Source organism: Primulina tabacum, chromosome 2, assembly GCF_025594145.1.
Source record: "Primulina tabacum isolate GXHZ01 chromosome 2, ASM2559414v2, whole genome shotgun sequence".
In the NCBI taxonomy this organism is placed as follows: Eukaryota; Viridiplantae; Streptophyta; class Magnoliopsida; order Lamiales; family Gesneriaceae; genus Primulina; species Primulina tabacum.
The window spans coordinates 13,516,563-13,588,651 of record NC_134551.1 but is presented as its reverse complement, the minus strand read 5'-3'; the positions used below and the strand labels follow the sequence as shown (position 1 = coordinate 13,588,651).

Genomic DNA, 72,089 nt, shown 5'->3' with positions numbered 1-72,089 from the left:
CCCTACTTGCCCTCGCCCCCTTCAGCCATCAAACTCACCAATATCAGCCTCACCCCATAATTTTCACAGCGGTAAACATTGCTCATCGCCCCCATCTTCAAGGTCCTCTACTAAGCTTTAGGTAGGAGAAACGAGTGCTTCAATCACCCTCCATACTTCAAACACTTCACTCTCCTCACTTCAATCTCTTCACTCTCACCACCTCAAGCTCATCTACTAGGATCCAACATTCACCCTCATCACCTCATCCTCCTCTACCAGGCTTCAGCCTTAGTAAGAAAATAAAACTCTCACCTCCTCATCTCATAACTCCTTTGTTAAGTTGGGCCTTAGCAGGAAAAATGAAAGATACTTACCATATCGTCTCCCCACCTAACTCATCTGTTTGATATAGCATTAGCATGAAATACGAAAGACCCCTTACGACCTCGCCCTCGACCTAACTCCTCTTCTAGGCATAGCCCGAATAATAAAATTTCCACATCATCACCCCATGACTCCTCTGCTAGGGGATCCTTAGCAGGAAAATAAAAGTTTCACCTCCTCACCCCTGACTCATCTGCTAGACGATGCCTTAGCAGAAAAATAAAACTCCAACCTCCGCACCCTCTGACTCCTCTATTAGGCGATGTCTTTGCAGGAAAAATTTAATTTTTCTCCTCCCCAACTATGCTCCTATGTTGGGCGATGCCTTGGCCGGAAAATTTAATTTTTCTCCTCCACTTTACTCCTCTACTAGGCGATGCCTTAGCAGAAAAATAAAACTTTCACCTCCGTACCCTCTAACTCCTCTACTAGACGGTGTCTTAGCAGTAAAATATAACTCCCACCTCCGTACCCTCTGACTCCTCTACTAGGAAATGCCTTAACAAGAAAATTTTAATTTTTCTCCTCCCCAACTCTGCTCCTCTGCTAGGCGATGCCTTGGCCGAAAAATTTAATTTTTCTCCTCCACTCTACTCCTCTACTAGGCGATGCCTTAGCAGAAAAATAAAACTTCCACCTCCGCACCCTCTGACTCCTCTACTAGACGGTGTCTTAGCAGTAAAATATAACTCCCACCTCCGTACCCTCTGACTCATCTACTAGGCGATGCCTTAACAGGAAAAATTTAATTTTTCTCCTCCCCAACTCTGCTCCTCTGCTAGGCGATGCCTTGGCAGAAAATTTAATTTTTCTCCTCCACTCTGCTCTCCTCTACTAGGCAATGCCTTAGCAAAAAAAAAAAAAAACCTCCACCACCGCACCCTCTGACTCTTCTGCTAGGCGATGCCTTAGCAGAAAAATAAAACTTCCACATCCGCACACTCTGACTCCTCTTCTAGGTGATGTCTTAGCAGTAAAAAATTTAATTTTTCTCCTCCTCAACTCTGCTCCTCTACTAGGCGATGTCTTAGTAGGAAAATTTAATTTTTCTCCTCCACTCTGCTCCTCTACTAGGCGATGTCTTAGAAGAAAAATAAAACTTCCACCTCCGCACCCTCTGACTCTTCTGTTAGGCGATGCCTTAGCAGAAAAATAAAACCCCCACCTCCACACCCTCTGACTCCTCTCCTAGGTTATGTCTTAGCCTTAGCAGAAAAATAAAACTCCCACCTCCGCACCCTATGACTCCTCTCCTAGGTGATGCCTTAGCAGGAAAAATTTAATTTTTCTCCTCCCCAACTCTGCTCCTCTACTAGGCGATGTCTTAGTAGGAAAATTTAATTTTCTACTCCACTCTGCTCCTCTACTAGGCGATGCATTGGTAGAAAATTTTAATTTTTCTCGTCCACTCTGCTCCTCTACTGAGCGATAACTTAGTAGGGAAAATTTAATTTTTCTCCTCCACTCTACTCCTCTACTAGGTGATGTCTTAGTAGGGAAAATTTAATTTTTCTCCTAAACTCTGCTCCTCTACTAGGCGATGCCTTAGTAGGAAAAATTTAATTTATATCACCCTCATAATACAACATCGATTAATTGAATAGAGGAACATGGCTTTTTTGAATTTCAATTGATTACATATGACAAATTCAAAAATGAAATAACAACGATAAAATCTCGAATGATATTTCCTAAGGTGGTAAGCATTTCAGGGACTCTTTAAAGCATTGCCTTGAGCATTCTCCAAGTAATAAGCTTCAGAATTAAATTTATCGATCATTCTGAAAAGACCCTCTCACTTTGGGTCCAACTTTCCCCTCTGCTCTTCTTGTACCTTCACAAGGATCAAGTCACCCACTTCTTCCTTTCCTAATCATGTTGACCTCCACATGCGCTCTTTTTCCCTCCTCCCTCAGTATCCCTTCATAACATCGACGCATGACTTTTTGGTCCCCGCACAAGACTCCAACTCTTTTTTCCCACATGAGACATAAGCTTATGATGATAAGTGAAAGCTGCGGCCACTGAAATCCTTTAGGGCTGGCCATCCTAGAATTCGATTATATGCTAACAGGGTATCCACCACGGTGAATACTATCATTTTTGTTACCCGTATAGGATCAGTCCCTAAGGATAGGGGAGAACAATATGACCCAAAGGTGGGATGGTGTGTCCTGCAAACCCATACAGCAGGGTGGAGATCGGCTCAAACTCAAATCCTTCCAGCTTCATTTGATACAACAGTGCTTTTGAACAAGGCGTTTACGTAGATTTCATTATCAATAAATATCCTCGCCACATCATAATTGGCAGTGGTGGCCGTCACTACCAGGGCATCGTTATGTGGAGTCACAACGTCTCGGAGGTCTTTCGGCCCAAAGCTGATGACGGGGCTTGTGGTAAGTCTGCACCCCTAGATATCTCAAAGTTCTGTAACCTTCTCCCATGTGCCTTCCGAGCTCACCCAGAGTCTCTATCAGTAGCACCCCCCCGAGATCATATGAATCATTCCTCTCGTAGGGTGGTTATCCTCATTCATCCCTCTCCTCGGTTCGATGGGCTCCTGACAGACATCTTGACCTCGACCTTCCCCTCTGTTGGAACATTTCATGTTCGCAATCTTTATTTTGATGTTAACAAAACTTGTTTATTTGTTTCTAGTGAGTTTACCTAATTGCGCAGAAACTGAAACTGATCAACATTCGAAATGATCAGTTAGCAAGCTTAAACTGAAGCTATCGAGACGCAAACTGAAAGTGTCAACTGATTGATAGAACTGAACCAGTACAACTGAAGTATCAAGAGCAGTTAAACTGATTGCACAGTTGATAGGTGGTTCAGCAGAAGACCTTCAGAAGCCCTGGCCAGCTGATGAAGTGATCAACTGATGAAGAGCCCAACTGTCAAGTTCAACTGAATCAGTGAAATCAGTTCAGCTGATGAGTCAACTGATTTCACCTCACCAGTTCAAGACTAGTTCAACTGACCAGTTCAGAACATCAGTTAGGACAAAACCAGTTTGCAAATACGACAAGCTTAATCTAGCTGTACAGAAAGGTAGAAAAGCTATTGTACGATCAAGGTACAATAAGAGAAGTTGCAGCAGCGCTTAAAGACAAATGTTTCAGATATCTATTTGGAGGGAAAAAATTCAAATTGCAACGGATTCATTCACTGAGACTCACTGTACGTTCAGCCAAATGCCTATAAATAGAAGCCGAAGCTCAGTGAAGACAATGATGAGAGTTGACGAGTGAAAAGATAAAATACATAGAGGGCACACATTATCAGCTTTGAAGAAGCAATCGGCCCAGAAGGAACACTTCAACATGTTATCAGTTTAGTTTAGAAGCACAATTCCCTCAGTGTGTGAGAACACTTTCTGATAGTATTCATTTTTCAGTTCTCAAACGCACACACACATACACAACACCACCCAAATACAGTCTTGCACAAAGACAATAAACTTGTGTATGTAGTCTTTGACACACAGACGTTAAACAAGTGTTGACTGGAAGGTGATGCCTTCAGTCTAGTCTAGGAGTTCAGTTAAGCAGTGGGTATGTCCTAAGCTGGGTGGGTTATTACACTCGTTGTAATTAATCAAAGTCTTCTAGTGGTACCTAACCGAGGAGGTAGAATGGCAATTTTGTCTATAATTGAACTGATATAAGCCAAAACTGATCCCATATAATTTTCAGTTATTCAGTTACACATGATATAAAATTTATCAGCGTTTCTTAACGAAGGATTACTTCGAGTGTATTCCGCTTGGTTTGTAACCAAACTTGATTTAATTCATCGATGTATAAATTCTTAGAACACGAGCTATTGCAGCTCATTGAGAATATTCGTGTCTTTGAAGCATCATATGTATTTGGTGCTCAAACGAATTCAATCCTTCACCCTCTCTGCTCCCCGACCCCCTGATTTATCCATGGAGGGCCTCGACCACGCCTAGGAGACGGGCGAGACCTCGGTCGACTCCCGGATAAGGATCCATCTTGTCTGTCTCGCGGAGGCAATCTAGCACTGCTCTCAACTCTTTGCGACTTCTCCCACCTCTCCTCAGGCTCCCTCGCCTCCATCACCTTGTCGCGATTCCTATTCAGAGGAACATGGGATGAGAATTGTCCTCTGTCCGTATATTTATCATACCCCCCCACCACCCGCACCTCTCTTCCTACCTCTTCCTCTTTCCGATCCCTCAACTCTACTTCCCCCTGGTCGTTGCTCCATCCTCTTGTTTCGTTGTGTATCCTTGATAAGTGCAATTTATTGCACTTTTATTACTTGTTTTTAACTTGGAATTTTATGATTCTTGAGCAGGTTTTATGTGATTTGTTATTGTTTTTGTTGTTGTAGTTTGGAAGCTTAGAATGAGAGTTTGGAGTATTAAAGTGTTGAATTGGAAAGTGCAAAAGATAAAAAAATACAGAGGTCATATCGCACCCGCGTTCATCTTTACCCCACACCCGCGGTGTCACACCCCACCTGCGCTAAAATCCATACCGCACCTGCGCGCGCACACCAGAACCAACACCGCACCCGTGGTGTCCTCTTGACCGCACCCGCGCTCCTTGCAAGACAGAATCCGAAAAATCTGTATTTTTGTGTGCTGCGCATGGAAGTCCAAGATTTTGGTGTGCTGCGAATTGAGGCTTGTCTGGGACTATAAAAAGACATCATTTACTTACCATCTAGCGTATTGGGAGCCAAGGAAGGAGTAGAGGCTGCTGCTAGAGGATTGAAGATCCAACTTCATCAAGTTCTTGGGAAACCTTTTGCACAACTCCGGGGACGGAATCAGCACTTCAAACTCTTGTTCTAAGTTCTTCTTTCTTTTATTTTTCAGTTGATATGTCTATGTTTTAAAACCATGTTTTGTTGTTTTGCTGGTGTTATTATGAACTAATTTTTATTTCTAGAGGAAAGATGGAACAAAACTAAAAACCATGTGTTAGAATCTATGAACTAAGTTATTTAAGTTCTTCATATGTTTCATTTGTATTATTCTAATCTTAATGCTTTCAATTTATTGGCCATAATTTGAATGATTATATGTTTACAATTTATCACTCGGAAGAGAAAATTATAAACAAGAAATGGAAAAATACATCAATGGTATTTATAGAGTTCGGGAGGGCCTATAATGCTATCGAAGCTCATAGAGAATCTAATGTTTGATGTGTTATTTATTTGTAGATTGTTGATTGGAACGTTGCAATCCATTTTTAGATAATTACAGTCTACTTAACACTCGGGAGAGGGAGTAGATAATTATAGGATTTTTGGCTAATGAATAAGAAGGATTTTTATAACATAGCGACAAGAAATTACACATGGTGGACAGTTGCGTGAAATCGGACCTCTTGATCTTTTATTCCATTGTTATTTGCGATAAATTGGTGTTACATTTAACTCCATTTTCAATTTAATTATTCTTGCAAACAAATCTTTTAATTGATTATTCTAAATAAAGTCGAGACTATTTTAATCACAAGTACTAATATACATTTATATACACATTCCTCGTGGGATCGACACTTGTACTCAAAAATACATTTTACTATAACTTGACGTCGTGCGCTTGCGAGCAATCAAGAAAACACGAAACAAGTCTTTGGCGCCGTTCTCGGGGATGTTTATTTTAAATTTATATTTGTATTGTTACCAAAATTAGTCTAGATTTTAATTTATAGCAGCTTTTATAGTATTACATTAAACATTGATTTGTTTCTTATCTTTGTTTGATAGTGCATGCGAAGATCGCAAAATCCTGACTTGCTTATCTTTGATCCCGAGATCGAAAGAACCACAAGAAGATTAAGAAAGACAAGAAGAGAAGCGATTCAAACAATGGCTGACAACAGAGATAACGAAAATCCACCCCCTGAAATACCCATCAGATATCATTTTTGGTCGGTACTAAATGCTCATTATTCGGGCATAGCACGAGGGACTATTAATGCAAACAACTTTGAGATCAAGCCCGCATTGATAAACATGGTTCAACAGAACCAATTTGGGGGAGCCGCTACTGCAGATCCTCATCTACATCTCAGAAAATTCCTTGAAATCACTGAAACGGTAAAGATAAATGGTGTTCCTGATGATATAATTCGATTGCGCATGTTCCTTTTTCTCTTAGGGACCAAGCAAGAGGATGGCTCCAATCGCTTCCTTCGGGGAGTATCACTACATGGCAGGAGTTAACAACCAAGTTCCTTGCTAAATATTTTCCACCTGCGAAGTATGCACAATAGAAGATTGATATAAGTACTTTTAGGCAGACTGACTTTGAGCAATTATATGAGGCATGGGAACGGTATGAGGAGTTGTTGAGGAGGTTTCCAAACCATGGTTTTGAAGATTGGGTACAGATTGAATTGTTTTACAATGGTTTGAATGGACAAACAAGAGGCACTGTGGATGCAGCAGCTGGTGGCACGATATTTGCCAAATCACCTGATCAAGCATATGATTTGCTTGAACAGATGACCATTAACAGTTATCAGTGGCCGTCTGAGAGGTCAGGAGTAAAGAAACAAGCTGGAATTATATCAACAATAGTACACCAGAGGTTGAAAATGCATCGGTTGTTATTGAAGAACCACATATTCCTGATGAGGCGCATTATATCAACAATAGGAATTTTGGTGGATACGGAGGATATCGAGGTAACCCTCCCCCTAACACTTATCATCCTGGTTTGAGAAATCATGAGAATTTTTCATATGCTAATAATAAAAATGTGTTGAATACTCCACCGGGGTTCAATACATCGAAGGGGGAAGGAAAGCCTTCACTTGAGGATCTAATTGGGACATTTGTTGCTGAATCTAGTAAAAGGATGGTTAGGACTGAATCTCGTCTTGATGGCATGGAAACTCACATGGGAAATATGGGTGCCACAATGAAATCATTGGAGACACAGATTAGACAGTTGGCTAATGCATTGAGAGATCAAAATAGAGGTCAATTCCCAAGTAATACTGAAGTGAATCCAAAGGAACAATGCAAAGCTGTAACTTTGAGAAGTGGAAGAGAACTTGAGGTTAAAAAATCCAAAGAGAATGAGGAAAATGAGAAGAGAGTTGAAGAAGATGAATGTGAAAATGGAAAGGAGAACAAGGTTGAGGAGTCTCGGATTGAAACTGAAGTTGAACGGATTCCTATACTGAAACCGACTCTTCCATACCCACAGAGATTTAGGAAGAAGGTTATTGATGATCAATTTGCAAAATTTTTGGAGATTTTCAAGAAGATTCACATCAACATTCCATTTGCTGATGCTTTAGAGCAAATGCCAAACTATGCAAAGTTCATCAAAGATGTGATGTCAAAGAAGAGGAAATTGCAAGAGTTCGAGACAGTGAAGTTGACCGAAGAGTGCAGCGCCATTCTCCAAAAGAAGTTACCACAAAAACTAAAAGATCCAGTGAGTTTTACTATTCCTTGTGTTATTGGTAGTACTCAAGTTAATAAATCTTTATGTGATCTTGGAGCGAGTATTAATCTTATGCCATTTTCTGTTTATAGGGACTTGGAGCTTGGGGAGGTAAAACCAACCACTATAACTTTGCAACTTGCAGATAGGTCACTCACCTATCCTCGTGGAATTGTTGAAGATGTTTTGGTAAAAGTTGACAAGTTTATCTTCCCTGCTGATTTTGTAATACTTGATATGGAGGAAGATCAAGATGCTCCATTGATTTTTGGGCGACCCTTCTTAGCCACTGGAAAAGCATTGATAAGTGTACACAAATGAGAACTCACCTTGAGAGTTGGTGGGGAAGCTGTGATATTCAACATCTATAAGGCTATTAAAGGTAACGACGAGGTAAGTACTTGTAAAAGTATTGATATAATTGACTCTTGTGTTGTTGAGATTGGTATAGGTCATACAGTAGAAGATCCATTAGAAAGATGCCTTTCTAGTACTGTCAGTAGAGTTGATGATGATGATTGGGAATTGAGAGAGCAACTTTTAGCTCTTGAAGAGTTGCCAAAGGTGTAGGAAGTCGCACTGGAGAAGTTGGAAGAAGAAAAATGTTCAGAGATAATACCTTCATCCCTGTTTTGAAGGAATTGCCAAGCCATCTTTGCTATGCTTTCTTGGGTGAGAAGTCGACATATCCTGTAATTATCTCTTCCTCTCTTACTTTAGATGAAAAGGAGAAATTGTTGAGAGTGTTGAGGAAATTTAAAACTGCATTTGGGTGGTCGATTTCTGATATCAAGGGGATTAGTCCCACCATATGCATGCATAGGATTTTAATGGAAGAGTCATACGCTCCTTATGTGGATCATCAGAGAAGGTTAAATCCAGCCATGAAAGAGGTAGTAAAAAATGAAGTGTTGAAATTGTTAAATGCTGGAGTTATATATGCTATTTCTGACAGCAGTTGGGTGTCTCCTGTGCAAGTAGTGCCTAAAAAGGGTGGAATGACTGTGGTAAAGAATGAAAATGATGAATTAATATCTACTCGTACTGTGACTGGATGTCGAGTATGTATTGATTATAGGAAGTTGAACAATGCCACACTGTAAAGATCATTTTTCATTACCTTTTATTGATCAAATGCTTGATAGACTTGCTGGTTATTGTCACTACTGTTTTTTAGATGGTTATTAGGTTATAACCAGATTGCTATAGCACCAAAGGATCAAGAGAAGACAACATTCACGTGCCCCTATGGAAAGTTTTCTTTTAGGAGGATGTCTTTTAGGCTATGCAATGCACCTGCTACTTTTTAGAGATGTATGATGGCCATATTTGCAGACATGGTGGAAGACATCATGGAAGTCTTCATGGATGATTTCTCGGTATTTGGCTCTTCATTTGATCACTGTTTACATAACCTTTCCCTCGTTTTGCATAGATGTCAAGAAAAGAACTTAGTTCTTAATTGGGAGAAGTGTCATTTTATGGTCCAAGAGGGTATTGTTCTTGGACATAAAGTGTCTTCAAAGGGATTAGAGGTAGACAGAGCCAAAGTAGTTGCAATTGAAAAGCTTCCACCACCGAAGAACATCAAAGGGATAAGGAGTTTCTTAGGACATGCCGGGTTTTATCATAGCTTTATCAAAGATTTTTCTAAGATTACTAAACCTTTGTGTAATTTGCTTGAAAAAGAATCCACTTTTATTTTTTATGATGATTGTCTGCAGGCATTTGAGAAGATCAAGAAGGCATTGGTGACAGCACCAATCATGATAGTACCAGATTGGAAGAAGCCATTCGAGTTGATGTGTGATGCTAGTGATTATGCAGTAGGTGTGGAGTTGGGCCAAAGGCGTGATAAATTTTTTAGATCAATCTACTACGCAAGTCGAACAATGGATGCTGCATAGCAACATTACACAACTACTGAAAAGGAGATGCTTGCAGTAGTGTTTGCATTTGACAATTTTAGACCCTACTTGATCGGCACAAAGGTAATTGTTTTCACTGACCATGCAGCTATTCGATACCTATTTGCCAAGAAGGATGCAAAACCACGCTTGATAAGGTGGATTCTATTGCTCCAAGAGTTTGATTTTGAAGTGAAGGATAGGAAGGGGTGTGAAAATCAAGTGGCTGACCACTTGTCACGGCTCGAACTTGAAGATAAAATAGATGAAGGAACCATAAAAGAAGCATTCCCAGATGAACAACTGTTTGAGGTAAATGCTATACTCCCTTGGTTTGCTGATATAGCTAATTTCTTGTCTTGTGGTACTCTCCCTCCAGATTTGAGTTATCACCAAAAGAAGAAGTTCTTTCACGATGCAAAGTTTTACCTATGGGATTATCCATACGTCTTAAAGAGATGTGCTGATCAGATGATTAGAAGATGCGTAGCGGAGGAAGAAGCGAAAGTTATTCTTGAACAATGCCACTCTTCACCATATGGCGGCCACTTTGGAGCATCGAGAACAACAGCAAAGATATTACAGTCTGGTTTTTATTGGCCTACTTTGTTCAAATATAGTTATACCTTAGCCAAATCATGTGATAGATGCTAAAGGGTTGGCAATATTTCTAGACGCCATGAGTTCCCATTGACCAATATTTTGGAAGTTGAACTTTTTGGTGTTTGGGGTATTGACTTCATGGGACCATTCCCTATTTTGCTTGCTGTGGATTATGTGTCAAAATGGGTGGAAGCAATTGCCACCAATACTAATGATGCTTGAGTGGCTGCTAAGTTTGTTCACAGGAACATCTTCACAAGATTTGGGACACCAAGAGCCATAATTAGTGATAAAGGTACACATTTTTGTAACAAAATCTTTAACTCACTTTTGGCTAAATATGATGTGAAGCATAAGGTGACCCTGGCATACCACCCACAAGCAAATGGACAAGCCGAAGTATCCAATCGGGAGATTAAGCAGATATTGGAGAAAACGGTGAAGACGAACCGTAAGGATTGGGCACTAAAGCTGGATGATGCCTTATGGGCGTACAGAACGGCATATAAGACACCTATTGGGATGTCACCTTATAAGTTGGTCTTTGGTAAGGCCTGTCACTTACCACTGGAATTGGAACACAAAGCTTTTTGGGCCGTGAAAAAGCTCAACTTTGACATGAAAGCATCTGATAAGCAGCGGCTATTGCAATTGAATGAGATGGAGGAGTTCAGAAATGAGGCTTATGAGAACGCAAAGATCTACAAGGAGAAGACCAAGAAGTGGCACGACAACCATATCTTGCATAGAAATTTCGAGCCCGGACAACAAGTACTGTTGTTCAATTCACGCCTCAAATTATTTCCTGGTAAGCTAAAATCAAGATGGTCGGGGCTATTTATAATAGAATCAGTCCAACCATATGGAGCCATTGAGCTAAAGTGCAATGACGGAAGAACGTTTAAAGTAAATGGACAACGGATCAAGCATTATTATGGGACTGAAGTACGGCATCTTGAAAACATTTCTTTGGGCGGATCAACTTGATGTAGACTGGTGGCAGTCGGGCTGACGACGTTAAACCAAGCGCTTTTTGGGAGGCAACCCAAATTTTTGTTTCTTTATTTCATTCCGTTTTCGGTTTTACTTTTATTCTTGTATTTTTATTGTTTGATTGTGTAATTTTTTTAGTTTAGTGTGTTCTTGTATTCCCCCCAAATCTTATGAATATCGATTGTGTTTTTCAGGACTAACAATTAAAGGAGAAAATAATTTCAAAGAATGCACCCGCGGTCCGTTATTGAGCGCACCGGCGTTGGTTTGACAGAGACCAAACCGCACCCGCGGTAGTTTTCGCAGCGCACCTGCGGTGTTTGCTTTATGAAGAATGAAAATTTCCAGTAGGCAAAGCGCACCCGCGGCCTATTTTGTAGTGCACCCGCGTTAGTTATCCAGAACCCACACCGCACCCGCGGTAAGATAACCACCGCACCCGCGGTCGCTGAAGGTCGAAAATTAAAAAAAATTCCAGTAGCCACACCGCACCCGCGGTCGATGGTTTTAAATTCTGAAACAGGCAAACATTAGACATAACCGAAGAACAATTCTCCTTCACCTTCGAAATACTCTCTCAAGAACACATTCCACATTCGATTTTTTTCTTCCAAGAACACATTACCCACTCCACACATACATACCTTCAATTCATTTCATCCAATATCCATCTTCATTCCACCAATTCAACACCAAACCTAGGGTGTGAAAAGGGGCTCGAAATTTGTACACAAAGGATTGATTGGAGCTTTGATTTTGTTCTTCCAAGACAAATTTCAACATTCAAGGTGAGCGAATCCGTACTACATTGGCTTTGAAATTCAAAATTATTGGTGCTATTGGCTATGAAAGAAATATGAAATTTTAGTGGAGTGTATTCTTGACATTGTTGATTTGAGTTGATTGGATTGGTGTGTATATTGTTGAGTTGTAGTTATTGTGATTAATAAGTTTGGGGGAGTGAAAAATCATCAAGTTTAGTGAATTGGATTGAAGGGAAAGTTGGTGCTTTGAAAGTGTTCGACAAAATGCCTCCAAGAAAAAAACAATCAAAGGGTGCATCCTCGTCTGCGAATTATGAAGCACACAAGTTCTGGGACGAGAAGGCGGAGGAAAATTATGCTAAAATTCTGAACAAGAGCATTGTGAAAGAGAGGGGATTTGACCTGAGCTACCCACGAACCGAAATCGGATTAATGCTTACTGCTAGGCATTGGGAAGAGTTTGGCAAGCCACCACAGGATGCGGTCATTTCGTTGGTGCGAGAATTTTATGCTAACCTTAAGGTTAAGCATGATCACTTGAAAGTTTTAGGTGCGAGGAAAGATGGTGGCTTTTGATTCTCATACCATCAACACGATGTATGGTATCACTCCAGTCATGCATGATGAATATGAAGAATATCGGACCGAGGAAGTTGATTATAATAACATTCTTCAGACTATTTGCATTGAGGGAGCGGAGTGGCGAATGAGAGACAATGTACATTTAAGCCTAGCTAAATCTTATCTGAAAAATGTTGCCAAAAATTGGTATTCCTTCATTTCGGCTAGGATTAAGCCTACTGACCATACTACTACCGTCATCAAGGAGAGGGCAATCCTGACTTTTTGCATCTTAACGGGAAAGACGATTGATTTAGGTCAATTGCTTCAGAACTCAATGCTAGATTATGCAAAAGGTAACTCTCCTAGTGGACTCCTCCACCCTTCTCTTATCACAGACCTATGCCATTATGCGGGAGTGACTTGGGCAGCAAATGAAGAATTGTTGAAACCAAAAAATGTCATTGTGGTAATTCAACCACATAGGTCACTGACATCTGATCAACAAGATACATGTGAAGCTCAGAGAGAATTCAACAGAAGAGCTGCTGAAAGACGTGCCCATGCTTAGGCCCAACAACAACGAACACAACCGTAACCAAGAAATGTGCGAGATAGATTAACTCATTTGGAAGAAGAGATGCGCCAACAACGCCAAGACATGGACGAGTTTCGGTTTAGGACCGATACATTCATGGATTATATGATGGATTTCACGTCTGTCTTGGCTCAACAATTTCCATCAGCCTCCACATCTGGTAATCCATTTCCATAACCTCCGCAATGGCCGCCCGCATATGATCCGCCGGAGTACCACCCACCACAAGAAGGAGCAGATGATGAGGATGGCGATGACCACTGACGGTCATTGCCCGAGGTATGTGTATTCCCTAACTTTCACGATCATTTACATCGAGGGCGATGAACATATTTAAGTTTGGGGGAGATGTTATTTATATTTGCTTGTGTGTTTGTAGTGTCATTTAGTTTTATTTGAGTGTTTATTTACTTTTGAGTTATTTGCTTGTGTGTTTGTAGTGTCATAGTCATGAAAATTTTTGAAATGGCCAATGACGAAAAAATATATATATATTTGTATTGAGAAGAAAGTTCATGTATTTCATTCATGTTCATCAATCAATTGGAAAAATTTAGAGAACAATCATGAGATTTGGTAAGTTTGAGACTTATAAATTCTAAACAACTCTGTGATTTTCATTTGACATTTAAATAATTTTTGCAAACCCATATATGATTGAGATAATCTTTGATTTTATTTGGGCCTATTTATATTGTTCATAAATATTCATTTGAAGCCTTCTTGAGCTTATATGAGAAAAGAATTGTGTTCTTGAAATTTCTTAGAAGCCAAGCACTTTTCTTTTGAATATATATGTATTTGGTAGATGCATTGAGACACTATTTTTCACGATGATTAGATTATACTCTGTGTTGGTGAATTGAGATTTTGTCTAGAACTATCCAAACAACACTCGAGGCGAAATACGGACAACTTATGATTTAGGAATGATTTAGGTGATTTTTTTTTATCGATTAAGCCTTTCAAGCCATTAAATAAAAATAATTTATCATTTATCACCTCTTTGAGCTTATATGAATTCGAATGGCACACATAAATATGTGTAAAAGACCCCCATTCGATATCTTTTCAAATATCACATATTTACCACCCCGTTGAATATCCTAAACATTAATTTCCTACCTTATCAAGGGAGTAAGAATTCAAAGGATTAAAATATATATATATTGAAATTCTCCTACAAAAGAAAAGTTCAAGAGAGATGAAATGAATAAAAAATGGAGATAAAAGAAAAAAGTGGAGTTTGCAAAAGAGATAAAAATCCAACTTACTCCCTTATTTGAATTCCAAATCTTCATTTGTAGCCATGAGCCAAGGCCTAACATTACAAGAATTGCAAATCCTATTGATCAAGTCATACTTGTCCAATATACTAGTGGAGAGAGATTGGGAGGATCAAGCCTATGGACAAATGATAAACACTTACATTGAGTACGAATCTTGATCAACTTTATACACACCTCATTGCATCAAATATTTATTGGGTACTCCTTTCTTGAATGAATATTGTTTTGAACCCAATTTTTACCGAAAAAAGACATCTTGATTGTGTTTGTAAAAATTGAAATCAATTGAGAATGTTTTGAAACATAAGTTGAAGAGATTAGAAGTTTAGAAAATTAACCGATTTAATGATTATATCCGAAAAAAATTGATTGGATTGTTTTGACTTGTCTTATATTGAATAATGAATGCATGAAGAGTTAATTAAATTATCTTGAGGCCAAGTTCTTTGAAATATTTCATGACTTGTTTGTTTGTGTTGTTTTGTTTTGCTCGAGACTAGCAAAATCTTAAGTTTGGGGGAGTTTGATAAGTGCAATTTATTGCACTTTTATTACTTGTTTTTAACTTGGAATTTTATGATTCTTGAGCAGGTTTTATGTGATTTGTTATTATTTTTGTTGTTGTAGTTTGGAAGCTTAGAATGAGAGTTTGGAGTATTAAAGTGTTGAATTGGAAAGTGGAAAAGATAAAAAAAATAAAGAGGCCATATCGCACCCGTGTTCATCTTTACACCGCACCCGCGATGTCACACCGCAACTGCACTAAAATCCATACAGCACCTGCGCGCGCACACCAGAACCAACACCGCACCCGCGGTGTCCTCTTGACCGCACCCGCGCTCCTTGCAAGACAGAATCCGAAAAATCTGTATTTTTGTGTGCTGCGCATGGAAGTCCAAGATTTTGGTGTGCTGTGAATTGAGGCTTGTCTGGACTATAAAAAGACATCATTTACTTACTATCAAGGGTATTGGGAGCCAAGGAAGGAGTAGAGGCTGCTGCTAGAGGATTGAAAATCCAAGTTCATCAAGTTCTTTGGAAACCTTTTGCACAACTCCGGGGACGGAATCAGCACTTTAAACTCTTGTTCTAAGTTCTTCTTTCTTTTATTTTTCAGTTGATATGTCTTGTTTTAAAACCATATTTTGTTGTTTTGCTTGTGTTATTATGAACTAATTTTTATTTCTAGAGGAAAGATGGAACAAAACTAAAAACCATGTGTTAGAATCTATGAACTAAGTTATTTAAGTTCTTCATATGTTTCATTTGTATTATTCTAATCTTAATGCTTTCAATTTATTGGCCATAATTTGAATGATTTATGTTTACAATTTATCACTCGGAAGAGAAAATTATAAACAAGAAATGGAAAAATATATCAATGGTATTTATAGAGTTCGGGAGGGCCTATAATGCTATCGAAGCTCATAGAGAATCTAGTGCTTGATGTGTTATTTATTTGTAGATTGTTGATGGGAACGTTGCAATCCATTTTTAGATAATTACAGTCTACTTAACACTCGGGAGAGGGAGTAGATAATTATAGGATTCTTGGCTAATGAATAAGAAGGATTTTTATAACATAGCTACAAGAAATTACACATGGTGGACAGTTGCGTGGAATCGAACCTTTAGATCTTTTATTCCACTGTTATTTGCTATAAATTGGTGTTACATTTAAATCCATTTTCAATTTAGTTATTCTTGCAAACAAATCTTTTAATTGATTATTCTAAATAAAGTCGAGACTATTTTAATCACAAGTACTAATATACATTTATATACACATTCCTCGTGGGATCGACACTTGTACTCATATTTTACTATAACTTGACGTCGTGTGCTTGCGAGCAATCAAGAAAACACGCAACAATCCTTCAGATTCACGTACTTTTATGCCTGTGATAAAAGATCATCATAGCTCAATGAAGATTTCTTGACCAGTGATTTAAAGAATTCCCTTCCTCTCAGTCCTTGGGTAAAGGCACTTATCATGATGTCATGGGAAGCAGCTAGTATCTCCAGCGCTGCATCGTTTAAACGCCGAATAAATTCTTGCAATGTTTCAAATTCTTGCTGCTTCATCACGAACAGACTCAGATAATTTTTCTGGTGCATTTTGCTTCTAGCAAATCGGTGCAAGAAAGCCGTAGAAAAATCCTCGAAAGACCGTATGGAGTTGGGCTGCAAGGTGTTAAACCGTTGTTGGGCTGATCTCACCAACGTGCCCAGGAACACCCTGCACCTAACTCCATCTGAGTACTGATGTAACAAAGCTGGATTCTCAAATCTTCCCAAGTGTTCTTCTGGGTCAGTACGGCCATCATACTCTCCGACGCTTGACTGTCGAAAACTTGGGGGATGCCCTTCCTCCAAAATGGCCAGGGAAAAGGACTCTCTTTCTTGGGCGTTGGAGCTCTGTTTCCTAATTGGGGCCTCAACATTATTATTTCCCTCCACATCTCCTCCATCTCCAGATTCTCTCCAATCGGGAAAGGTCGCGACTCTTCGACCCTGCTCTGACAACCCTTCGCATTCTCCTCTCGCTCTTGAAGAATGGCCTGCTCTTTGGCAAACATAGATTCTTGGTTCTTCTTCATGACCTCATCTACTGTCTTGTTAATGAATTGGCCCAATTGTTTCAGGGTCAAGTTCCCAACATTCTCATCGGGACGAAGTTGTCCGGCCCTCATCTCAGGAGGAGGTTGTTCGGCTCTCGTCTCAGGACGAGGTTGTTCATGTCTCATCTCAAGACGCGGTTGTTCATGTCTCATCTCAAGACGATATTGGTCGGGTCTCGTCTGAGGACTTGACGATACTGAATTAGTTCTCCTACTTCCTCTTCAGTCTACCATCTCTACGTCTCAGCTCAAGTGTTCCCACAGACGGCGCCAAGTGATGCTCATTAAAAATTTAGGATCCGATTCCAGCAAGTGATACTAGTCCAAACGCAGGCTTCGAATTTGCCCTGAGCCTGAAATCACGAAGAAAACCGTTAGAAGGGGGCTGGGAGGGTGTCCCGGCATAGCCCCTCCGACGCTCAAGTCAGAGACTGAGGATATAAATTGAGAGCAGCTAAGAGTGCTGCTGAAAAATAATATATTGAATCTATGAATATTTATAGGAGAATATATGGGCCTGTTATGGGCCTTCCATCTGGGCTAGGGATGGGTCGGGGGTTTGGGCCTGATCTAGAGGGGTCCTTTATGGGGTCTCAGGCACCATCGAATCGAAAGGAACAAATGACATAATTCTATATCATTATCAAATAAATATAAATTTAAAAAAAATACTAAAATAACAGCAATTTGTAAAATCACTCGAATCAAATCAAGGAGACCATGATTAAACTTGGTTGTAAACTATCTGGTTGAGTTAGATATGATATTGAGGGTGGAAAAAATACCGAATTTTTGATATACTAATATTACTGTACTGACAAAATAATAAATTTACAGAATTTTAGGTATATCGAAGATTTCGATACAAGACGATAATGATATCGAATTTTTCGGTGTAATAACGAAGTGAAATCTGAAAATTTCAGTATATACCAGAATACCGAAACTGTGAGGCCCATTTACTCTAATGACAATTAATGTCAAACAATAATGGTTTGACTTAAAGCTGCAGCGAAAAAAGGTTTAAAATACTTTAAAACGGACCTCAGGGCCTAGAAAAAATTCGGCATGACCTTTCCGTAAGTAGGACATCCCGAAAACTCAAACAGCAGTTTATATCAAAATATACTCCAACTAGAGTCATTAAAACAAAACCAAAGTTAAACAACCTATAGCCGCACTGGCCAGGACTAAACAGAAATTAGAACTTACCAAATACTCACCAGATCATAAATATCACAGAGTCGACTCAGAACATTGCAAAAACAACCAAATACAACTACAGATACACGGGGCATCTCCTCGGAAAATAGACTACAATACAAGACTGAAACAAACCCAAGACATACATATAGACTAACTGGGAGACTCCATTGAACAGGACCAAGCAATCCAACCTCAATCCCGAGCTCCACTGGCGGAACCTCGGACTGATGCTGCAAAATAACTCGGGAGATCTACCATGGTGCCCAAAAGCAACCACAGTAGCCCCCCCAGTAAACAACTGAGTTAGGATTCTGGTATGAAACAGTCCAACAATAACAATAACAGAAATCATGCATAATCATATAATGAAATGTGATATGCAATGCATGAAAGGCTCAACGAATAATCGGGATAACAGGAGCCAACAAACGGTACCATAACAACTGGAATAATGCTCGAGCAACAACACAGAGGAGCTACATCGTCATGCAGCTAAACCACCCTGCCAAGAATGCGACGTAAGCCAAGCTGTGCTGAATAACACCCCTGACTCGGCCTCCATACAGCTGATACGATATAACGGGATGGCACAACAGAACAAACTAGATGACACAATCCCAGCGCTCACCTCAAAAGGCTGCACTAACAACGGAATTGTTCAATCACAACTACGATTTCATGTGTATAGCCCTATCAGCCACACAATGATCCCGAGATAAACAACAGTGCCAGATAACAAAGGATATCAACAATGGGCTAACAAGAACGATAGGATTCAACATGAATGTCATAACTGTATGCCCGATGCTAAATGCCAATAATATGTCATAATAATAAACATAGATCACAACGAAGGCATTTAACAATTTACAACAGTCAACAATTCATAAACACGATCCATGTAACACAGAATGACAATTAAACATAATTTATGTTTTACCGTCGTATGTTACCGAGCTGTAACATACCTATACCAACTTGAAACTCCAATATCAACTTCTCTTCAAGACTCTCGGCCTAAACAAAACCACAATAAGCCGATCATGAAAACTACATTCCATACCAATGTACGATTTGGCACAAAAGAGAATAAAATTCGTATCTTGCTCAATATTAACTCAAATCAATATCTGCCAACTGAAAATGAAAGATAATCAATTATCTAAGTTTCTTTAGTTGAAACCATCTTCAGAATCTCAGTAGATTATTCTCAAAATTTTCAAGAACACATTGCTACTTCCAAATTCGCGGACAGAATTTCATACACTGAGCAGTTCCAGAAAAACAAGCATAATTTGCTCAATTCTTAATGAAATTTAACGAATCTTATATCATTACGTAGACAACACATAGCTCCACAACTCTTATTTCAATCACAAGTCCAGAATCCGAGCGCATATATGCCATAAACCCGAATTACAGTAGGTGTTGTACACAGCTCCAACACAGAATTCCACTTTGACACGTTTTGGTAGAAAAATCACATCAAATCCGTTTCTTATCAAAATTCGATAATTTTAGTGGCTATAGAAAGCTAACAAACAGAGCTACTAGTTTTATTTGAACCACAAGTCGAGATTTTTAACGCACAATACACAAAACTTCGAATTTCAGAAGCACAAAAACTGAACTCACCAAAATACTGCACAGAAACAGGGCTCACCAAATGGAGCTTCGATCTGCTCTCTTCCTTGCTCAAAATTCGTGTTTTATGGCTCAAAACGAAGGTACTTATGTAAGGAAGACAACCCCTCAAACTGATCGGGATTTCGACACCGGACGGAGGAGATATCGCAACTTTCCCGCAGCTGCTCAAAGGGTTGCGGGAATTGGGTTTCTTCTTTCTTTCCTTTCTCTCCCTTCTTTTCTCTTTTCAATGAGATATGTGTGTATGTATATGTATATTTATATATTTTGTATTTGGTTACTCAAATAGTAACTCAAGCCTATTTATCCAGGTCTGAATTTATTTTGCTCTCGTGTGTTATTTAAATTCTATATGTATTTTATATCGTTAAATTCTCTGATATTCTAAAATACATATTTTTAACACACTTCTTGAATTTATTTGGCATAAATAATTATTTTAATTTACAACTCAATAATTATTCTAATTATGCCAAATTATCGGATAATTAAATACAGGGCCTTACACTTCTCCACCCCTTAAACAAATTTCGTCCTCAAAATTTCTGTTTATACACATACATCTTACACACAATACGAAACCAACAATATATTACTAGGAATCAAACAGATATAGATAAGATGCTCTCATCTTCTCTTCTGTTTCCCACGTTGATTCTTCTACACCATGCCTCGACCACTGAACACGTACAAGTGGAATAACTTTATTGCGTAAAACTTTATCTTTACGATCCAAGATACAAACAGGATACTCAGTATACGATAGAGACGGATCAAGTTCAACCTCATCAAGCTGAATCACATGAGATGGATCGGGCTCATACTTACGCAACATAGAAACATGGAAAACATCGTGGATGCCAGACAAAGACTAGGGCAAATCAAAACGATAAGCGCAAGTCCCAATACGCTCAACAATCTCGTAGGGGGCAACGAAACGAGGTGAAAACTTACCTCTCATACCAAAACGAACAACACCTCTAAATGGAGAGATCCTCAGAAACACAAAATCTCCAACTTGAAATTCTAGAGGTCGACGACGTCTGTTAGCATAACTAGCTTGACGATCTTGGGCAGCTTTCATTCTCTGACAAATCAACTGAACTTTATCATGCATTTCCTGAACAATATCAGGTCCAGTCAACTGTTTCTCACCAAATTCATCCCAACAAAGAGGTGATCGACATCGTCTGCCGTACAAAGCTTCAAAAGGAGCCATACCAATAGTCACCTGGAAACTGTTGTTATATGAAAATTCTACTAGTGGTAAAGCTTCCTGCCAACTGTCTTTAAAATCCATGACCGCTGCTCGAAGCAGATCCTCGAGTGTCTGGATCGTACGCTCTGTCTGACCATCGGTCTGAGGATGGTACGCAGTACTCATCGCAAGTCGTGTACCCATTTCTTTTTGGAAACTAGTCCAAAACTTTGATGTGAATCTAGGGTCACGATCTGAGACTATTGCAACTGGAACTCCATGAAGTCTCACAACATTTTCAATATACAGACGAGCCATTTTCTTGTACGAATACGTCTTCTCATACGGAATAAAGTGTGCCGACTTAGATAATCTGTCGACAATCACCCAAATGGCATCGAAATGACGAGAAGTACTTGGCAAATGCGTGACAAAATCCATAGCCACGTGCTCCCAGTTCCACTGAGGAACCTCAAGGCTATGCAGTAATCCTCTCGGTCTCATTCGTTCTGCTTCGACTTGCTGACAGATCATACAACGAGACACAAACTCAGCCACATCCTTTTTCATATTATTCCACCAAAACTGAGACCGTAGAATATGATACATTTTCCTTCCTCCTGGGTGGATACTATATCGAGTACAATGAGCTTCTTTAAGGATGGCTGTACGCAATTCAGGAATATCTGGGACAACCAATCTACCATTCAACTGAAGAGAATCATCTGAGTGAATTGAGAAACCAGATTGGTGTCCTTGAGATACTAACTCATAAGATTTCAGAACTCGATCATCAGTTTTCTGAGCTGACTTTAAAATCTGAATCAACTCTGGCTCAACAGAAATCTGAGATACACAAACAGCATTACCTTGGATTTGAAAATCCAACCCAGAAGTGAAAATATCCTCTTGTAACTTAGAAACATAAATCGAGGATAAATTAACATCAACAATCTTACGACTCAAAGCATCGGCAATGACATTCACTTTTCCCGAATGATACTGGATCTCACAATCATAATCTTTCAAAAGATCCATCCAACGTCTCTGTCTCATATTTAGATCTGACTGAGAGAACAGATACTTCAAGCTTTTGTGATCATAATAGATTACAAATTTCTCCCCAAACAAATAATGTCTCCAAATCTTGAGAGCAAAAATGATAGCAGCTAACTCCAAGTCATGAACAGGATACTTAGACTCATGCGATTTCAACTGACGAGAACCATAGGCCACAACTCTGCCATGCTGCATCAGTACACAACTTAATCCTCGATTTGATGCATCGGTACAAACAACGAATCCTCCAGAACCACTTGGGATGGTAAGAACTGGTGCAGAAGTCAATCTCTTCTTCAACTCGACAAAACTTGACTCACATTCATCAGGCCAAATGAATCTTTGATTTTTCTGAGTCAGTTGAGTGATAGGTCTAGCAATCTTTGAGAAATTTTCGATAAATCTCCGGTAATAACCAGCTAAACCCATGAAACTACGAATGTCTGGCACATTGGTCGGTCGTGCCCAGTTCAGAACTGCTTCCAGTTTACTTGGATCGACATAAATACGATGTTGAGATATGACATGGCCCAGAAACACCACTTTATCTAACCAAAACTCACACTTGGATAGTTTGGCGTACAACTGCTTCTTGTGAAGAATTCGAAGAACTATCCTCAAGTGTTTGGCATGCTCTTCCTCGGACTTTGAATAAACAAGAATATTATCGATGAATACAATCACAAAACGATCGAGATATTTATGAAATACTCGATTCATCAAGTCCATAAACACAGCAGGAGCGTTGGTCAAACCAAAAGGCATAACCAAAAATTCAAAGTGTTTGTATCTCGTGCGAAAAGCTGTTTTCGACACATCTTCTTGTATAACTCGCACTTGATGGTACCCAGAACGGAGATCAATCTTAGAATACACCGAAGTACCTTACAACAGATCAAATAATTCATCAATCCTAGGGAGTGGATATTTATTCTTGACAGTAGACTTATTCAGTTGCCGATAATCAATACACATCCGCATCTTTCCATCTTTCTTCTTGACAAATAGAATCGGTGCACCCCACGGTGAAGAACTCGGACGAATATAACCTTTACTCAACAAATCATGTAATTGTTCTTTCAATTCTTTCAGCTCAACAGGGGCTAAACGATATGGTGCTCGAGATATGGGTTCAGTTCCTGGCATTAATTCGATACTGAACTCAACTTCTCGTTCTGGTGGAAAACCAGGAATCTCTTCTGGAAACACATCAGGAAACTCACAGACTACAGGAATATCATAAATCCGTCTCTCATCTTGCGATAGATCAACAGCATAAATCAAAAAACCTTCATGACCAAAATCTAACAATCGATTCATCTCAATGGCAGAAACTAGAGGAATCTTGGCTTGAGAACCACGGCCATAAAAATTCCATTTAGGAGCAAAGCTAGGCCTGAAACGAACTATTCCTTGATAACAGTCAACAGTGGCACGATTTTCAGTCAAAAAATCCATACCAACGATACAATCAAAGTCATGCATAGGTAGAACTATGAGATTCAGATATAGAACATTTTCATCGTGAAACAAAACCGCATTGAACCGCACATTATCAGTGATAATCATTTTGCCCATCGGAATAGCAACAGATAGATTGGAATTCATACTAGTGGTGCAAAGATCATGCGAAACAACGAATGCATGAGAAACAAAGGAATGAGATGCTCCGGTATCAAATAACACTCGTGCTATAAAACCACATAGAGTACAGTTACCAGAAATGACAGTACCTGGAGCTGCCTGAGCCTCATCCTCAGTCAAGGGAAATACATGAACAGATGACTGATTCTGTGGACCACCTTGCCCTCTGCTCTGATGTGAAGGGCGACTAGGCTGATGGGAAGACTGGGACGCTGTTGGAATTCTATTACTTTGAGCTCCACTACCTGTCTGGGCTGATTTCCACGTCTTACTAGGACAAACTCTAGAAAAATGACCTGGCCGACCACAATTATTACAAACCCCTTGAACTCCAACACACTGATTATTGGAATGCTTGCCTCCATAGTGATCACAGTAAGGTCCACTATAACGATATCCACCACGGTTCCCTGAACTCCCTGATCTCGAAGAACTAGAACCAGGCTTCTTAAATTGTTTTCCACGTGGACGAAGAGATGTAGAACCAGATGAACTGAATTGTTGCCTCCCCGACTGATGATGTTGGGTAGAAACTCGATTGCCACTCCTCTTAAGACTAGCTTCAGCCCTTTTTGCTATTTCCACTGGTTCAAGATAATTCAGTGGCTTACCGGTAGAAACAAAAGGGTGCAGATGATCGTTCAATCCTTCAATGAAACTTTCGACGACAGCAACCTAACTCGCAGCAACATGAGGAGCATATCTCAGCATAGCATAAAAAGAATCTGCATACTCCGCAACTGACATATCGCCTTGTTTCAGGTTATGAAACTCAGAAGCCTTACAACTGTAGAATGATGGAAAACAATAACTCTCCTTAAACTTCAGCTTGAATATATCCCACGATGGAACAATCCTCTGAGCATCTAAAGTCATCAATGTAGTAGACCTCCACATTTTAGCACGATCTTTCAAATGATGCACAGCTAATCTCAATCGACACTCTGGAGGATACTCGATCAAATCAAACAATTCCTCAATCTCAGAAATCCATAATTCAGCTTTCTCGGCTCCCTCTGAACCACTGAATCGAGGTGGATGCATAGAATGGAAACGCGCAACTAATTCATCCTTCCTAAGCTGCTCTAGCTGATCAGCAGCTTGCTCAACAAAAGTATCATCAACAACACGGGCACGAGGTCTACCACGTCCACGACCTCGACCTCGAACTAAAGGAATCTCATCAATATGAATTTCTCCACCTCCCTCCATTCTATACGATAAAACATCAAAACAATTAGAATGGAAGTAAACAAAACATATAACCACATAAGTATGTTGTCAAGTAGCATACATAGGCGCAACAACCATTTTAGTGCCAAGACTCAAGTGTCCTAGACTCTAGTTCGAGCGTATCCCAGTTTACGCTCTGATACCAAGTTGTGAGGCCCATTTACTCTAACGACAATTAATGATCAAACAATAATGGTTTGACTTAAAGCTGGAGCGGAAAAAGGTTTAAAATACTTTAAAACGGACCTCAGGGCCTAGAAAAAATTCGGCATGACCTCCCCGTAAGTAGGACATCCCGAAAACTCAAACAGCAGTTTATATCAAAATATACTCCACCTAGAGTCATTAAAACAAAACCAAAGTTAAACAACCTATAGCCGCACTGGCCAGGACTAAACAGAAATTAGAACTTACCAAATACTCACCAGATCATAAATATCACAGAGTCGACTCAGAACATTGCAAAAACAACCAAATACCACTACAGATACACGAGGCATCTCTCCGGCAAATAGACTACAATACAAGACTGAAACAAACCCAAGACATACATATAGACTAACTGGGAGACTCCACTGAACAGGACCAAGCAATCCAACCTCAATCCCGAGCTCCACTGGCGGAACCTCGGCCTGATGCTGCAAAATGACTCGGGAGATCTACCATGGTGCCCAAAAGCAACCACAGTAGCCCCCCCAGTAAACAACTGAGGTTAGGATTCTGGTATGAAATAGTCCAACAATAACAATAACAGAAATCATGCATAATCATATAATGAAATGTGATATGCAATGCATGAAAGGCTCAACGAATAATCGGGATAACAGGAGCCAACAAATGGTACGATAACAACTGGAATAATGCTCGAGCAACAACACAGGGGAGCTACATCGTCATGCAGCTAAACCGTCCTGCCAAGTATGCGAGGTATGCCAAGCTGTGGTGAATAACACCCCTGACTCGGCCTCCATACAGCTGATACGATATAACAGGATGGCACAACAGAACAAACTAGATGACACAATCCCAGAGCTCACCTCAAAAGGCTGCACTAACCACGGGATTGTTCAATCACATCTACGATCTCATGCGTATAGGCCTATCAGCCACACAATGATCCCGAGATAAACAACAGTGCCAGATAACAACGGATATCAACAATGGGCTAACAAGAACGATAGGGCTCAATATGAATGTCATAACTGTATGCCCGATGCTAAATGCCAATAATATGTCATAATAATAAACATAGATCACAACGAAGGCATTTAACAATTTACAACAGTCAACAATTCATAAACACGATCCATGTAACACCGAATGACAATTAAACATAATTTATGTTTTACCGTCGTATGTTACCGAGCTGTAACATACCTATACCAACTTGAAACTCCAATATCAACTTCTCTTCAAGACTCTCGGCCTAAAAGAAACCACAATAAGCCGATCATGAAAACTACATTCCATACCAATGTACGATTTGGCACAAAAGAGAATAAAATTCGTATCTTGCTCAATATTAACTCAAATCAATATCCGCCAACTGGAAATGAAAGATAACTCAATTATCTAAGTTTCTTTAGTTGAAACCATCTTCAGAATCTCAGTAGATTATTCTCAAAATTTTCAAGAACACATTGCTACTTCTGAATTCGCGGACAGAATCTCATACACTGAGCAGTTCCAGAAAAACAAGCATAATTTGCTCAATTCTTAATGAAATTTAACGAATCTTATATCATTACGTAGACAACACATAGCTCCACAACTCTTATTTCAATCACAAGTCTAGAATCCGAGCGCATATATGCCATAAACTCGAATTACAGTAGGTGTTGTATACAGCTCCAACACAGAATTCAATTTTGACACGTTTTGGTAGAAAAATCACATCAAATCCGTTTCTTATCAAAATTCGATGATTCTAGTGGCTATAGAAAGCTAACAAACAGAGCTACAAGTTTTATTTGAATCACAAGTCGAGATTCTTAACGCACAATACACAAAACTTCGAATTTCAGAAGCACAAAAACTGAACTCACCAAAATACTGCACAAAAACAGGGCTCACGAAATGGAGCTTCGATCTGCTCGCTTCCTTGCTCAAAATTCGTGTTTTATGGCTCAAAACGATGGTACTGATGTAAGGAAAACAACCCCTCAAACCGATCGAAATTTCGACACCGGACGGAGGAGATATCGCAACTTTCCCGCAGCTGCTCAAAAGGTTGCGGGAATTGGGTTTCTTCTTTCTTTCCTTTCTCTTCCTTCCTTTTCTCTTTTCAATGAGATATGTGTGTATGTATATGTATATTTATATATTGTGTATTTGGTTACTCAAATAGTAACTCAAGCCTATTTATCCCGGTCTGAATTTATTTTGCTCTCGTGTGTTATTCAAACTCTATATGTATTTTATATCGTTAAATTCTCCGATATTCTAAAATACATATTTTTAACACACTTCTTGAATTTATTTGATATAAATAATTATTAATTTACAACTCAATAATTATTCTAATTATGCCAAATTATCGGATAATTAAAACAGGGCCTTACAGAAACAATATATAATATCGATATAAAAAATTTTATACCATAATTTCAATACGATATACGATATATAATTTTCGGTATATTACGGTATGATATAATATATCATCCCTAATAATATCAGAACTGGTAAACGAATACATACATATGTATGTATATAATGTTTTCTTATGGTTAATTATTAGGTATCTTTTTAGATCATTCGCGTGTCTACAGTTTTTCATATTGGTAAATCCGAGGGAAGGTGTAATAAACAATTTATTAAATCCAATGTCCAGCACAGTCAAAAAACAACTACTTGGCACAAAAATCTCATCAAATCTTTATTGTGGCTGATACAAATGCCACGTGTTAGCACAGCCTCAAGATTTTCCTCCTCGTACAAAGCTAACACAACCACAGCCAATTCATACCATTATTGGGAGAGAAACCAATCCAAATTTCAGTTTCCCAAAAAAACAAATACGGAAATGGGTAGTGGCGGAGCGGCCAGTACCAGGTGTTTCCCTCCGGCGTTCCACGAGGCGGCCAAGCCTTGTGACTACTGCAAGTCCGCGGCGGCACTGCTCTTCTGCCGGCCAGAATCCGCCTTCATGTGCATGTCCTGTGATTCCAAGGTGCACAACAGCATCTTGGCGCTCAAGCACGAACGTGTGTGGATGTGCGAGGTGTGTGAGCAAGCACCTGCCGCCGTCACCTGCAAGGCTGACGCCGCCGCCCTCTGCGTCACCTGTGACAACGACATCCATTGTGCTAACCCTCTCGCCCGCCGCCACGAGCGCTCCCCTGTTTTGCCCTTCTACGACACGGCTGAATCCATGCTTCTCAAGACCTCCACAACCGCCGCCTCCGCCTTTCCAGCACCCACCAGCAACTCCACTGATCGATTAGACTCTTTCATCACACAAAACAGCTATATCACCGATTCTCGGGTCTCCGCGAACCCGATTCCTGCAACCAAATTTCTCGACAACAGCCGTTTCGTGAAGCCAGTGGAATTCTTGTTCTCGGGCTCGGATCAGTTTTTTGATTTCGACAGCTTCCAAATTCCCTCTCAGCCTTGCGGCGACAGCGTCGTCCCGGTGCAAACAACCACAAAACCTCCGGTCACGGCACATTTAGCGGACAACTCGCCAGAAATCCAGTTTGACATCGATTTCAAGAAATCCAACATCACTTCCTACACCAACAGCTACAAGAACCCATCTCTCAGCCGCAGCGTAAGCACAATCTCTCAATTACCTAATCAAACAATTGAGTATAACTGATAATTGCACCGAGAATAACTAAATGTCGCCTAAATTTAACCTCAGATTTCATCATCTACAATGGAGGTGGGCGTTGTTCCTGATGGAAGTACTCTGTCCGAAACATCATATCCTTTTGCAAGAACTGTTCCCAGCGTCGATCTTAGCGGAAATCAAGGGACGCAGGTGGCGGACATGGACAGGGAAGCTAGGGTTCTGAGGTACAGGGAGAAGAAGAAGAACAGGAAATTCGAGAAGACGATTCGTTATGCTTCGCGAAAGGCTTACGCAGAAACCCGACCACGGATTAAAGGCCGGTTCGTGAAAAGAACCGATTCCGAGCCTTATATCAACCGGTTTTTCGGCTCCGGTTCGGGTAACTTCATCATCGATGCTAGATACGGCGTCGTTCCAACGTTCTGATGCGATGGGTTGAAGAATCAAGATGTACTACTATTAATCTGTAATCAAATTAATTAATTGCTTTCTATATGTGAAATAAATGAAAGAAAGTTTTAGAAGAACATTCTCTTATGGTTGACAATATAGAGTAAAGTTACATATGTTTAAAATATAAATTAAAAGGGAGAAAAAATCTATTTCTATTAACAATTATATTATACAACAATAAAAAGGATATATGCTATTAGATTAAATAAATATCAAACTATAAATCAAGATAATGAAAATGGATATTTTCATCAAAAATGCTATAATGAGACAATATTATAGTTCTTTATTAGTGAGATAAGTCAATAATACTCGTATTTACAATAAAATAATATTTTTTTAATAAATAACTCAAATAAGATATATTTCTCACAATTTTGACTAATTTGTGTTTCTAAAAAGTATACATAGATATTGATAACTTTTGGGAAGTATTTGCAATTAGATAAATTGGTTTTAGATACGAAAAGGTGTCTGTTCAAGTTTCCCACAAGTCATTATGATCATTAATTGGTGGTCCATAATATATTTTTCTTGGTTCATGGCAACTTGGGATCTGAATCTGAATTCTGATTGGCCGACAAGTCTTTTCATCATTCCAAAAAATAATTGTTTAAAATTTAGATATATTCATTTAAAAAATCTAACCTATCTTTCATGATTGTACCAAATTTCAATTCTGAAATTCCCACCACGAGCCAAACGCCTTGCTAAGTTATTTATTCCTGGCACGCCATGTGTGTGTATATTTCAAATTTTTGTGTAAAATAAATTTTATATGAAAAATTCATATATTATAATAAAATTAAAAATTTTGAAAATAGTTTTTTAATGTTATTTACGATATAATCATTTAAAAATTCAAAAAATATATAAATATAAAAAAATATTTTATCTAGATATTGTAGTTATAGATAAGATATAAAATTTACTAATTATGTCATTTTTATTCAATAAAATGGTTTATTTTTGTAATTTGAGAACTTGTGTATTATTTTTATTTATAATATACAATTATTAATACAATAAATATAGTATAGTACACACACACAAATATATACATACATACATACATACATACATATATATATATATAAATTAAAAGAGAAACCAAATTGCTTAATTCGAGATACACATAATTTAAAAAACTACTATTAATTAAATTCAATTAAGTATACCAATTTTTTCGTTTGAATAATTATATAGTACATATATTCGTAATTAAATTCGCATATTATCAGTGTAAGTTTCCATTATTTAGTAATTATCACATTACTTAAAATGTCATTCTTGTGACAATTTTAGTCAAAAATAAAAAAAAATGTAGACAATTGACTACCATATTTGTGGGGACCCGAACTTAATTCAATTCTTAAGCACTTTCTGGGAATAATTAATCAATTAAAATAAACAGGGTCTAAATTTTTTTTTTAAAATACGAGAGTACGCAGCATATGAAAAAAGTTCTATCTCATTTACAAGATCACTATTCAGATCTAAGTACAAGTCCTGTACAATCTTAAATCATAATAACTACTGTTTCTTCACTACATCTCAGGTGATATAACAGATATACACCTAAGTCCGGATCTCCACGCTAACTGTCTTCTCTCATCCTCTTCTTGACCCTGATTCAGCCCCACCTGTTGTCATGCACACATACAAAACAAGACAACAGCCGGATAACTCCGGTGAGAATAAATCCCAGTATAAACAATTTAACATGCAATCATATAGAAACATATACAAAAGCATATAACAGTTATCATTAACATGTAGCAAATCAACAAACATGAATGATATAAAACTGTAAATCAACTAGTCATCACAAACTCGACTCAAACAACGCGTCGTCTCAGACTCGACTCAACTCCAACCTAGGGATCCCAATGTCTGGATATTGATCATTATATCGAATCTCAGTCGATAGGAATGAATCAACCCTAAACGGCATCGATATAATTCATATATCCAGTGTCTGGGCGAAACAGCCGCAGAATTGACGAATCAGTTAAGAATTAAGCGAATCAGCCAATAACTAGACGAATCAGCCAGTAATTAAGCGAATCAGCCAAGGTTTAGACGAATCAGTCGATAACTAGACGAATCAGCCAATAATCAGACGAATCAGCCGGTGACTAGGCGAATCAGCCAATGACTAAACGAATCAGTAGTCAATACATGCAGTGGCTATAAATCAATAGACTATAAACATCAATCTCATCAATTACAAATATCAATGTAATAAACTAAGTATGTGATTTAGGGAGACTCGAGTCAAACCTCACTCGAGTTGTGCAATCCCAACTCAACATTAATTTATATCTTTATTTCTGATACTCTGACTCTGTCGAAGTCTCGAACTCAAAGCCTGTCAATACTCAATCTGACAATAACAATATTGAGGGTACGACATCAATACACCACTCAATCAATACTGGATATAATCAGAATTCAATCAAATTTTGTTTCAACAATATGATGTCATAATTTCAATATATCCAGCACTACCATATCAGTCAGATATCAATTCTAACATCTCATGTTTGATAACAATTCAATTCTGATATCAAATCTCAATCAACTCAACTCTGAAAATCATAACAATTCTATATTGTATCTATTCTTCAGTCTGATTTCGATTATACGATGTCTAACATGTCAAGAACATCATATATGAATCCTATCAGATTCTGACAAAACCATAATTTCAAATCATATTTAAACGTAGCAAAACTTACGTCCAGTTGAAGTCTACGTTGATAGGAACACAGTACCGAAGTCGGATTCAAAATCAGACGGACGGATCAAACTATAAGGCGTAAGGATTTCTTCCAAAGCTTTCTCGGTTCTTTCCTTCTGATTTCCCTTCTTTTCTTCCGTCCCTTTACTGAAGGAATGATATATATATATCAACTTGCATGTTAACGCAACGTGGCTGATTTTCCATATTTTGCAAGCGGCGCTCGGGCGGTTAATCTTTACCGCTCGGGCGCGGAATTTTCTGTCGAGATACTCAACTGAACATCTCCTGGCGCTCGGGCGGTAATATTCTACCGCTCGGGCGCCAAACATTCTGTCCATGAAGTAAACTCATGGTGCATTGGCGCTCGGGCGGTTCTTTTCTACCACTCGGGCGCCAGATGTTCGGTCCAACATCTTGGCTTATATGTAACGATGCCCTGCTTCTTCATTTGAGTTCCTATAACCTCAATTCTGTCAATTAATCAACGTCTGATTACAGCAATTAAATCTCGGGCATTACATTTCTCCCCCCCTTAGATAGGATTTCGTCCTCGAAATCCCAGGCAATCAGATCATATCATAGGGAATCATATCAAACCAGGAAGAAATGTATACAAAGGCTAACAGAAAACTTACCTCAATAAAACAATTCTAGAATCTTTATCTCATCTCGGATTTTGTTTTACAAATAGTTTCTTCAGTATCATAACGATTCCATTGAAATTTCACAAACGGAATAGTCTTCATTCTGAGGTGTTTTTCCTTCCGATCAAGAATCTGAATCGACTTTTCGAAATAACTCAATGTCTCGTCCAGTTCGGCTTCGTCTGGCTGAATAACATGTGATGCATCAGAGAGATATTTCCTCAATAACGATACATGAAAGACATCATGTATTCCAGATAAAGAAGACGGTAATGCGAATCGATAGGCACGATCTCCTATCTTCTCAAGAATCTCATATGGACCAATATATCGTGGAGACAATTTCTCTTTCTTGCCAAATCTGACCACTCCTCTGAAAGGTGAAATCTTCAAGAATAATCGGTCTCCTGTCTCAAATACCAACGGTCTACGTCGAACATTGGCATATTTGGCTTGTCTATCCTGGGCTGCCTTCATTTTCTTTTGAATCAGCTTCACTTTTTCAGTCATATCTCTGGTCCTATCATGTCCAACTTCAGGGACCTTAGAGATATCGTCCCAATACAGAGGGGATCTGTATTTCTTACCGTACAACGCTTCTAAAAGAGCCATCTTGATACTCGTCTGATAGCTGTTGTTGTACGATAATTCACAAATGACAATAAATCATGTCAACTAGTGCTAAAATTCGGCACTACAGTTCCTGGATATTCTCCAGTATCCGGATAGTTCGCTCCGACTATCCGTCAATCTATAGACGATAAGTGCCAAAGTTTATGGTATATTCTGCCAAAAATACAAAATCAACCGAGAATCATGGTATGATATAATCAACTTTGGCATTCAGTGTAGTCCAATCACTTTTCTGACATAACTCTTGATCGTCTGATCTTATCTGTACATCATCCTGTACAACATAATACATGCAGATTCGAGCATTCGGTCAATTACAATCATAATCACATCGCAGCACAGTCTTAGGAAGATTTCGATAGTTTTGTCACCAATCCATAGAAATGTACTTCCATTTCTATTTAAGAATCAATAATCTGTATAACCAATCTCCTGGTTTCTATCAACACCTTTTCTGCTATCAAAATGTATACTGAATAAATTATTGCACACTTCTGGCAATATTTATCATTTCAATTTTGGAATATCTGGCATAATAGATCGGTTATTCATATACAATGCAGTATTACTTACCTGATATTCTGATCGACACCCTGTTCTGACTATCGATACCCAATTCTGGACATTCTGATCCACTTTTGAACTGCTTATATTTCCAAATCAGCTCTGGTTCGGACTGTACAATATAAATTCCCTACTGTCTACTATCTGATTCAAACACGGAATTAGAACAACCGAAATATTCAATCAGATTCAAAACATCACTCATCGGTACTGATCTGCTAAACTCATAAAACCGCAAATATCTGACATTGATATCCACCTCGGCCAACTAATTACGGTTTAATTCTGCTAAAATCAACAGATACATCATTTTCAGATATAACACACCCTGAATGCAATCTGTCTCAATCAAGATTCACCAATTCAACAGTTTCTAATATCAAATCAAGGTTAAAATCAATCTCTCTGACTGAAATCAGATCTGAAGTCTTATTGGGGAAAAACATCAATAACTTTCTTATCATTGGTAAATCAGCCAATGATAGACTCAACTTCAGTAAATCAACTGAATACATAAGGAGTGTCTCTGCTCCTTGCTGTAATAATCAAATCATAGATAGTACGGATTATCAAAGGAATTCTCAATCTAGAATCTTTATCGTACAATATTCATCCTTTGGCCATCTCAGGTCCGATTCTCACCATCTTCTGGAACTAATCTAGGGTAGCTCTGTACTGGGTCAGCATATCAATATCAGTAATGCAGTCCCAAAATCAGACAACACTAGTACGATACAAACTACCACACGATCTAACTCGATCTCATTCTCATCCTACTGTAGTATACGATATTTTACAGAATTCACTGCTATAAAAACTCTCCCCAACCAGTAAAGAGATATACTACAGTATATAAAAACTCAACAGGTAATGCATGACTCAATGCAAATCGTTCAAAAATAAACATATGGGAAGCATCTGTATTCATCAATACAAAAGCAGGATAACTACATCAAGAACAGTTACCTGCAACATCATCCTCTGGTGCTTCCTGAGCCTGCTCCTCGGTCAAAGCAAATACTCTGGCCTGCTGTCTAGGAGGCTGGCCAACTGTCTGGCTTCCTCCTGGCCTCTGCTGTGACTGAGATGGTGCTGGCTGAAAGGAATGAACAGCAGCTGATCGTCTACTCCACTGTGCCGCTGATCCAGATGATTCGGCTCCCTGGGATCTTTGAGAACCCTTCTGTGGACACACTCTGGCAAAATGTCCCTGTTGTTTGCAGGGATCTTTGAGAACCTTTCTGTGGATACACTCTGGCAAAATGTCTCTGTTGTTTGCAGAAGTGACAACTACCAAGTACTCCTTGGCATTGCTCAGTGGAATGTCTCCCTCCACAATTTCCACAGTAAGCCCCGGTATAACTCTGTTTGGAACCACTGGAGCTAGAAGAACTGCCGCCAGACTTCTTAAACTGCTTTCCTCTAGCCTTCAGAAAATCTTTATTTCCACCACTGCTACTGCCACTCTCGACTCGGGGAGGTGGTTGCTGTGGTCTCGATACTGGAGGAACAAATGCAGCTCCTCTTTGCCTTATCAGGCCCGCTTCAACGCCTTTTGCTCTATTCATGGCATCAGCAAAGTTATTAGGTCGCCCTGTGTTCACCAATGTAAATATATCGGGATTCAAGCCATTGATGAACTGATCAGCAACGGCTTCGTCATTTCCAGCCACATGGGAAGCAAACTTCAACAAGGTAGAGAACTTGGTCATATATTCTTTAATGTTCAGCTGGCCCTGTCTCAAATTGGCAAACTCCGCCCCCTTGTCTTTCCTGTACGACACTGGGAAAAATCTTTGATAAAACTCAGTTTTAAATACATCCCAAGTAATAGTCGTACCTCGATGCTCCAAGGCCCTCTTCATCGTAATCCACAAGTTCTTTGCAACATCAAGCAACTGGTGCCCAATCAATTTAATTCGGCGCTCATCACTGTAATCCAGTGAATCAAACAACATCTCAATGTTATCTAACCAACTCTCACATTCAACTGATGTCTCAGTACCCTTCAGAGTCGGTGGTTTGAACGACTGAAACCTTTTCAATAACGTTTCCATCGGAGTTGTTGTCACATCCATTGGAGGATTCGATGTGCTACCCTGTTCTGGTATTCTTCGAGGAGGCATATCTGATAATCAAATGGATTAGTACCCCAATCCAATAAACCTGTTTCACTTCAGTTCCCTCCTCCGATCATCTTACTGCTGATCGAGAATCGGTTCAAATTCGTTTCCAATAATACATATTACACAATCAAATCAGATAAGTCAAGTAACATGTATTATATAAAGCAGTAAAGCATGCTAGCAATCACAAGCAAAGAAGGAAAACTCAATTTACCCCGCTCACTAGCTTCTATCTCAGTCTAAAGGATCTATCGCTCTGATACCACCTGTTGTGGGGACCCGAACTTAATTCAATTCTTAATCACTTTCTGGGAATAATTAATCAATTAAAATAAATAGGGTCTAAAATTTTTTTTAAAATACGAGAGTACGCAGAATATGAAATAAGTCCTATCTCATTTACAAGATCACTATTCAGATCTAAGTACAAGTCATGTACAATCGTAAATCATAATAACTACTGTTTCTTCACTACATCTCAGGTGATATAACAGATATACTCCTAAGTCCGGATCTCCGCGCTAACTGTCTTCTCTCATCCTCTTCTTGACCCTGATCCAGCCCCACCTGTTGTCATGCACACATACAAAACAAGACAACAGCCGGATAACTCCGGTGAGAATAAATCCCAGTATAAACAATGTAAACATGCAATCATATAGAAACATATACAAAAGCATATAACAGTTATCATTAACATGTAGCAAATCAACAAACATGAATGATATAAAACTGTAAATCAACTAGTCATCACAGACTCGACTCAAACAACGCGTCGTCTCAGACTCGACTCAAACAACGCGTCGTCTCAGACTCGACTCACCTCTAACCTAGGGATCCCAATGTCTGGATATTGATAATTATATCGAATCTCAGTCGATAGGAATGAATCAACCCTAAACGACATCGATATAATTCATATATCCAGTGTCTGGGCGAAACAGCCGCAGAATTGACGAATCAGTCAAGAATTAAGCGAATCAGCCAGTAATTAAGCGAATCAGCCAAGGTTTAGACGAATCAGTCGATAACTAGACGAATCAGCCAATAATCAGACGAATCAGCCGGTGACTAGGCGAATCAGCCAATGACTAAACGAATCAGTAGTCAATACATGCAGTGACTATAAATCAATAGACTATAAACATCAATCTCATCAATTACAAATATCGATGTAATAAACTAAGTATGTGATTTAGGGAGACTCGAATCAAACCTCACTCGAGTTGTGCAATCCCAACTCAACATTAATTTATATCTTTATTTCTGATACTCTGACTCTGTCGAAGTCTCGAACTCAAAGCCTGTCAATACTCAATCTGACAATAACAATATTGAGGGTACGGCATCAATACACCACTCAATCAATACTGGATATAATCAGAATTCAATCAAATTTTGTTTCAACAATATGATGTCATAATTTCAATATATCCAGCACTACCATATCAGTCAGATATCAATTCTAACATCTCATGTTTGATAACAATTCAATTCTGATATCAAATCTCAATCTACTCAACTCTGAAAATCATAACAATTCCATATGGTATCTATTCTTCAGTCCGGTTTCGATTATACGATGTCTAACATGTCAAGAACATCATATATGAATCCTATCAGATTCTGACAATACCATAATTTCAAATCATATTTAAACGTAGCAAAACTTACGTCCAGTTGAAGTCTACGTTGATAGGAACACAGTACCGAAGTCGGATTCAAAATCAGACGAACGGATCAAACTATAAGGCGTAAGGATTTCTTCCAAAGCTTTCTCGGTTCTTTCCTTCTGATTTCCCTTCTTTTCTTTCGTCCCTTTACTGAAGGAATGATATATATATATATATCAACTTGCATGTTAACGCAACGTGGCTGATTTTCCATATTTTGCAAGCGGCGCTCGGGCGGTTAATCTTTACCGCTCGGGCGCGGAATTTTCTGTCGAGATACTCAACTGAACATCTCCTGGCGCTCGGGCGGTAATATTCTACCGCTCGGGCGCCAAACATTCTGTCCAAGAAGTAAACTCATGGTGCATTGGCGCTCGGGCGGTTTTTTTCTACCACTCGGACGCCAGATGTTCGGTCCAACATCTTGGCTTATATGTAACGATGCCCTGCTTCTTCATTTGAGTTCCTATAACCTCAATTCTGTCAATTAATCAACGTCTGATTACAACAATTAAATCTCGGGCATTACAATATTAATTATTAATAATTTTAAAAATAAATAATTAAAGCATATAAAGTTTTAAAATTTCCATATTAACCCCATTCTATATTAAAAACTTCGACTATTTGCTGCTCGAGTTTCATTTAATTTTTTCTTATCCCAAGTCATTTCACTAAATTGACATACACAATGTAAATGTTGTCTCCGTAATTTATTATTTGTATAGTATAATATTATTTTTAAATATCTAAAATACATATTATATTTTAAAATAAAATGTTTCTTAGAAGATAAAACAAAATTAACAAACAAAGACATTAAATAAATTAAAATTTATTTTGTGATTATATAATATTAAAAAAGGTATACAAAATAAGCGTTAGTATATTATTACATTTTCAAAGAACATTTCTCCCTCACATGGGTGAATTTGGTTTAAATCCCCAATACCAAATTTAATTTTTCATTTAATTCTCGTCAGAAAAAATATATGTTTTAATTTCTTTATTCACAAAAAATGTTTATGCGCTCTTTGAATTCACATGAATACGATCGATTTGGGGGAAAATCGTTGTGCTACAATAACTCAATTCTTGAAATATTGAACAACGATAAATTAAATCGAGTTTGGCTTCAAACCAAGCGGAAGACACTCGAAATAATCCTTCTTAGAAACCGACTAAATATGTAACGTTCGAAAAATCAAACCTACATAAACCACATACATGAAAATTATTTGAATTGTTTAATTATTTTATTTAATTGATTTTAAATCCTTGAATGATATTTATTAAATGATTAAATGTATGATTGCATGATTATATGACACGTTTTCATCAAATTAAAGGATTTTACCCCGATATTCGATAATAGACAAGGGAAAGGAGGCCGAAGACGACCAATACTAGAATAAATATTTTTCACTAAATATTTTCAAGGCTTCTAAATATGATTAAAAATGATTTAATTTTTCTAAAAATTTTGGAGTTCGAATTATTTTACGAGTCGAGCTCGATTTTTCCCTGGAAGCCGGTTTTGGGCAAACAAGTAACTTTTAAAATATAAAATGCGTTATTTTTGAAAAGTAATTTTTATAAAATTTTATTATTTAATTAAATAAGTATTATTGGGCCCAGTTTAACTAAATTGAGTAGGCTCAATTGCTCCTAAGCTTGCAAACCCAAAACTCAAGCCTATTAACATGTTAATTAAAAATTATAAATAAGTTACCTAGGTCCTTTTGACACACAAATCAGTCGAAATCACACACAAAAGAACACACTAGATTCGAAATTTAGAAGGGAGAAAAGCTAGGAGTCTTCGTCGCCCGTTCGTCCTTCCTCACCGACGATCGCGTATTCGAGCGTTTTAAACGCAAAGGCACGTTTTTTAAACCATTTTTTACACATCATTCAAATCATAATATGCATGTTTCAATTGTTTTTGCATGAAAAATATTTACGTTCGATGATTTAACATTTTGTCAAATATTTTCAAAAGTTTTCGACATTTTTACGTATATGTGATCATGATATGATTCTCAACGAGTACGTTGCCAACGTAGGATGAAATATGAAGGGAATATGAATAAAATTAAAAGAAAACAAGGCTGGATTCACGCATAAGCAAGGGAGAGAGGCACCTAGGGTATTCGAAGGTTTGGAGTGGTTCTCATGATTCAAGGGGCTCAGCTAGGATGCATGGGGTGTTGGGGCTCAACCAGGTCTTGAGGATGGTTCGTTCAGGATGTGGTTAGGTCCTAGAAAGGGTCCTAGCAGGGCTAGGACTCTCGCATAATGGCTGGGGAAGAGTCCTCGCTTGATAGGACTCTTCCCGTGTGTATTCTCGTTCGGCCGAGAGGTTGCATCGGGGAGGCTTGGGAGAGGGCTGGGCTAGGTCATCTAGGAGGTGGCTTAGGGTGTTCCAGAGAGGGTCAGGAAGGCTTGGACTCTGTGGTGGCTCAGGCGAAGAGTCCCACGCGAGAAGGAGACTCAATCGCACCTTAGGAGGTTGCGCGGTTGCTGCTGGTTTCTAGTGGCTTCGTGCTTGGGTTTACTGGCTTGGGCTGAGCTTGGTTGGGTCTAGACGAGGTCCAAGGTTGGTGGGGGGCAGGTGGGCTCAGTGGTGGCTCGAGTAGGAGAGTCTTAGTTCACTAGGAGTTCTAGGCATGAAGGTGAAGCACACACGCTATTGGAGGTCTTGTTCTAGGAGGGTTTGCGCGAGCTAGGGTCTAGTTATAAGGTTCAGGGTTGGTCAGGAGGGTACCTAGATGGGTTGTCTAGGGTTTAGCTTGAGGTGGCTCGACCATGGCTCGACTTAATTGGGAGATGGCTCGGTGGGTTCAATTAAGGGTCAAAATAGAAAATTAATGAACATAATTGGAACCATGGGTCGACGGGGGTGGTTCATGGCTCACAAGGGTAGTTTAGGTAATAAAAAGTCTATGTTTAAAGTTTGTAAAGTTTGAATTTATTCGGGAATTAAACGCCTCATGAGATATTAATGGGAATTAAATGAAAAGCCTCGAATTAAACTGAATAAAAATATGAAAATTTAGATTTAAGCTTAAATAATTACTTGGGATAAGCCCATGTCATTAAAATCAAGAAAAAGTCAAAAATCGAGAATTTTTACGTCTAGGGGCAAAACGGTCATTTTACACTTGGATAATACGTAAAATCTTGGCAGCGTCCCGAAGGGGTCATAACGCATGTTAAATGATTTAAAATAATGATTTTAAGGAAAATATGATATTTTATGATTTATGGTAAAGCTATGCAATTTTTACTGTTAAAATAATATTTTCGGAAAGGTATGATATTTTGTGCTTTTAAAAGAAAATGAAAATATTTTGAGGGATGTGAATTGACTGTGACAAATTATATATGATATGTGGGGGATCCATTTTAAGAAGGAACGGTGAACTTACAATTTTGTGGAGATGTCGTGAGGAAAAAGGCCCAGAGGGAGCCCGTTTAGGGAAAAAGGCCCAGAGAGATCCCGACGATCGTATTTCCATGGCGGAGTCTAGTGCTCGCCCCCATAGGCCATGTGGAGTTGAAGACTAATCAGTCGACCAGAGGATAAAAGCTTGTCACTTTCAAGGATCAAAATTCACTCAAAATGATAAAGGATTGAAATCTTTACGATTACAAATGATTTTGCGATTTATGATTTATTTATGCTAAAAATCTATTTTTAAAATAATAGTATGATTTTTATTGCATGTGATTGTATATGTATTATTTGTTACTCATGTGTTAGAACATGCTGAGTCATTAGGCTCACTAGGTTTGAATGATGCAGGATTTGATGATATGAGGAGGCGCTGACGCTTGAGTGGATCGAGTGCGGCAGCAGACTCTCGAGAGACATTTATCTTCCGCACTAACTTGATAGATAAAAAATTTAAAGATTTATTGTTATTGATTTTATTAGGGATTTTTATGCTTTATTTTATTGTTAGTTGATCTTTTTAAATGTCGACGTAGGATTTGGGTTAATTGACGATTTAGGGATTATTTATGCACTTGAGATTCCAAATGCTAATTTATTATAATTTATAGATATGTAAAGTTATTTTATTTAGTATTTTTGAGTTTATGATTATAAAAAAATATTAGTAGTGGACGTTTCAAAATATTTATAAAGTATTTAAAATATACTCAAGTTGAATGAATAAAAATATTTTGGTTGAAACATTTTATCAAACACTTGTTATGCAATATTTTTATATTTGAATAACACATAAAATACTTCAATGATGCATCTTTAAAACAATGAAGATGATAAGTAAATGCAATAAATAAATAGACACAAACTTGTTTATGGATGTTCAGAGATACTCCTACGTCACCCTTTCTTCCCTTTGGGAAGGATCCAGTAAAATACTTTGATTTATACAACTCTTTATACAAACCTATTTCAATTTAGGATTTATCATCTTTGCCTAATTGAAACTCCTATCACACTCTCGATTGTAGGCCGTAACCTCACAATCCGCTTAATATTTAACGTCTCTTATGCCAAGACTACAAACACAATCTTTAATGTCTTTGTGTGAAGACTCACTCAAATAAACTTTGAAGTTCAACTCACATGTATATGTGTGAGTGATTATGTGTGAGGAATTTATCCTTTACAGTGTACATCTCAAATGTATTCTCACACAATGGCTTGTACTCTCAACTAACAGATTTCTTCACGCTCATTGCTCATGCTTTGAATTCCCTTTAAAAGTTCTTATTTGATCTTCAAGATGTTGTATTTATAAGTACCGACACTGAAATATACGTTAGACAGAATAATATGACCGGTTGGAAAGTTTCTGTACTGTTTCTGAAATTGCAATGGTCAAATTCGTCTTGCTGGACATTTTCATGAGCCTAAACTAGTCAACTGGTTCAGTTCAACTAGTCGTTCAGTTCAGCTGATCAGCAGCTCAACTGTTTCAATTCATCTAGTCAGCTGCTCAACTGTTTCAGTTCAATTGGTCAGCTGCTCCACGATTCCATTTTAGTTGGAGTGATGTGATCAGCCTTGTTAATTTCAGTTTGTGCAGAACCAGTAGATTCATCGTCATTTATCAGTATTGTATGCTTCGACTCAGACTTTGACTTTTGAAGATGATTTGTAGATCATCATCTTATATTTCCAACACATACTGAATCGCTTCATTCCAATAACGGAGCTGAGAGATATGACCAAAATACCACAACTGCTCATACCAAACTGATTGTTGTTTTTGTGTAATCAGTTTGGTCATTCAGTTATAAGTTTGTCCTAGATAACATCCGATTTTGTCCAACTGACGTGAAATACGATTTGTTCCAAATTGAGTTTTTTGATAAAAAAAAGTTGGCTGATTGTTATTTGAATCATCCAGTTGAGAGATATTATTAAAAAATCGAAGCTCGCCAGAAATTCAGTTTGGCTAAATTCAGTTTCAGTTTCCTTCTTATGTTTGCAACGTCACACGTGAGTAAATATATTAGAAATACAATAACAAGTTTTGTTAATATAAAAATTAAGATTACGAAGATGAAATGTTCCAACACACATGTTGATGAAAATCATTATATAACATTAAAAATGTGATATTTATATAACATATTTAAGTATCAAATATTTTAAACCTAGAACAAAATATAAGATTTTGAGTATAAAATTGGAATAAATTTATTAATATTAACATTAACATTTGCTAAACTTATTTGAATATTAAAAAAAGCATTTATTAGTATGAGTTCTGAAATAGTTGGTACTCAAATATTACAAATTAATACTATATTTTTAATCACCGATTTTCATATGAGAAAAAACATATGGGTCCACGGAGCGCACATTTTTTTTGATCAAAAACTACAAACAAATAAATTTTCTAATAAAGACTATATACAAATTAAATTTGGTTTTGGAGATTTAAAACAAATTTACTGTTCCTACCTACATGGGGTAATCAATTTATAATTAAACCAACTTGTTTTTATTTTATTGTATTCTATTTTTTGCTTGAAAAAAAAAAAGTAAAAGAAAATGATTTGAGGTGGGCTCCATATAAGAACATGGGGGTGTTGTCCCCCACCCAACTAGCGTGAAGTTCACGTGGGCAAGGCCCGAAATGTTTTGTAATTGGGGGGACCATTATCTGTTGCATCACCTTTTTTTGGGACTCGTCCAGTTGTTTATCCCACCTACATTTTCTCCTCTTTTATATTATATATATATATATATATATATAATATATGTAAATTATTTATTGATTTATTTATAGGATTATTATAACTCACTTGTATACGGATCGGATTTGTTTTAATATTATTAGTAAACAAGTGGAAGAGATCTTAACTAGTTTCTGAATTAGCTGGATTTCATGAAAGATGTTCATTATAAATTATTAAACGCAGAAAATGAACGTTACGAGATACGATGATTAGAAAAAGGTTAATCTCGACACGCAAGATACAATTCTAAGAAAATGACATGAACCGAAGTAAGGCTAGGTTCTCTCAAACAAAAGTTTAGATTTTTTTTAAAGGTGAAATCTGTTGGGTTGATACCTTTACAAACTAATTTGGATATAACCCCATTTTGTAGTTGAAAGAACTTAGAGAGACGCATATGGATTAGAGTAGATCTCTTGTGCGACCGATCTCACAAATCTTTATCAACTCTACCGATATTCACAATAAAAAGTAATAATTTTTTATGGATGACCAAAACAAGAAATCCGTTTTACAAAATACGATCCGTGGACCATCTCAAACAACTTTTTGCTTTCTTTGTCCTTATGCCACTGTTTATTATTATTTTAATTCAATAAAAATCAAAATGTAAATATGTCTACTTCTTTGTCCCAATTGGCTAGATTGTCGGTTAGATAACATTGATACTTCTTGAAATATTAGATTTTTTAAAATTTTTTTAAACTCAACTGTGTTTTCGGCTCGGCCCAATTCCAATGTACCAGACTTCGAGGCCCATTTTATTTTACAATGAGGTTTTCATGACTGATCTGAAGAAGGTATTGTAACAAGACAACACAATTCAAATTCTACTTGGATGCTTTTGGATTGGGTAATGGATTTCGAACTCATTATAGTTGTTTTGTTAAATTAAATCTAAAGTATTTTAATAATCCGACTCTTTTAATAGAGTCAATTATTGTTTCTTAACAATATCTCTCGTCAATTTCTCATCTTGCAATCCATGAGAATCGAATAAGCTAAATCTTTTTTGATATCGAATGTAGGATCGATCATTCGTCATTTTATCAAAAACTATAGTTAATGATATATTTATAATATTTTGAATTGTGCAATATCTTAAGCACGACATTTCGATCGCTATCTGAGCAGAAACAACTATTATTTCATAACATATTTTCAATTCAATAAAATTTCAAATATACATAATATTTGTGCAATTTAAAATTCATTATATATATATATATATATATATATATAGATAAGAATTTGAGTAAGCTTGTTTTAACAAAGAAGTCAATTGTCTTTTAAATTATCGTAGGCAACAATCTCCACTATAAATACCCAGCTATGTCATTTGTAAAATTCATGTCATAATCAGCCTTGTACTAAATTTTTTTAGCTTACATACTTGTTTGTTCTACTAATTTTTTTTACCCTACATACTTGTTTGTTCTTACATTATTTGACTTATGCATCAAAGGAACGCTACAAGAAAAATATGATTCTCTCATTATTTTTTTCATATTTTTAGGTATCATTTTGCTGGTAAACAAAAGATCGAGAACATCTGTATGTACTGAAAAATCCACACCTCACCAGTAATATTCCTATGATTAATGAAGTTAAATACTCAATAATGCAGGTCTTATCCATATAAGTAGTGGAGAATGTTAGGATCGAAAATAACAGTTTAGACGTAGTGAATAAAATGTTAAGAAAATATGAAAAATAATGCAAAAAATTAAATCTTTTTAACAGCTGAAGTTAATATTCTTATCAAACTAAGTAAAATGAGCTACTAAAATACTAAGTTCGAAAAATACTCAAAATACCAAGTGCATGTGATATCTAAAGTGTAACAGATCGGTTCAGATAAGATAAATTAAACACATAAGATAACTGAAAATAAACAGAGGCAATGATTTGTTCGTGAAAGTTCGATGACTAACCTTTTAAGTCTCTCGTTCTTCTGTTTACGGAAGAATTCCACTAGAAGAGTGTGCCACGTGTTTCCGAAAATAGTAATAATTAATTCAAATTTCTTGGACACTAGCTAAAAGTTGTAACTAACATATTCTTTGTACTATCTTGATTGATAACTTTAGAAATATACTCGAAGATATCTGTCTGTTGTCTTCAAAGAATGTTGTCAGACTAGTCTGCGAAATGATTTGTTCTGCTATAGAATAATGCAGACAACTTGATTCAGATTTGGACTACTATAATTGCGCGCACGTCAGATCAATTAAGTTGGATAGCTCGAATTGTCTGTTTGTGCCTGTCCATTTCATCTTATATCAGCGTAGTTTAACCGCACTTTGTGAGCTTGATGGTCAAATCACTCGAGGCAAATCAGGAATAGCCTTTGCCAGTCAGTTTTGTTCAAAGATCAGCATTCATTAATTTTGACCAAGTTAGATCAGTTTAATTTGTGATCACCAAAACTTATATTCAAATTTTATCTTAACAAAGAACATAAGAAAGCTTTGGAATATTATTTTCGAGCACTATCACAAAATCTATGCTTATACAATCTTTCAATAATATGGTCGATAAGTCGGAATAAAAATGTTGGAACGGACATGTTTTAGCAGCATCCGTGAATTATATATCTTTTGCAACCACTAGTGGATATGTATTATTAGACGCATTCTCACAAACATATATATTCAACACTTTTTATAGCAAATAATGCCAACGAATTTGACACTTGCGCTTCTTTTTTTGAGGATAAGGAGCATCATTGTTGAAATTAATTTTGAGATAATCGTTAATGTTTTCTGACATCACAAAAGCAAAATAATACGGTTGAATACTACAATTTTTGTAACTCATCATTGATGTAAAATCGTACGTTGTTAGATCGTGTTGCCGCATATATATCTCACTATTTACTGTTCTCCTTGATTTTTATGTCAGTTCGCTGCAACTTTATATTATGCACCATTTTAAACATAGATTTTGGGAGTAATATGAATAATCATTGATTAAATGCTTGAGCTTTTGTCTGTTTAGTTTTTCATACGTATATATATATATATATGTGTGTGTGCGCGATTTAATTACTTTCACCAAATTTCCCATTATAAGACGTCATTAATGTTGAATCTCGGTTTTCTCGTGTCCAAAACGCAGCGGAAGTTTAAAAATTTTTATTTCATTTTGACAATCAAAATAATTATTTTGGACACTCGTATGGTTTTAATAATTAAACATACATAGGATGTTTAGTAAAATATACCTTTAGTGAACTTTTTCACTTGGCTCCAACTACTCCGGTATCAGCGGACGTAGCTTTTGTTGTAAATCCCTACAAACGTTCTTCGATCTCCTTCTTTAATATTCGAATCAGGTCCACGACCAGATTATTTGTTCCTCTTCTAACATGAACTAGAAATTTAGAAGATATTTTTCGTAGAGATAGAACACTAAAACCCGACACAACCCTCAAATTTGGAGTGGCCGAATTTTGAGAGAATGTGGGAGAGAATTTTTCGAGAGCTTCAATTCTCATTACCAAAAAAAAAAAAACAAAACCCACCGAATGCATGCTTTTTTATAAGGATAAGAAATCCTTATTTTAATATTAATCCTTCTTTTAACTTAATTAATCCAATTATTTAAGTAAATAAAATATTCTTATTGCATGCTAATCGTGATTCTCGAATATTATGCCTTTTGCAATGCATATTCTTTCTTTTCAATTCTCGAAAATACATGCAATTAGAATAATAAAATATTCTAATTATATTTCTAACCTTTCTTTTTACTTAATTAATTAAATTAATTAAGTTAACTAAAAATTATAAATCCATGCCATATTAAATGTAATCTCGAATATTAATACATATATTTTGAGAATATTATGCATTAATATTATTTTGTTTTGTGTGCAAGTTTTTTAAAATTATGGTATCATGAATATTTTCATAAATCAATACCATATTTAATAAAAACTTAATGGGTTATATTTTAACTCAATTAAAATATAATTTAATTATTAAAGCTCATTTAAACTTTAATAAATTAGAATGGTGGACGTATACTCTTACAAGCCCATGATCCATGCTCCCATTATATTAATATCATCATAATTCTGATCGACGATCCAACATCATCGATGTGACAATTTCAACTTATTTGTTATTATGATGCACACTTTAATTTCGAGATCACCAATGTCTAAATAAGGCATGTGCACTCCCTTTGACTGTCTTCAGCAGTCAAGCTCTCAAAATTTCTATAAGCTTTTATAAACTTTATTTGTAAGCTTATCGATTGATCATATCAAACTTATTTCTTATAAATTCAACTCATTGAATTTATTATCTCAACGAGAACAAGTAAACCAGTACTTGTGTGACCCTCAATGGTTCAAAGATACAGCTAGCCGTGAGTTCACAACTCTTTGTGATTCAGGACATAATCCTTTATTCAGGCTTACCCTAATTTGCCTCATTCTATGTATCAACCATTGTTCATGAGAATGTCAGAAATCATATTTCTGATTAAACCCATCGAATCATGGTAAGAGCGTCTAGCAGCATCGTCCCATGATTCTCTAGGTATCACTGATAGTGCCTGCAAGAACCAGTCGGTTATGATTAACGTACAGTACGGTCCCTTCATCTCATATATCCCGATCGAATCTGCAACCATTGGTTCATCGAGGGTTGCATAATAATTCGATAACTATGTGATACATATAAATAGTGGCATCGCATGTATCATTGGAGAACTCCTTCTCTAATGTACATCTCATACTTTGGCCAGAGATTCCATGCACTATTATTTCATCAGATCACATAGGATATCCACACCCGTAGGTGAGCGGTGAATCCTCGACTACAATGCACTTGCTCCTATATGTGTCGTAACTGTACCCAACATCGCCACCTGATGACTCTCCCGGAGCCGGTAAACGAGTCAAAGCACAACCTAGCATATAGAGCCTCAGTGTTGTCCCGGGTCGTAAGGACTAATGGCGTACAATCACAGTCACAGACTTATCCTCTCGATGAATGATAACCACTTGGAAAGTCCGAGGGAAGGTTGCTCGGTATAATCATCATATGACTACCCATCTGCATGTTCGGACATCTCTATGTCCTTACCAGGAAATGCAGTACACAACATCACAGATGCTAGTATCGAGCTCAAGCGACCTTTATCCATGTTTTAGGCGGCTGAATCCACTAGGAATGAATTTAGATCATACGGTGTTTACAAATGAGTTTCAACATCGAATTAAGATTCATTTGTATTAAAGTATAACAAATGACTTTATCTATGCTGATTGCATGGGTATGCAGATACAGTAAAACAAGACCATAAAAAGTTAAATTATATTAAATAAAGATTGTTTATTACACTTGAGTCAATAAATTCCCTAGCCAACCGTTGACTTGCAGGGCATCTATTCTAACAATCTCTCACTTGCCCTAGAGCCAACTACCCATAACTTTAATCCCATTGCTTCGCGATGCTTTTCAAACAAATGTCTTGGCAAGAGCTTTGTAAGTGGATCGGCAACATTATCTGCAGAGGGACTCTTTCGACCGATATGTCTCCTCTTCCCACAATCTCCCATATGATGTGGAACTTCCTCAGTATATGTTTGGATCGCTGATGAGACCTTGGTTCCTTTGCTTGCGCAATGGCACCATGTTGTCGCAGTACACCGGGACTGGATCAACTCCATTAGGAATAACGCCCAACTCTTGGACAAAATTCCTCATCCAAACTGCCTGTTTTGCTGCAGTAGATGTAGCAATGTATTCAGCTTCAGTGGTGGAATCCGCAACGATGTCTTGCTTGGAATTTTTCCAAGAGACAGCCGCACCATTTAGCATGAATACAAAACCAGAGGCCGATTTCGAATCATCTACGTCACATTGGAAGCTAGAATCAGCGTAGCCTTCCAATTTTAGTTCTCCACCCCCATAGACCATGAACAAGTTCTTAGTCCTTTTTAAGTACTTAGAAATATCTTTCACGGGCTTCCAATGCACTGGACCATGGTTCGCCTGATATCTGCTTGTAACACTCAGAGCGTAAGCAACATCAGGACGTGTTGATATCATACCATACATGATACTATCAATGGCTGATACATATGGAATACGTGTCATCATCTCTATCTCTTCATCAGTTTTTGGGACACATAGCTTTAGATAGAGCAACACCACGACCCATTGATAAGTATCCTCTCTTAGACTCTTCCATAAAGAATCGCCTCAAAATGGTATCGATATAAGTGGCTTGGGTGAGCCCCAACATCCTCTTTGATCTATCTCTATAAATTTGTATTCTCAATACATATGATGCTTCACCCATGTCTTTCATGGAGAATTTATTTGCTAACCATACTTTAGTTGATTGCACTAATCCTACATCATTACCAATGAGTAGAATGTCATCAACATAAAGTACTAGGAATGTCACTGCACTCCCACTAACTTTCTTGTACACGCATGGTTCCTCAGGATTCTTAGCAAAAACAAACTCTTTGATAGTGCTATCAAATATGAGGTTCCAACTCCTTGATGCCTGCTTGAGACCATATATTAATCTCTGAAGTTTGCATATCTTATGCTCACTTCCTACTGATGTGTATCCCGCATGTTGAGACATATAAATTTCATTTTGATGTCTCCATTGAGGAATACAGTCTTTACATCTATTTGTCATATCTCATATTCATACCATAGTGCTATGGCTAATATTATTCTAATGGACTTAAACAAAGCAACCGGTGAAAAAGTTTTCTCATAGTCAATTCCTTGCCTTTGAGTATAACTTTGCAACCAGTCTTGCTTTGAAGGTCACTACCTTCCCATCCGCCCCAAGCTTTCTTTTGTAGATCCATTTGCATCTATGGGAACTGATTCCCTCAGGTGGATCCACTAATGTCCAAACTTGGTTTGAATACATAGAGTCCATTTCTGGCTGCATGGCTTCAAGCCATTTGGTTGAACCAGTGTCAGATATTGCTTCTTTGAAATTCATTAGATCACATCCAACACAAGGCTCATCATGGCCTTGTTCATGAAGAAGCGTATATCTTGCAGGTGGTCTAATAACCATATCAGACCTTCTAGGAGCTTGTATTCAACTACTGGTTGTTGGGATTGGGATCAACTTCTATTGTTGAGGGAGTATCTTGAATTTCTTCAAGTTCTATAATCTTACCTTTTCTATCTAATAGAAATTCCCTTTCCAAAAAGGTGGCATTTCTTGAAACAAACACTTTTACTTCATTGGGGTGATAGAAATAATATCCAACAGAATTCTTTGGATATCCTATAAAGTAGCACAAAGCGGATCTACTATCCAATTTGTCCCCACTGTCTGCTTCACATAGCAGGACATCTCCATATTCTAATGTAAGAATATTTGAGAGTTTTTCCCATCCATATCTCATATGGTGTTTTATCCACTGCTTTAGTATGAACATTATTCAACAACATTTCCACAGTTTCAAGCGCAAAGCCCCAAAACGATGTAGGCAATTCAGTGAATCCCATGATGCATCGATTCATGTCCATCAAGGTTCAATTACGACGTTCAGAAACACCATTCAATTGTGGTGTTGCTGGTGGAGTCCACTGTGAGAGAATCCTATTCTCTTTTGTTTGTTGTTGAAATCTTATTTACTTGGACATTCACTTATTATTTCCAGAACATTTCTGACGCTTATAATTTCTTATAGTCCGGAGTTCTTGCAGTGAAATAAATATGTTCTGACTTACCGAGCTTTGTAGGCCCTTTAAGTGTCCTTCAGAGTTTGCCTCTTATTGGGTTTGTTTTTTTTGTGAGGGACATAACATTTTTTTCCCTTACTTTGTGGGCCATTTTTCGTCCGACGAGAGACCCATTAGAAAAACAACAATTTTGTTATTTTATGGTGATCTCATAAGTCATAAGCGTATTGACTAACTCTTCAAGGCTATCATATATTTTATTCAACTTGAAGTTCACCATAATCACGTCAAATGAGGAAGAGAAAGACAACAAATTGATGTTATCTGGTAACTCGTTAGAAATCATATATTCCAGGCCCACCATATTCTGAATAAGCCCAGTCATATGTACACCATGCTCATGGGCCAGAGCCCCATCTTGCATGCGTGTAGTCATGAGCTCCTTGAAAGGGGTGTGCATCATTGTATGAGTTTCATGCACCATGCAACTCTTGCACATGCATTCGAATGTCAGCAGCATTCAACATTTCCTCGAACGATCCTTACAGTTCATTTGACATAAAAGCGAGCATGTTACACTTTAGCTTGCATACTATGGTCCTATCATCTTGCATGCTTTGTCAGTTCAGCTAGAACTGACATTAGTGTGTATGTCATTTTCTCCGAATAAAGAACAATTTTCCAACCAGTCTTGAAAATTAGATTCAGTTAGCTTGTTAATAATAGAAATGTATTACGTGACGAAATCGAAAATATATTGATATGGAAACATAATAAGGGTTGCTGATTATTTTAAAATAATTCTAAGATATAAAATATGGATTTCATTTTATAAATCTCCCTCCCACTATTTTGACATTTCCACCACCCTCTGATGAAAAAGGAAAATCGTATTTCCTTAGTGAGTACGTAGAGTCCAATTAACCAATTATAATCCCGAATAATATCAGCCAATTATAATTTCTAAATGGTAGAATCCAATTGCATCCATATGCAACCTCCGCGTGTTTTGCCTCACGTTTAATAAGGACCCAATAATATGACGCCGTTTATTTTCACGTGTCAAACCAACCCATCAATATTGAATTGTACTGGACGGTCGCCATGAATTCCCCCAATAATATGAGCCGAATTCATGGGATTTCCACTCAATTCACATCATATCTCCGGTGGAAGTCACAGCTTTCCGGCGTCCAGGCCTCCCCAATAATATGAGCAAGGCACTGTCCGCGGGTAACGATCAACATGCAACCATTGTTGATGGAAGGCAAGGAAAAATTAAACTCTTTTAATTTTTACTTTTGCGGTTTGATATAAATTTTGAATCTTATTCAAAATGAGGGATTTTAATTTTAAAATTGTCTCATCATTTTAATTTTAAATCGCGTGCCACGAGATTGTATGCTTTCCGGACTCATGCAACTATATTATCTAATAAAATACATACATGCATACTACTATATATATCGCATATATATCATAACATGAAAAAAACAATAAACAAGAATGATCGATCACCAACACTGTTAGATCCATGTAAGCCAGACATGAATCCAGGTTCAAAACCTAGGTGAATGGAGTGATGCAAATGCAACTTATTACAAAAGCTTCCAATATTTTACATGTCTTCATCTTGTGCATTGGGCCCACCATCTTCCAGTCTTGATCTCCTACTATTTCTAATAATTACATTTAAATAGCCATGTCACATAAGGGATACATCTCAAGGGGTGGGAACGGGCCATAAACCATGCTCACTTTAATAATATCAAATATTAACAAAACGAATAAAACAGTAAATTATCCTAACATACACTTAACACATTGGTCAAGGCTCTCGATTATTCTTCATGCATTTAATATCAAATATTGACATCAATTAATTGAACAAATTTAGTTAATTGATCAATCACGCATCTAATAATATTATTACTAACCACCACAATTATTAAAGAATTAATAAATTAAATAAACATCTTTATTTAATTTTCAATTAATTCAATAATAATTGATTTATTGTAAAACTCATTTTTATCATAAATAATTAAAATCATATTCTAATTATTTATTTTACAAGAAAATTATTAATTTTCCAAAAATTAAATTTTCAAAAGATAAATTGAACTAATTTTCATAAAATATCAATTTAATCAAAAGTTTTGAAAAATCAGAAAATCGCACCCTAGGCCCAAACAATTCAAGCCCAATAATCAGCACAGTGCCCGAGATGTTCTTGGGCAGCCGCCCGCGCATTGCCCGAACGTTTCGGGCAGTCGCAGGGCGCGCACAGCAGTGTGACCGTGGCGCGCAGGCCGTGCGGACGCTCCGCGCAGCTCCTGCGCGCACGCTGCGCGGACACTCCGCGCAGCTCCTGCGCGTTCGCTGCGCGCGCGATCTGCCCGGAAAAGTTCCGGGCAGATCCAATTTTTTTTTTTGATTTCTGGAAAATTAAAATTTTTATAGTGCATCAATTATCTGAAAAATTTTCTTGTGTGGTTAGAAATAAAATTTTCAATATGATTTAAAACCATACGATATAGAGAAACCAGACTCTGATACCACTGTTGGATCTCGATTTTCTCGTGCCCAAAACGCAGCGGAAGTTTAAAAATTTTTATTTCATTTTGACAATCAAAATAATTATTTTGGACACTCGTATGATTTTAATAATTAAACATAAATAGGATGTTTAGTAAAATATACCTTTAGTGAACTTTTTCACTTGGCTCCAACTACTCGGTATCAGTGGACGTAGCTCTTGTTGTAAATTCCTATGAACATTCTTCGATCTCCTTCTTTAATCTTCGAATCAGGTCCACGACCAGATTACTTGTTTCTCTTCCAACATGCATTAGAAAATTAGAAGATATTTTTCGTAGAGATAAAATACTAAAACCCGACACAACCCTCAAACTTGGAGTGGCCAAATTTTGAGAGAATGTGGGAGAGAATTTTTCGAGAACTTCAATTCTCATTACCAAAAAAAAAAAAAACAAAACCCACCGAATGCATGCTCTTTTAATAAGGATAAGAAATCCTTATTTTAATACTTATCTTTCATTTAATTTAATTAATCCAATTAATTAAGTAAATGAAATATTCTTATTGCATGCCAATCGTGATACTCGAATATTATGCTTTTGCAATGTATATTTATGCCAATCGTGATTCTCGAATATTATGCTTTTGCAATGTATATTCTTTCTTTTCAATTCTCGAAAATGCATGCAATTAGAATAATAAAATATTCTAATTATATTTCTAACCTTTCTTTTTACTTAATTAATCCAATTAATTAAGTTAACTAAAGATTCTAAATCTATACCATATTAAATGAAATCTAGAATATTAATACATATATTTTGAGAATATTATGCATTAATATTATTTTGCTTTGTATGCAAGTTTTTTAAAATCATGGTATCATGAATATTTTCATAAATCAATACCATATTTAATAAAAACTTAATGGGTTATATTTTAACTCAATTAAAATATAATTTAATTATTAAAGCTCATTTAAACTTTAATAAATTAGCATGGTGGAAGTATACTCTTAGCAAGCCCATGATCCATGCTCTCATTATATTAATATCAATCATAATTTCGATCGTCGATCAAACATCATCGACTGTGACAATTTCAACTTATTTGTTATTATGATGCACACTTTATTTTCGAGATCACCAATGTCTAAATAAGGCAGGTGCATTCCCTTCCCTTTGACTGTCTTTAGCAGTCAAGCTCTCAAAATTTCTATAAGCTTTTATAAACTTTATTTGTAAGCTTATCGATTGATCATATCAAACTTATTTCTTATAAATTCAACTCATTGAATTTATTATCTCAACGGGAACAAGTAAACCAGTACTTGTGTGACCCTCAATGGTTCAAAGATACAGCTAGCCGTGGGTTCACAACTCTTTGTGATTCAGGACATAATCCTTTATTCGGGATTACCCTAATTTGCCCAATTCTATGTATCAACCATTGATAATGAGAATGTCAGAAATCATATTTCTGATTAAACCCATCGAATCATGGTAAGAGCGTCTAGCAGCATCTCCCCATGATTCCTTAGGTATCACTGATAGTGCCTGCAAGAACCAGTCAGTAATGATTAACGTACAGTACGATCCCTTCATCTCATATATCCCAATCGAACATGCAAACATTGGTTCATCGAGGGTTGCATACACTACAAGAAAAATACAAATCAACAATACTCATATAAACCGTTGTGTTTTTAACTTTTAACAACGGTTTTAACAAAAACCGTTGTCGTTTGTCTTTGATGTGTCTACGACAAAGGTTTTTAAAAATCGTCGTCTATGAGCGTTTTTTTGGGCTACAACAACGGTTTTTGAAAACCGTTGTCTAAGAGTTTTTTTTGAGCTACAACAACGTTTTTAACAACCGTTGTCTATGAGCTTTTTTTTTTAGGCTACAACAACGATTTTTAAAAACCGTTGTCTTTCGGATGGTTGTTTTGGGCTATAACAACGTTTTTTCAAAAATCGCTGTCTGTATAAGATTCTGTCAAGGGTCAAAGACAACGGTTTGTGTAAACCGTTGTCTTTCAGATGCTTTTTTTAACTACGACAACGGTTTTTTAAAACGTTGTCGTTTTTTAGTGTTTTATTTGGTTAACGACAACGGTTTTTTGAAAAAACGTTGTCGTAGTTTAACCAATTTTTTTTAAAAAATCGGTTAAAATTAGCGACGGTTTTTCTTAAACCGTCGGTAATGTTACCGACGGTTAAAGAAAAACCCTCGCTAATTTTAAATCAGTGCCTTTAACATCGGTTTTACAAGACCTACGACAACGGTTTTTCACCGTCGTCTTTGACGTCTACGACAACGGTTTTTCACCATTGTCTTTGAGCTCACCCCTTAACCACAGGGGCTTTAACAACGGTTTTATTTGACCTACGACAACGGCTTTTAACCGTTGTCTTTTGCCTTTTTTTTTGTTGTGATAATAATTCGATAATTATGTGATACATATAAATAGTGGCATCGCATGTACCATTGGAGAACTCCTTCTCCAATGTACATCTCATACTCTGACCAGAGATTCCACGCACTATTATTTAATCAGATCACATAGGATATCCACACCCGTAGGTGAGCAGGTGAATTCACGACTACAATGCACTTGCTCCTATATGTGTCGCAACTGTACCCAACCTCGCCACCTGATGACTCTCCTGGAGCCGGTAAACGTGTCAAAGCACAACTCTAGCATATAGAGCCTCAATGTTGTCCCGGGTCGTAAGGACTAATGGTGTACAATCAAAACCACAAACTTATCCTCTCGATGAATGATAACCACAGGAAAAGTCCGAGGGAGGGTTGTTCGGTATAATCATCATATGACTACCCATCTGCATGTTTGGACATCTCTTTGTCCTTACCAAGAAACGCATTACACAACATCACAGATGCTAGTATCGAGCTCAAGCGACCTTTATCTATGTTTTAGGCGGCTGAATCGACTATTAACGAATTTAGATCATACATTGTTTGCAAATGAGTTTCAACATCGAATTACGATTCATTTGTATTAAAGTATAATCAAGGACTTTATCTTTGCTGATTGCATGGGTATATAGATAAAGTAAAACAAGACTATAAAAAGTTAAATTATATTAAAATAAAGATTGTTTATTACACTTGAGTCAATAAATTCCCTAGCCAACCATTGGCTTGCAGGACATCTACTCTAACAAGCAAATCAAATAGGAGAAAAATTTGAACGAAGAAAAAGATAATTCCGATATTCCTCTATGATATATATGTCTAAGAAAAACTTGTGTGAAACGGTCTCACGGGTCGTATTTTGTGAAACGGATATCTTATTTGGGTTATTCATGAAAAAGTATTACTTTTTATGCTAAGATTATTACTTTTTATTGTAAATATCGGTAGAGTTGACATGTCTCACAGATAAATATTCGTGAGACCGTCTCACAAGATACGTACTCATATCCCTAAACAATATATTGTTTCTATGATTTGCAACACATTGTAGTACCAATTTTATTTAATAAATATATACTGAAATAATATTTTTTATTAATTAAGACGATTTAATATCATATAAATTCTGAATTCCACATCCCTGCATATTACGACCCTACCAGGACACCACTCGCGGCTAAGTATACACAGAGAGACTTCACGAAAGTAATGATTTTAGGGTTGAAAAACCTGAAATAATGCCATCCACTCGACATAACAATCCATGCTGTTGTGTACCACACTACCAACTACTAGTCTTTTCAATCATCTTATATATTTTTTCAAGCATCATATGTATATGCTTGCTGATGTTATCTCTTGAATGTAGTGTTATTAGTCGATGACTTATAGCTATCTGATATCACATTTTCAAGTTTGAGACGAGGTCTCAGGTTAGATATCTAATTGTAATAAAATTCCTCCTTCACCTTGAAAAAAATATAGTCTTAGGTTATGTTGGATAATTAAATTTTTTTATATATATAACAGTCTTAATATTTTCTATATTAAAAGAAACATTTTTTATTTGTTCACCAATTGCATGCCCAACCTCAGCAAGACTTAACTCCTTAGTTGAGTACTCCCTCAACAAGTGATTATTTAATGCGCGACTGACGCTACATGCACTATGCGGGAGGCTCAACCCAGTTTACTTATGAAAGCTTCATCAAACAGCCCGACCGGTTTATCTAATACGCATTCGTAGAGTAGCGGCTATCGGTCCTTGTAAAAAAAAAAAAAAAAAATCATCAAACAGATTTTTAGAAAAAGGTGTTGATCAATCTCTAAAGTTTTATTAACGAAGCCATGGTTTATCGTCACGTATTTAATTTCCTAGTTTGTATTTAACATAGAAATATTTACGTTCCATTCATTGGATTGTGGGCACAAGTTTGTTCCCGAAATTTTTTTCGATCTTAACCAAATTGGAAATTAAAAATATGAAATATGCAATGAATGTATAATAAACTCCAAGACTCCTAATATAACAATTAATGACAACAATAAAAATAATAATAACAAGACTAGCAATAATAATATATATGTAATAAATTTGTTATTAGGAAAAATTAAAATAAGATGTTTTAGGATGAGAATGTGTATAGAAGTGGTAAATAAACATTTTACAATTTTATTTTAAAATTTGAGCTCAACTTAATTGTTGTTTGCTATTAATCTCTTTTTTTAACGGCTAGAGATAGGTAGACCACCGAAGATTGTTTTTCAAGTGCATAAATGGTCCAAATATACTAATGATGATATTTATTCAATAGTAAACAATCTTTTAACAAAGCGAGTAGATAGATAAATCAAGACATAGAAAAAAATAAAGCTTAAAGTAAATGGCACAAGCTTTTATGGAAGTTCGAAAGTGATATTCTACGCCAACTTTTCTTCAACTTAGAAAGGAATTCACTGTAAGAATTTGATTTATACAACTCTTTGTACAAACACACTTCAATTAGGATTTATCATTTCCTAAATAGAAACTCTTAGTACTGCTACTACGTACAACAGTACAAATATATGATTGTCTCTTGAACCTTTGGTTCAGACAGCTAGAACTTCAATTCTAATAAATAGCTTGAAAGGCTAGAGTTAAGAAGGTAGCACTGATTGATATTTGATGATCTCATATGAAAAATGAGCGTGTGCTGAAGTGAGCGGCTTGAGATTGAAAAATGTAGAGTGATCAAAATGTGACAGATAATATGTTCTTAGATAAAATTAGTAAGAAGAGTATTTCGTTCAATCTTGAATCTGCCTATTTATATCGAAAATCATTCAGCGGTAAAAATATCATTCAACAATCATACGCAATGTGTTCAACATAAAACAAGCTGTCTTTTATCTCATTTCTTTTTATAGTATGCTACAATTAATGCATCTTAGCATACATCCAAATATGACAAACAACGACTTTTGAAGATTCACGAGAGAGAAAGAATCTGCAAAATATCTTTGTCTTTTTAGGAGACATTATTGTCATCTGAGATATCGGGTATTGTACATTGATTGGTCAAAAGTACTTTATGATGTTGAGCTGATATGCAGACTAATATACTTGACTTTGCGAACAATACTAACTAGAAGACCAATATGCAGCTTAGTTTATGACGCGGTCCGGTAATAGTCTTTAATGCATCTAGAACTGAAACATCTTGAAAAGAAATTTGTTCGTCTTGGCTCCATAGTGTCTATTTAGAGACCTGTAAATACACGCAAATAGAACCTGGACTCTGAAACAACTCGATGTAGTTATGACCAAAACTTAGGGCATTTTCAAACTAAGTTTCCTATTTTTGGTGAAAAACTAAGCTGCTAGATTAAATACATTTGAAGCAGTTAAAGTTTCCAAACACAAATCAGCGAATAATGTATTTAATTGAGTTATTGAAATGACATTTTTATATATATGCAGAAAATGTAAAAAACCAATTACACTTAAAAACAATTATCTCCTATAACTTGAACCGCTTCCACTTCCACTTCCACCAACTCGATTTCTTCTTTCTTCCTCATCATGTCTCCTTCTCTTTTGATCCTCGACTTTCTTGGCTCTTTTCAAATTTAGCCTTGTCCGCCTTCCAGTTATGTTATTCAAGATTTTTATAATCTTCCACCTTTTGATATCAACATGCTACATATGATCTAAAATTTATTGTAGCTGGCTGCCAAGGGTAGATTGAAGTTGATCAAGCTGCACATCCATGTGAGTTTTAACATTTGGTAATTTTCACTAAAAGCTCGTAGTTCCTTTGGAAAGCTTGATTTTTCATGGTGGTTTGATCTATTCACATATGCTGAAAATGTCTCTCAATATAGATTAAGATCCATGAGGACTCGACACTTGAAGTTTTCAAATGTAACAATTTGGGCAAATTGTTTAATGACTTTAAAGCATCTTTCATTTGAAACAAAAACTATTGAAGCAGAGTATCTTCTGGAGGAAGGTCATCTGACTCGGATAAATTATTATCATTAATCTATGAAGAAGAGCCAGCTAGAGTCATCTGAAGAGAATCTGGCTAGTGTTCAGATAAGGGAAAAGTAGAACGAGTCACCAGTTCTACACGGGTCAATAGTTAAGGAGATACATCCTCATCCATATCAGTTGTATTTTCATTGGTTGGAGCGGAGAGGTAGGAGTTTCCTCTTCAGGCTGCGGATCAGTCATTTCTTCCATAAGCGCAGGAGGAGGAGTGGCTGTATGGTTTGATCAAAGTAGAACTATGACAGATATTTCACTACATCATCCACATATGTCAATGGCATCTATGGAAACTTCCCCATTTATGATGAAGATGGTGGCGAAGAAAAATGATTTGATTCACCAGTTGGCATTTTACATCTTCAGGAGTGGTGTAGTTTATGGATTGTCGAAGCATCCAAAGTAATTGTTCAAAATAGTGGATGTTCACCTGTGGCTGGATAGAAGTTGGATAGGCTTGGGTTTTGGGGAGTTCTTCCACAAAATAGTTCTCAACAACCCGAGTTGATGAAGTTCCGATAACATCGAAAATGGCTTGAGAGTGCTGATCTTCTTCCATAGGCAGTTCATAATCCTATCTTTTCACTTTCACCATCATGGAAATATATAGGACATCTATTTCTAGTTACTGAATAACTGTAGCATCATATATAATTTGGGACTGTGCATCAAAATTTTCTCTTTTTTTTTTTTATGTATTTGTGCAACACACTTCATTGGAGTTCCATCTCAATTAATTTACATCTTTGCAAGGGTTCAGAAATAATCTCTGTATTAGCCCAACTCAAAATTTTGTCTTCCATGTCTAAAATTGCCTTGAGTTTCCTTTCCTCGCAGATCAAAGAAAAATGAATTATTATGTAATCCACCCAATTATCAAACCTACCAAGTCTTTTTTTTTAAAAAAAATCTCATCAACCTGCTGCATGGAAATTTTGATGGCAGCTTGAGCATTTGACAACTTGACTGATTATAAGTGTGCCTTTGCCCTTGTATTTAGGGTCAATGACAGGCAGACCGGACTGACTTACAACTTTTTCCGGTTCAACTACCTTGACTCCACCGAAACAGTAGGAGATAGGGACAGCTGGAATGCATACTGGACATATTGGTTTGGATACATATTTTATCAGCTTAATCTTATTTACCTTTGGTTTTTCTGCCTTCTTCTACTGTTCAGCAGGTTTCTTGGGTTCACCAAAGATTTGAGTCAGGGTAATCTTCTCCCTAGCCTCATCAGAATCATAATCATAATCATAATCAACAGACAATTTTTTTTTTATCCTCTAGATGGTGTATTGGTCAACTTGAGTTTTTTCTTAGCAGTCTATTGTTCTTCTCATGTTTTTTTTTAAAAATTTATTTCCAACAACTCAACTTCGGTTGACAGATTTTTCTTCCTTGAACATCTCAACAGAAAAAGCATTCATCAGCTTTGGGAAATTTACCAAAATAACTTCTTGCTGCTCCAGAAGATTGCATATGGGAATAATAAATCCATGAGACTTAGTTCCTTCTTATTGAAGGATCGTGTGGTGGACACCTTGAGGTGCTTCAAACACAATATTCTCCAAGAGATGCAATAGCTCATGTTCTAAAAATGTTTACACCGATGAATTAAATCGAGTTTGATATAAAATCAAGCGGAAAACACTCGAAGTAATCCTTTGTTAAGAAACACTAATATATTTTATATCCTGTGTAATTGAATAAATGAAAATATAGGGAATCAGTTGTGACATATATCAGTTCAGTTATGGTGAAAACTGAACTGACATATGCTCTAACTGATCAAATCAGTTTGAAAACAGTAGTTAAACAATTAAATACACAAGATATGTTTATGGATGTTCGGAGACTGAACGGCTCCTACGTCACCCCTTCTACCACCTCGGGTAGGTATCACTAGAAGACTTTGATTAATTACAACAAGTGTAATGACCCACCCAGCTTATGACTTACCCAACTGACTAACTGAAGTCCTAGTCTAGACTGAAGGCAGCACCTTCCAGTCAAAACTTGTTTAATGACTGTGTGTCAAAGAATACATACACAAGTTTAATATCTTTGTGCAAGACTATATTTGAGTGGTGGTGGTGGTGTGTGTGTGAGAATCTGATCTCTGAGTTCAACACGAAAGTATTCTCACACACTGAGGGAATTGTGCTTCTAATTTAAGCTGATAACACGATGAAGTGTTCCCTCTGGGCTGATTGCTTCTTGTACGCTGATAAGCAATATGTGTGCTTTTTTTTCTTTGTATTTTCACACACTCTTATTGTTCTACCATACTATATTGGTCTTCACTGACCTTCTATTTACAAGCAAAAACTGATCGTACAGTGAGACTATATAATTGTATCCGTTGTAGCTTGAATGTGTTCTTTGAGAATCGTGTCTCGCTTTTCCGACATCTACGATGGAACATTTTGTTTTTAAGCTTTGCTGCAACGTCCATTATTGTACCTTTGATCATACAATAACTTTTTCTCAGTGCCTACATGTAAAGTACCGTACTTTCTGAGCTATTTTAAAATTTACGGAAAATAAAAATTTTCTTAAATACAAAATAAACTTTCAATTTGCATTAAAATAACCTGCTCGTCTAAAAGCATTTGAAATCAACCAACTACAACCCAGTTTGTCACAAGTAGTAATCGTTTAAACAAAAAAAAAAAAAAACCATTTCATGAAAATCATAGTATTTGAGACAATGTGCATAAAAATATTCTTAAAAACATGGGCGGTCCTCGGGTTAGCCTCCTGCACAGACCGAGTTGGCTCACTGATCCCCACCCCTCGTCTCTTCATGCTCGTCCTCACCTGCATCGATCAAGTCTAATGAGTCTAAAGACTAAACACGTATAAACTGGAGATAACAAGTAATACGTAATAAAACCACATGCACTTAAAAGTAGAACATACATACATAAACTTGAACGTAATAACATAAACATAGACGTGCCATCATCATAAAACTTTTCATAAACATGCTTGCATCATACATACTTGAACATGCATAACATCATCATTTTTGCGTAGAGATATTTTTCAAAGCAAGTGACCCATACATAATTGCACCTGATCAGACTAAACCACGGTACTGGGCTGGCTGGGAAAATCCACTACCACATACATGATATCCCCGGTCATGCTTTACCGGATGGATTGGTCCCTGGTCATGCTTTACCGCTTTTCAATCCTGATCTAAACCCGATCATGCTTTACCGGGGTAGAGAGGTCCTCAGTCACGTTCACCGACTTCCAAACCCTTTCATAATTGGTCACAAGACATTTAACATACCTCAAAAACATAAAAATATATTTTCCTTTGCACGTCAAACATACTTACATGGCATTGAGGGATTCGTTGGATCTCGGCTGGAGCCACTGCTGCACATACTAATATGAGTTCAAGCACTTATCTTTCATAACTTATACGTATTAATCATGCTCACACCCAAAAATGACAAATTTCTTATGACGTTATAAATCCCTCGGGACTCGACCTAGTTTAATCATCATACTAAGCCATGACATCGAACCCCAAAACAAATCCCAATATTTTCCCAAACATCGAGGACACAGACCCCGTGTACACATACGGGTCTGGGTTCGTGTAGCCTCTGAAACCTTAACCTACGAAATTAACTAAGGCATGGACCCCGTGTCAGGGTCCGGCTCCGGGTCCGTGTAGACACTGGAATTTCACACCACAAAAGAAACAAGGGCACGGACCCCGTGTCAGGGTCCGTCTACGGGTCCGTGTAGACTCTGAAAAATGGTACCCAATGAAAATCAATACACTTGTGGCTTAATCCTCCTAACTCGATTGTGTAGACCGTGAACCAACACCTCAAGACCCATCCTAGGATGCTATGGCAATGTTTCAAACTCCCTGGACGCCTCCAACCACGATACCAATCATACAATGCAACTCAAACCGTGAACACACTATTTTCACACCAAAATGCTTCCTACGACTTCTAGTGCAACCAAGTGACTATCGACACAAAACGAAGCACCAAAAATCATCCCAACATCATACTCACAATACTTAAACATAGCAGTGATCAACCAACGGTTCCCAACGAAGCCTGCAATAAATAAACTTCAAGAACCCGTCAAGAACACATTTTTAGAAAAATTACAGTTTGAGCAGTCCCACGAAAACGATCATAATTCACTCGTTTCTTGTCCAAAAATTACGAATTTACTGTCAAATCGAAGGTATCTAAAATTACTACGTTTTATATGTTGAAAGATTTTCCAGAAAAATCTATCGAAATGTCGCAGTATTTAAAATGACAGCGAATTTCGAGTTTCGAGATCTAAAATCGTTTCAAAATCGATCTAACCAATTTTTGCTCAAACTTTGCACGACATACATCAATTTTCACGCAATATAAACAACAAAACGTATAATATGACAAGATCGATGCAAGAACGAAAGAATATACATGCTTTTTGGTATTTAAAATTACCGAACCGACGATACCAAAGCGGAAAGGATGCAAGGGTTGATCCGGAACGAACGTGGCACGATTTTCTTGCAACAAAATCAACGTAAAGTTGCTAGAAAGATTTGCAGAGAGAGGGGCGGCTACTGAAAGCTTTAGAACCCTAAGTTTTCTTTTAGAAGTAAAAAATGAAATGGTGAAGAAATATGCGTGTGTGTTAACGTGTATGTGTGTGTGGGTAGAAGTGTGTGCGCGTGAGTTTTGGTGTGTGTGTGTGTATGTGTTTTTAATAATAAGAGAATAAAATTTTCTTAATTAAAAATGCTACTGATAATACTAATCCACACTAATTTAACAATTCCCTTAATTAAAATAAAATACACAATTACTAAAATTTAAAAGTTTTAAAATCATGGAATCACTAAATATATAATTTAGGTTTTAAAATGCTAAAAACTAAATAAATCATTTAAAATACCCCAATCCTAATTTAAAATAAAATACTACATTTTAAAATCTCCAGAAATCGTCGCTGGTCTCTTTTCCTCGATCCCACATCGAATAATCGCCTGCAACATGAAACTTCAGAAAACGTTTTAACGTACATCACATAAACATAAATAATTTAAAGTAATTCATTTAATTAAATCATGCATATCAAAAATCAATTTGAATTAAATAAACAATTTAAATAAATGTATGAGTTTTACGTGTACTGAATTTGGGCTCTACACTACAGCTGGATTCAGTTGAATAAGCTTGTCGTGTTCTACAAACTGATTAATTCTTAACTGATGTTCTTGAACTGTTTAGTTGAACTGACCTTGAATTGGTTCGGCGAAATCAGTTGACTCATCAGATGAACTGATTTCGTTGCTTTAGTTGAACTGGTCAGCTGAACTCTTCATCAATTGAACTCTTCATCAGCTGGCCGGGCTTCTGAAGATCTTCTGCTGAACTGCCTATCAGCTGGACGATCAGTTGAACTGGTATTTGATATATCAGTTCAAATGATTCAGTTTGGTCGATCAGTTGGTGTTTTCAATTTGCGTCTCGATAGCTTCAGTTTTGGCTCGATAACTGTTCAGTTCGATGTCTGATCAGTTTCAGCTCCCAGCGCACTTAGGTAAATCATTAGAAATAAATAACAAGTTTTGTTAACATCAAAATCAAGATTGCGAACATGAAATCTTAACTGATGTTCTTGAACTGGTCAGTTGAACTGATTTTGAATTGGTTCGGTGAAATCAGATGACTCGTCAGCTGAACTGATTTCGCTGCTTCAGTTGAACTCTTTAGCTGAACTCTTCATCAGTTGAACTCTTCATCAGCTGGCCGGGCTTCTGAAGATCTTCTGTTGAACTTCCTATCAGCTCGAAAATCAGTTGAACTTGGTCATTGATATATCAGTTGAACTGATTCGATTTGATCGATCAGGTGGTGTTTTCAGTTTGCGTCTCGATAGCTTCAGTTTTGGCTCGATAACTGATTAGTTCGACGCCTGATCAGTTCCAGCTTCCTGCACACTTAGGTAAATCATTAGAAACAAAATAACAAGTTTTGTTAACATCAAAATCTAGATTGCGAACATGAAATATTTCAACAATCTCTTCCTTTTTGATGATCACAAAACTTGAACAGTTAAAGAGATTTTACAAATTAAAAAAAAACTGATTCTCCCCCTTTGTCAGAATCAAAAATTTTAAAAACTATTAAAAAAATAATCCAGTTCGAGAGATAGCAGAAAGAAAAGCTCCACCTCAACAACTGAATAAACGATTTGAAAACAATTTTTTAGTTCGAGGGAAAGCAAATTTAAAGTCAGTTTTAAAGAATAGCTCCCCTTCAAGAACTGAATAAAAAACCAGGTTAAAAACAAGTTTAAAAAATTTTTCAGTTTGAGGGAAATAAAGCTCCCCCTCACTAACTGAATAGAAAACGCCCCCTCAAAAATTATTATTATTTATGCGATTAACGAAGTTTTAGCGTCATTTGACATTCAAGTAGTATGTGCAACAAATCTTTAGATATCAGTTCAATTACATGAAAAACTAACTGGATAAACATGATATTTATTTAATCAAATACGCATCCCTTTTATACATTTAAGCGCACCAACATGTGTAAGGGAAATTGCTACTGCAATAACAAATATTAAATAACATCAATTATCAGTCAGTTTATACATAATAGAATTGGATATACTAACAACTGGTTGCCTTGAATGCTTTGAATGCTGCATCGATCTTGAGTCTCTTTTGCCAGAAGAGCAGCTAATTTGTCTTGGACTTGATCTCTGTGCTGGCTAACTGGTTTAACTAATGCAAACTGGACTCAACTGATGCTGAACCACAATGATCAACTACTATGATATGATATGGCAATGAAGCGGCGACACTTCTGATGATTAAGCTCCACTTAACTCATCAGTTTCAGCTCGTAGTTGGGTTTCATCTGTTGATCAGTTGAACTGTTAGACTTGCAACTGAAATCTTGTCCACATAAAAGTTTAGTTGTTCTGCTGTCAGTTGAACTCAAAACCCTGCAAGCTGCTAAAACATCAAAGTTAATGAGTCGAGAGAAGTGACTACAATGTTAGTTGCAGAGCTAAAAACCTTATCTCTTTATGGCAAACACATAAAATTTTTAAGAGGATTTTGAAATCCATTTTAAATAAAATTTTAAAACATATTTTAAAATATCAGTTTTCAAATGTCTTTCTTAGAACAACTAGCTCTGATATCAATTGAAGGAACGTGTGCTGGGTGCCTTGAGGTGCTTCAAACACAATATTCTCCAAGAGTTGCAATAGCTCGTGTTCTAAGAATGTTTACACCGATGATTCAAAATCAAGCAGAAAACAGTCGAAGTAATCCTTCGTTAAGAAACACTGATATATTTTATATCCTGTGCAACTGAATAACTTAAAATATAGGGAATCCATTATGACATATATCAGTTTAGTTATAGTGAAAATTGAACTGATGGATGATCTAACTGATCAAATCAGTTTGAAAACAATAGTTAAACAATTAAATACACAAGATATGTTCATGGATGTTCGGAGACTGAAATTCTCAACAATTAAATACACAAGATATGTTTATGGATGTTCGGAGACTGAACTGCTCCTACGTTACCCCTTTTACCACCTCGGATAGGTATCACTAGAAGACTTTGATTAATTGCAACAAGTGTAATAACCCACCAAGCTTAGGACTTAGCCAACTGCCTAACTGAACTCCTAGTTTAGACTGAAGGCACCACCTTTCAGTCAATACTTGTTTAACATCTGTGTGTCAAAGACTACATACACAAGTTTATTGTCTTTGTGCAAGATTATGTTTGAGTGGTGGTGGTGGTGTGTGTGTGAGAACTGATCTCTGAGTTCAACACGAAAGTGTTCTCACACACTGAGAGAATCGTGCTTCTAATCTAAGCTGATAACACAATGAAGTGTTCTCTGGGCTGATTGCTTCTTGTACGCTAATAAGCAATATGTGTGCCATTTTTCTTTGTATCTTCACACACTCTTATTGTTCTACCATACTATATTTGTCTTCAATGATCTTCTATTTATAGGCGGGAAACTGATCTTACAGTTAGACTCAATAATTGTATCCGTTGCAACTTGAATGTGTTCCTTGAGATTCGTGTATGGACTTTCCGACATCCACGCTGGAACCTTTTGTCTTTAAGCTTTGCTATAACGTCCATTATTGTACCTTTGATCATACAATAACTTTTCTCAGTGCCTACAGCTGGATTCCATTGAATAAGCTTGTCGTGTTCTTCAAACTGATTGATTCTTATCTGATATTCTTGAACTGGTCAGTTGAACTGATCTTGAATTTGTTCGGCGAAATCAGTTGACTCGTCATCAGTTGAACTCTTCATCAATTGAACTCTTCATCAGCTGGCCGGGCTTCTGAAGATCTTTTGCTGAACTGTCTATCAGCTGGACGATCAGTTGAACTGATCTTTGATATATCAGTGGAACTGATTCAGTTTGGTCGATCAGTTGATGTTTTCAGTTTGCATCTCGATAGCTTCAATTTTGGTTCTATAACTTATCAGTTCGATGCCTGATCAGATCCAGCATCCTGCGCACTTAGGTAAATCATTAGAAACAAAATAACAAGTTTTGTTAACATCAAAATCAAGATTGCGAACATGAAATGTTCCAACACTTATTTTACCATTGAAGAGAAAATGTTGAAAAGAATATATGACTAGTTCACGTCTACCCTTGATATGATGGTTTCCATGAACATGAACTTTTCCACTGTTATTTTGTAAAACGCACCAGCCTTTGCCAACAGATATTTGCTCACAAGGTCAGCGAACACCTTGAATTCTACCTTGAGATCTTTCTTTAGGCAGGTAGAGGATAGTCAAAATCAAGATACAAAAAACTCTGACCAACAGTGGCCAAAATTTCCCTCGAGGAGCTTTGAGCAAGTGGTTAAACCTGTGGATGGAAGGTCAAAGGTCTATATTGTAATGCCCCGAAAATTTAAAGGTCCACGCGAACCACATGCATGCAAGTTATTAAATTCTCCTGTATTTTAATTAATTGTTTTAATTGAATTTATTAATTATGTTGTGCATATTGATATGTTTAATATATATTTTCTACATGGCTGCATTAAAATGTATTTTTAAAAGTTATTCGAGTTGCGATCGAGGAACGGAGACCAAGGGCTGAAAAATGTAAAATATTTTTATTAAATAACTGTTTTTAATTATTTAAAGATGGTTGATGCATTTTCATATATTTGAAAATAAGGGATTTCGAGGTGATTTTATACGCCGGGGCGTAAATTTTATCAGTGTTGGTTTTTCAACAAAAACTCGAACGTTTTGGCAATCCGGCTAATAAATTCACAAACTTATTTAAACAACACTATTTTTATATTTTAATTAAATTCTAATTAAGCACTAATGGGCCTAATTTGTATGCGTAATGGGACTAAGCTTAATTAAGGATTAACTAACTATAAAATATGTTAAACCCTCCCCATTAACACCATAACTCACGCCACAATCAGAATTCCTCACCAAAAGTTTCCCAAATACACGACACACACATACAATATTCAAGAGAAAAATTCAAAGTTTCAAGGATTTCAAGCCAAGGTCCCGTCGTCACCGTTATTCGCAATCGTCAACGTAAATTCGTGCGTTAAATACGCAAAGCCACGCCATATTCTTTCCTTGAAACATCCATCACACCATAGTATTTATTTAATTATGTTTTGAATGAAAAACAAGTTGCACTTTGTTATATTTTCGTTTTTGCATCAAACATGAATTTTTAAAGCATGATATGTGAACCAAAAACATGATTTTTATGTACCTAAAGGGGCTGCCATGTTATAGGATTAAGAGTGGCATGTTTTACGCAAGTTATAGGGTTCTAAACCACATGTGAAACACGCTGCACACTAAACAAACAAGCTGGAGCCGTGGGTTGTGTTTTGGGGCCAAGGTTCGGGTTTAAGGGGTTAGGCTTTGCATGGCTTGGCTTGGGACATGGCTGGGTCATGGTAGGAGTCTGGTGAAGAGTCCTAGCCATGCTAGGACTCAAGACCAGGGGCTGGGGAGGAGTCCTAGCACCTGATAGGTGATCAAGATAGCATCGCAGGTACATCAGACTTGCATAGGGTTTAAGGGCTCGGCCAAGGGCTTTGGATTGGGATAGGTTAGGTCCTTAGGGTCCTAAGAAGGGGCACAAGAAGCTGGTTCAAGGCCTGGTGTGGTTGGCTAGGTTCTAGCAATAGAAACGTAGGGTCCATGTTCATGTGGGTTTCTCGGCTGCTTCTTGTGGCTTGTGTTGTGGCAAGTCCTATGGGTTCTAAGGGTCCAAGAGGGTGCCTAGAGGGTCTGGTCATGAGTTGGTGTAGGGTGGCTCGATGGGGCTTGAGCCAAACACAGAAAACGTGAGGGATAAGCTCTTGGCAGCAAGTTGTGCGTGAGGTTGCTGTCAAGGTTCAGTGGATCACTGCTTGGGTTCTAGGGGCTGGGCTGGTTCTGGGCATGGTCCAGGGAAGGTTAGGGTCACGTGGGCTCGGTGGTGGCTCGGCTGGAAGTGTCATAGGTTGGCTAGGAGTCCTTATGTGCTTAGGGGTCTCACACACACACACGGGCAGAATTGGGGTCAAGTTTCAGTAGGTTTCTGAGCGGGCCAGGGCTTGTTCTTTGGGCTGGGCTTGGTCAAGAGGGTACCTAGGTGGGTTGTTATGGGTTTGGCTCGAGGTGGCTTGACCATGGCTCGAGTAAATTGGGAGATGGCTTGGTGTGTTTGATTGTGTGTCAAAAATGATATTTTAATAACTAAAATTGAATCCATGGGTCCACAGGTGTGGCTCATGACTTGGAAGGGTAGAATAAATAATAAAAATTCTATGTTTAAAATTTGGGATCAAAATAATGAGTTTTGGATTTATCCGAGTTTTAATCGCCGCACGAAATGTTGATTAAAAAATTAATGGAAACGCCTTGATTTATGCTTGATAAAATTATGAAAAAGTATATTTAAGCTCAAATAATTATTAAAAGTGTAATTTTTTAATTTGGAAATTTTATGTTAAGGTTTGGTTTAATTCGAGATTAAAATGCGGTAATACGTATTATTTAAAGAATAAATTAAAAGTCCTCGTTTTTTGCTAAATAAAAATATTATAAAATTCATGTAGGCTTAAATAATTATTTGAGACATGTTAGAGTCAATGGAATCAAGAAAATGTAAAAAACGTGAAATTTTACGTACAGGGGTAAAACAGTCATTTTACACCTAGGAATTAGTAAAAGTCATGGCAGTGTCCTGAATGCTGTTTTATAAGCTAAAATGATTATTTTCAATGATTATGGATCTTTATGGATTTTTATATGTTAAAAATTTTCTTTTAATATATTTATGG

General features: G+C 37.0%; 2 protein-coding genes and 1 long non-coding RNA gene across 3 annotated transcripts; 1 reads left to right on the top strand and 2 right to left on the bottom strand.

Moving 5' to 3' along the window:
• Positions 1 to 20,600: 20,600 nt before the first annotated feature.
• On the bottom strand, positions 20,601 to 25,118 carry LOC142537525 (uncharacterized). The gene is made up of 7 exons (XM_075643038.1): positions 24,587 to 25,118; positions 23,312 to 24,490; positions 22,974 to 23,146; positions 21,900 to 22,205; positions 21,591 to 21,725; positions 20,979 to 21,125; positions 20,601 to 20,876 (listed from the first exon to the last, which is right to left on the bottom strand). Exons 1-7 carry the CDS (start codon positions 25,116 to 25,118, stop codon positions 20,601 to 20,603), a joined length of 2,748 nt encoding a protein of 915 aa, XP_075499153.1.
• A 383-nt stretch (positions 25,119 to 25,501) lies between these two features.
• Positions 25,502 to 27,396, bottom strand: LOC142537398 (uncharacterized). The gene is made up of 3 exons (XR_012818543.1): positions 27,185 to 27,396; positions 26,517 to 26,565; positions 25,502 to 25,798 (listed from the first exon to the last, which is right to left on the bottom strand). It is a non-coding gene; the product is annotated as an uncharacterized LOC142537398 (long non-coding RNA).
• Positions 27,397 to 28,082: 686 nt separating this feature from the next.
• On the top strand, positions 28,083 to 29,465 carry LOC142530545 (zinc finger protein CONSTANS-LIKE 5-like). Its single transcript, XM_075636380.1, has 2 exons — positions 28,083 to 28,914; positions 29,008 to 29,465. The coding sequence occupies exons 1-2, from the start codon at positions 28,165 to 28,167 to the stop codon at positions 29,362 to 29,364; spliced, it is 1,107 nt and encodes a 368-aa protein (XP_075492495.1). The 5' UTR covers positions 28,083 to 28,164; the 3' UTR covers positions 29,365 to 29,465.
• Positions 29,466 to 72,089: the final 42,624 nt, after the last annotated feature.

Coding starts and splice junctions, on each gene's coding strand:
- LOC142537525 (XM_075643038.1), bottom strand. CDS start 25,118: ATGGAGGGAGGTGGAGAAATTCATATTGATGAGATTCCTTTAGTTCGA. Junction 21,726..21,899: donor TTCAGTTGAATGGTAGATTG/GTTGTCCCAGAT, acceptor ATGATCTGTCAG/CAAGTCGAAGCAGAACGAAT. Junction 20,877..20,978: donor TCTCTCCATTTAGAGGTGTT/GTTCGTTTTGGT, acceptor GATTTGCCCTAG/TCTTTGTCTGGCATCCACGA.
- LOC142530545 (XM_075636380.1), top strand. CDS start 28,165: ATGGGTAGTGGCGGAGCGGCCAGTACCAGGTGTTTCCCTCCGGCGTTC. Junction 28,915..29,007: donor ACCCATCTCTCAGCCGCAGC/GTAAGCACAATC, acceptor ATTTAACCTCAG/ATTTCATCATCTACAATGGA.